The sequence below is a fragment of the Taudactylus pleione genome, unplaced genomic scaffold, assembly GCF_031769625.1.
Source record: "Taudactylus pleione unplaced genomic scaffold, aTauple2 ptg003429l, whole genome shotgun sequence".
Taxonomy (NCBI): Eukaryota; Metazoa; Chordata; class Amphibia; order Anura; family Myobatrachidae; genus Taudactylus; species Taudactylus pleione.
The window spans coordinates 138-72,226 of NW_028287780.1; the positions used below are offsets into that span (position 1 = coordinate 138).

At 48.4% G+C, this 72,089-nt stretch overlaps 2 protein-coding genes across 2 annotated transcripts; one reads left to right on the top strand and one right to left on the bottom strand.

Moving 5' to 3' along the window:
- The first annotated feature begins 499 nt into the window (after positions 1-499).
- On the top strand, positions 500-40,489 carry GRINA (glutamate ionotropic receptor NMDA type subunit associated protein 1). The gene is made up of 7 exons (XM_088466527.1): positions 500-609; positions 20,450-20,781; positions 20,964-21,088; positions 38,541-38,741; positions 39,947-40,075; positions 40,187-40,330; positions 40,481-40,489. The coding sequence occupies exons 2-7, from the start codon at positions 20,496-20,498 to the stop codon at positions 40,487-40,489; spliced, it is 894 nt and encodes a 297-aa protein (XP_088322653.1). The 5' UTR covers positions 500-609; positions 20,450-20,495.
- A 223-nt stretch (positions 40,490-40,712) lies between these two features.
- FAM186A (family with sequence similarity 186 member A) lies at positions 40,713-47,110 on the bottom strand. Its single transcript, XM_088466528.1, has 6 exons — positions 47,075-47,110; positions 43,413-43,493; positions 43,050-43,133; positions 42,051-42,188; positions 41,537-41,900; positions 40,713-40,777 (listed from the first exon to the last, which is right to left on the bottom strand). The coding sequence occupies exons 1-6, from the start codon at positions 47,108-47,110 to the stop codon at positions 40,713-40,715; spliced, it is 768 nt and encodes a 255-aa protein (XP_088322654.1).
- Positions 47,111-72,089: the final 24,979 nt, after the last annotated feature.

Here is a 72,089-nt window from a genome sequence, read left to right on the forward strand (position 1 = left end):
ATTAGTATTACACTGAGCTGTAGAGGGCGGTCGGATGGGCGGGGATTAGTGTCACACAGTGCAGCAGTAGGAGGGCTGTGGGCGGGGACTAGTATTACACAGGGCGGCCGGATGGGCGGGGATTAGTGTCACACAGTGTAGCAGTAGGAGGGCTGTGGGCGGGGACTAGTATTACACAGGGCGGCCGGATGGGCGGGGATTAGTGTCACACAGTGCAGCAGTAGGAGGGCTGTGGGCGGGGACTAGTATTACACAGGGCGGTCGGATGGGCGGGGATTAGTGTCACACAGTGTAGCAGTAGGAGGGCTGTGGGCGGGGACTAGTATTACACAGGGCGGCCGGATGGGCGGGGATTAGTGTCACACAGTGCAGCAGTAGGAGGGCTGTGGGCGGGGACTAGTATTACACAGGGCGGCCGGATGGGCGGGGATTAGTGTCACACAGTGTAGCAGTAGGAGGGCTGTGGGCGGGGACTAGTATTACACAGGGCGGTCGGATGGGCGGGGATTAGGATCACACACAGTGACAGTACTGCAGGCGGCTGGTGGTGCAGAGAGCGAGGCCCAGACACCGGAGCAGCGGCCGGGACAGTGTGTGACTCTGTGACGGGTGAGCAGCGTGGTCACGGCCTGGTGTTAGATTATCAGCTGTTGGTGTCTGATGGGAAACATATAGGGAAGCCGGTGTGTGTCTGTCATCCGGTGACTAAGGAGCAGGTGTTGTAACCCTGAGATCATGTAATGGGTGTTTATGTAACTGTCATACATGTAACACACTCATTACACATCTATCTACACACATGTAACCCTGAGATCAAGTGATGGGTGTTTATGTAACTGTCATACATGTAACACACTCATTACACATCTATCTACACACATGTAACCCTGAGATCATGTGATGGGTGTTTATGTAACTGTCATACATGTAACACACTCATTACACATCTATCTTCACACATGTAACCCTGAGATCATGTGATGTACTGGGTGTTTATGTAACTCCTCACACATCTATCTAGTATTTACATATAAGTATCACAGTATAACCCCCTTTACACATATGTGTATTTTTGTATTATAGAAATTTCTACATACATGTATCACTCTCATTACACGTCTCTATATACATGTATCACTCTCATTACACATCTCTATATACATGTATCACTCTCATTACACATCTCTATATACATGTATCACTCTCATTACACATCTCTCTACATACATGTATCACTCTCATTACACATCTCTCTACATACATGTATCTCTCTCATTACACATCTCTCTACATACATGTATCACTCTCATTACACATCTCTATATACATGTATCACTCTCATTACACATCTCTATATACATGTATCACTCTCATTACACATCTCTATATACATGTATCACTCTCATTACACATCTCTATATACATGTATCACTCTCATTACACATCTCTCTACATACATGTATCACACTCATTACACATCTGTCTATCTACATGTATCACTCTCATTACACATCTCTCTACATACATGTATCACACTCATTACACATCTGTCTATCTACATGTATCACTCTCATTACACATCTCTCTATATACATGTATCACACATCTCTATATACATGTATCACACTCATTACACATCTCTATATACATGTATCACTCTCATTACACATCTCTATATACATGTATCACTCTCATTACACATCTCTCTACATACATGTATCACACTCATTACACATCTGTCTATCTACATGTATCACTCTCATTACACATCTCTCTACATACATGTATCACTCTCATTACACATCTCTCTACATACATGTATCACACTCATTACACATCTTTCTACATACATGTATCACACTCATTACACATCTCTCTACATACATGTATCACACTCATTACACATCTCTCTACATACATGTATCACTCTCATTACACATCTCTCTACATACATGTATCACTCTCATTACACATCTCTCTACATACATGTATCACTCTCATTACACATCTCTCTACATACATGTATCACTCTCATTACACATCTCTCTACATACATGTATCACTCTCATTACACATCTCTCTACATACATGTATCACTCTCATTACACATCTCTCTACATACATGTATCACTCTCATTACACATCTCTCTACATACCTGTATCACTCTCATTACACATCTCTCTACATACCTGTATCACTCTCATTACACATCTCTCTACATACATGTATCTCTCTCATTACACATCTCTCTACATACATGTATCACTCTCATTACACATCTCTCTACATACATGTATCACTCTCATTACACATCTCTATATACATGTATCACTCTCATTACACATCTCTATATACATGTATCACTCTCATTACACATCTATCTACACACATGTAACCCTGAGATCAAGTGATGGGTGTTTATGTAACTGTCATACATGTAACACACTCATTACACATCTATCTACACACATGTAACCCTGAGATCATGTGATGGGTGTTTATGTAACTGTCATACATGTAACACACTCATTACACATCTATCTTCACACATGTAACCCTGAGATCATGTGATGTACTGGGTGTTTATGTAACTCCTCACACATCTATCTAGTATTTACATATAAGTATCACAGTATAACCCCCTTTACACATATGTGTATTTTTGTATTATAGAAATTTCTACATACATGTATCACTCTCATTACACGTCTCTATATACATGTATCACTCTCATTACACATCTCTATATACATGTATCACTCTCATTACACATCTCTATATACATGTATCACTCTCATTACACATCTCTCTACATACATGTATCACTCTCATTACACATCTCTCTACATACATGTATCTCTCTCATTACACATCTCTCTACATACATGTATCACTCTCATTACACATCTCTATATACATGTATCACTCTCATTACACATCTCTATATACATGTATCACTCTCATTACACATCTCTATATACATGTATCACTCTCATTACACATCTCTATATACATGTATCACTCTCATTACACATCTCTCTACATACATGTATCACACTCATTACACATCTGTCTATCTACATGTATCACTCTCATTACACATCTCTCTACATACATGTATCACACTCATTACACATCTGTCTATCTACATGTATCACTCTCATTACACATCTCTCTATATACATGTATCACACATCTCTATATACATGTATCACACTCATTACACATCTCTATATACATGTATCACTCTCATTACACATCTCTATATACATGTATCACTCTCATTACACATCTCTCTACATACATGTATCACACTCATTACACATCTGTCTATCTACATGTATCACTCTCATTACACATCTCTCTACATACATGTATCACTCTCATTACACATCTCTCTACATACATGTATCACACTCATTACACATCTTTCTACATACATGTATCACACTCATTACACATCTCTCTACATACATGTATCACACTCATTACACATCTCTCTACATACATGTATCACTCTCATTACACATCTCTCTACATACATGTATCACTCTCATTACACATCTCTCTACATACATGTATCACTCTCATTACACATCTCTCTACATACATGTATCACTCTCATTACACATCTCTCTACATACATGTATCACTCTCATTACACATCTCTCTACATACATGTATCACTCTCATTACACATCTCTCTACATACCTGTATCACTCTCATTACACATCTCTCTACATACCTGTATCACTCTCATTACACATCTCTCTACATACATGTATCTCTCTCATTACACATCTCTCTACATACATGTATCACTCTCATTACACATCTCTCTACATACATGTATCACTCTCATTACACATCTCTATATACATGTATCACTCTCATTACACATCTCTATATACATGTATCACTCTCATTACACATCTCTATATACATGTATCACTCTCATTACACATCTCTATATACATGTATCACTCTCATTACACATCTCTCTACATACATGTATCACACTCATTACACATCTGTCTATCTACATGTATCACTCTCATTACACATCTCTCTACATACATGTATCACTCTCATTACACATCTCTCTATATACATGTATCACACATCTCTATATACATGTATCACACTCATTACACATCTCTATATACATGTATCACTCTCATTACACATCTCTATATACATGTATCACTCTCATTACACATCTCTCTACATACATGTATCACACTCATTACACATCTGTCTATCTACATGTATCACTCTCATTACACATCTCTCTACATACATGTATCACTCTCATTACACATCTCTCTACATACATGTATCACACTCATTACACATCTTTCTACATACATGTATCACACTCATTACACATCTCTCTACATACATGTATCACTCTCATTACACATCTCTCTACATACATGTATCACTCTCATTACACATCTCTCTACATACATGTATCACTCTCATTACACATCTCTCTACATACATGTATCACTCTCATTACACATCTCTCTACATACATGTATCACTCTCATTACACATCTCTCTACATACATGTATCACTCTCATTACACATCTCTCTACATACATGTATCACTCTCATTACACATCTCTCTACATACCTGTATCACTCTCATTACACATCTCTCTACATACCTGTATCACTCTCATTACACATCTCTCTACATACATGTATCACTCTCATTACACATCTCTCTACATACATGTATCACTCTCATTACACATCTTTCTAAATCAGTGGTTCCCAAACTGGCAAAGCCAGTACTGGTTGCTGCCAAACAAAAATGTGGACACACAGAAGCCCATCCCTGGCCTCACCACATAACTGACCCTAAGGATGACAGGTCAGCACATTCCTGTCCTCACCACATAACTGACCCTAAGGGTGACAGGTCAGCACATCCCTGTCCTCACCACATAACTGACCCTAAGGATGACAGGGCAGCACATCCCTGTCCTCACCACATAACTGACCCTAAAGATGACAGGTCATATCTGGTTGTCCTTCTGGAAGGTTCTCCTCTCTCCACAGAGGAATGCTGTAGCTCTGACAGCGTGATCATCGGTTTCTTGGTCACCTCCCTGACTAGGGCCCTTCTCCCACGATCGCTCAGTTTAGATGGCCGGCCAACTCTAGGAAGAGTCCTGGTGGTTCCGAACTTCTTCCATTTACGGATGATGGAGGCCACTGTGCTCATTGGGACCTTCAAAGCAGTAGATATTTTTCTGTACCCTTCCCCAGATTTGTGCCTGGAGACAATCGTCTCTCGGTGGTCTACAGCCATTTCCTTGGACTTCATGCTTGGTTTGTGCTCTGACATGCACTGTCAAGTGTGGGACCTTTATATAGACAGGTGTATGCCTTTCAAAATCATGTCCAAATAACTGAATATACCACAGGCAGACTGCAATTAAGCTGTAGGAACATCTCAAGGATGATCAGTAGTAACAGGATGCACCTGAGCTCAGTTTTGAGCTTCATGGCAGAGGCTGTGATACTTATGTACATGTAATTTCTTAGTGTTTTTTTTTATTTTTGTATTAAATTAGCAAAAATCTCAAAAAAACTTTTTACACATTATGGGGTAGTGTGTGTAGAATTTTAAGGACATCAAAGAATTTATTCCATTTTGGAATAAGGCTGTAACATAACAAAATGTGGAAAAAGTGAAGCGCTGTGAATACTTTCCGGATGCACTGTATATCCTTACTATTACTTTGTGTTTGTGTAGTTGATTTAGAGCCGATTGTAATTATAATATATATGTATTGTATGTGACTGTAATTATATTACATATGTATTGTATGTGACTGTTTGCTAGCTGCTGTAATGACACTGTCTGTTATTTCTGTCTGTCAGTATAACTATCACTGTTTTCTCTCCATCCTCTTGGGGTGGAGGTGTTTCTCTGAGTAATTGTGTGAAGGCTGTCACATAACATGCGATTATTGCCTTTACTGACCATGTCCAAAGATAAAGGGATACAGGAGGGGGAGCCGCCTGTGCTGGTTATATGTAAGTCATGTACAGCTTATGTGTCCTCTCAGGACGTACAGGATGGTTTGTGTGCTGTCTGTTATATAGAGTCACCTCACCAGTGCAGTGTACCTGTCCCTGTAAAAGAGCCATCTTGGGTCTCCTCTATTTTTCCCAGGTTATGATGATGGTTGTGGATGGTATGGCTGCTCCCACGCTGCCTCCTTGGATGGGGTGTACACAGCATGCCATGTCTGCACCTCCTATGCATCCTTCCTGGAAGGATGTTTATGGCCATTCTAGTCAGAGTATGGCTCCATCTAATGTTGATAGAGTGACTAAAGATTGAAGCCTTTCTTAAAGCAGTATGTTCGTCATCTGGAGCGGTTACTCGTCCAGCTATGGCTGTAGCCTGGGTAGCCAAAGCTATTGAAGAATGGACAGGGGCATGGGAAGATCCGCTACCAGGGAACCGATGATAAATAACTCCCACATACGGGAAGCAGCTTCCTATCAGGGAGGGGCTGCAGTGAATGCTGGAATTTTAGTTTCCAGGGCATCAGCAGCATCAATAGTGGTACGCAGGGCCATTTGGTTAAGATCTTGGATAGCTGATACAGGATCAAAGTCTTAGCTTTCTATGGAAGGGTACTTTTTGGAGCAGAGTTGGATAATATAATCACTACTCTGGCAGCTTCAAAATCTACAGGTCTGCCATCTAAGTCATATACTAAATCTAGGCATGTTTCCTTTCAGTCTTTCCATCCTCTGGGACGAGCAAAAGAACAGTCTTCTTCTAGGCCAACTAGTTTACGCAAGTCTAAGCGACAAACTAAGAGGTCTGGCCTGAAAAGACATCCAGCTTCTAAGCCAGACAACAAACATTTGGCCTGATGGAGCGGGCCTCTTCCTGGGGGATCCCAGGGTGGGAGGCCGACTTCTTCAGTTTCTGTCAAACAACAGATGCCTGGGTCCGAGAAGTGGTCTCTCAGGTGTGGTCTCTCAGGGGTATGCTTTCACTTTCAGGAGACATCCCCATCAGAAGTTTTTTGCACAGATCCTCCAGCAGATGCGGACAAGGTCTTAGCTTTTCAGGGAGCCATTCACTCCCTGCTACCGGCAGGGGCAATGGTCCCAGTTCCCGTGTCTCCTCAAGGAAGGGCTTATTATTCCAATCTGTTTCTGGTTCAGAAACCGAATGGGGCTTATCGCCCTATACTAAATCTGAAGACCCTCAACAGGCTTATCCATGTACCCAAGTTTTGTGTGGAAACTCTCTGGTCAATTATTTTGGCAATGGAGTCGGGGGGATTACATGGTTTCCCTGGACATTCAGGATGCATATCTGCATGTTCCTATTATACCATCCCACCAACAATTCTTACGGTTTGCTGTCCTTCAGCAACATTACCAATTTTAGTCTCTACCCTGTGGCCTATCTACAGCTCCCTGGGTATTTACCAAAATAATGTCAGTCATGACGGCCTATCTCAGGCGTCAGGGAGTCAGAATTCTGACATATCTGGATGATCTTTTGATATTGGCATAGACTCCGGTTATGTAACAATACCATCTTCAAATGACCATAGCCTGCCTACAAAGGCACGGCTGGATAATAAATTGGGAGAAATTGTCACTTTCTCCAACACAGCAGATGGTACATCTGGGAGCTCTTCTGGATTCTCGGGCACAGACGGTGTTTCTGCTGGAGAGCAAGATTACGACGCATTCTGGGCCTGATTCAGAGCCAGACACACTGAACGAGCGCCCGCTCTGAATCAGGGCGTTTTTTTTTTTTTTCAATGGCCGCTCGCATAGCTGTGGGTTACCAGACGCCTCCGTCTGGCCAACACGCCCCCGGCCCGCCCACCAAAGGGGGCGTGCTGTCACTCAACATCGACAGCATGCCCCCTTTGTAGCGAGACCCGGAGCGACGGCTTCCCCGTCGCTATCCGGGTCTCGCGCATGCGCACGACGGAGCCGGCTCCGTCGTGCGCATGCGCACTGGGCCACCATCGACCCGCTTGCGAGCGAATAGCGCTCGCGAGCGGGTCTGTTAGCAATACAGGTCCTGGGATCAATGGTATCCACCTTCGATATATTGGGGTATGCTCCGTTCCATTCCAGGTCTCTATATATATATTGATTATCTCCAGGTGAAACGGACAGCATCATCTGACAAGGTCTCAGAGGATCCTTCTCACTCCCTCCTGTGGTGGCTGAGAGGATCATCTAAACAAAGGGCGCCCGTTCTGGATTCCAAATAGGGTGCTTCTCACCATGGACCCCAGCCTTCGCGGATAGGGGGCAGTGACAGGTCGTCACATGTTTCAGGGAAGATGGACAAATCAGCAAAGTCATCTGCCAATAAACATTCTAGAACTGTGAGCAGTATACAGAGCTCTTGTCATGGCACATGACCTGCTCCAGGGCAGGCCGGTCCAGATTCAGTCCGACAATGCTACTACAGTGGCCTACCTCAATAATCAGGGAGGCACAAGAAGTTATGCAGACATGAAATAAGTGACAAAGGTTCTGATTTGGGCAGAACATCATCTTCCGGCCATTTATTCAAACCGGGAGTCCTCAATTGGGAAGCAGACTTCCTAAGTCACCAGGACATACACGCCGGAGAGAGTGGTCTCTCCATCCGGGAGTGTTTCAGCTCCTGGTAAACAAATGGGGTCTACCGGAGATGGATCTCATGGCGTCACGTCACAACCACAAGGTCCCCAGGTACGAGTCCAGGTCCAGAGACCCATCAGCAGCCTTCGTGGACACACTGGCAGTAAGATGGGAATTCAAGCTGGTATATCTCTTTCCTCCAATTTCTCTACTTCCAAGAGTTCTCAGGAAATTCAAGCAGGAAAGCGGAACAGTAATACTGGTAGCTCTGGCTTGGCCCAGACGTCCTTGGTTCACCAACATACAGAATCTGTCCATAGACAGTCCGTATCCTCTTCCTCTATGGTAGGACCTGCCGACATCCGGACTTACCTAGTCTGGCTTTGACGGTGTGGCTCTTGAATCTTCCATTCTAAGAGCAAAGGTTTTTCCAGTTCTGTAATTCAAACTATTTGGGCACATAAGCCTGCCTCTGCCCGCATCTATTACAGAGTTTGGCACTTCTTTTGGTCAATGGTGCTCCCATAGGAAGTATGATTCTAAGATATTCAGGATTTCCAGGGTACTGGCTTTTCTTTAGGCAGGATTAGACAAAGGTCTCCGCCTGGCCACTTTGAGGGTGCAGGTTTTTGCACTGTTAGTCTGCTTCCAGAAGAAGATTGCTTCATTACCAGATGTTAAAAAAAATTCTCCTTTTGTTCCACCGGTAGCACCGTGGGATTTGTCTTTTGGTTCTTAAGGGACTACAAACTTCCCCATTTGGACATTTGGACATGAAGTGGCTAACAGCAAGAACACTTTACTTTTTCTTCTTGCTATCTCTTCTGCTTGCAGAGTCTCTGATTTGGCAGCGCTCTCTTGTCGCTCCTTATTTTTGATTTGTCACTGGGGTAAAGCTGTTCTTCGTACAAGGGAGGGTTATATATGGGAAAGGACCCAGGGCATTCTGGGAGCAGAACCTGTAACTGTTTGGCGCCTGGTCCTCCAACCATAATATCCCCATAGTATCCCTGTGGACCCTATGGTACTCAAAGAAAAGCAGTTATCTAGGTAAATCTACCATAACTCTAATTTCAATGTGATCTCTCTCCCCCCCACACAGGCAGAGGAGACTGCTGCTGCTCAGTGTGATCTCTCTCCCCCCACACAGGCAGAGGAGACTGCTGCTGCTCAGTGTGATCTCTCTCCCCCCACACAGGCAGAGGAGACTGCTGCTGCTCAGTGTGATCTCTCTCCCCCCACACAGGCAGAGGAGACTGCTGCTGCTCAGTGTGATCTCTCCCCCCCCGCACAGGCACAGGAGACTGCTGCTGCTCAGTGTGATCTCTCTCCCCCCACACAGGCAGAGGAGACTGCTGCTGCTTAGTGTGATCTCTCTCCCCCACACAGGCAGAGGAGACTGCTGCTGCTTAGTGTGATCTCTCTCCCCCCACACAGGCAGAGGAGACTGCTGCTGCTCAGTGTGATCTCTCTCCCCACACAGGCAGAGGAGACTGCTGCTGCTCAGTGTGATCTCTCTCCCCCCACACAGGCAGAGGAGACTGCTGCTGCTCAGTGTGATCTCTCTCCCCCCACACAGGCAGAGGAGACTGCTGCTGCTCAGTGTGATCTCTCTCCCCCCACACAGGCAGAGGAGACTGCTGCTGCTCAGTGTGATCTCTCTCCCCCCACACAGGCAGAGGAGACTGCTGCTGCTCAGTGTGATCTCTCTCCCCCCACACAGGCAGAGGAGACTGCTGCTGCTCAGTGTGATCTCTCTCCCCCCACACAGGCAGAGGAGACTGCTGCTGCTCAGTGTGATCTCTCTCCCCCCACACAGGCAGAGGAGACTGCTGCTGCTCAGTGTGATCTCTCTCCCCCCACACAGGCAGAGGAGACTGCTGCTGCTCAGTGTGATCTCTCTCCCCCCACACAGGCAGAGGAGACTGCTGCTGCTCAGTGTGATCTCTCTCCCCCCACACAGGCAGAGGAGACTGCTGCTGCTCAGTGTGATCTCTCTCCCCCCACACAGGCAGAGGAGACTGCTGCTGCTCAGTGTGATCTCTCTCCCCCCACACAGGCAGAGGAGACTGCTGCTGCTCAGTGTGATCTCTCTCCCCCCACACAGGCAGAGGAGACTGCTGCTGCTCAGTGTGATCTCTCTCCCCCCACACAGGCAGAGGAGACTGCTGCTGCTCAGTGTGATCTCTCTCCCCCCACACAGGCAGAGGAGACTGCTGCTGCTCAGTGTGATCTCTCTCCCCCCACACAGGCAGAGGAGACTGCTGCTGCTCAGTGTGATCTCTCTCCCCCCACACAGGGAGAGGAGACTGCTGCTGCTCAGTGTGATCTCTCTCCCCCCACACAGGCAGAGGAGACTGCTGCTGCTCAGTGTGATCTCTCTCCCCCCACACAGGGAGAGGAGACTGCTGCTGCTCAGTGTGATCTCTCTCCCCCCACACAGGCACAGGAGACTGCTGCTGCTCAGTGTGATCTCTCTCCCCCTACACAGGCACAGGAGACTGCTGCTGCTCAGTGTGATCTCTTCCCCCCACACAGGCACAGGAGACTGCTGCTGCTCAGTGTGATCTCTTCCCCCCACACAGGCACAGGAGACTGCTGCTGCTCAGTGTGATCTCTTCCCCCACACAGGCAGAGGAGACTGCTGCTGCTCAGTGTGATCTCTTCCCCCACACAGGCAGAGGAGACTGCTGCTGCTCAGTGTGATCTCTCTCCCCACACAGGCAGAGGAGACTGCTGCTGCTCAGTGTGATCTCTCTCCCCACACAGGCAGAGGAGACTGCTGCTGCTCAGTGTGATCTCTCCCCCCACACAGGCAGAGGAGACTGCTGCTGCTCAGTGTGATCTCTCCCTCCACACAGGCACAGGAGACTGCTGCTGCTCAGTGTGATCTCTCCCCCCCACACAGGCACAGGAGACTGCTGCTGCTCAGTGTGATCTCTCCCCCCCCCACACAGGCAGAGGAGACTGCTGCTGCTCAGTGTGATCTCTTCCTCCACACAGGCACAGGAGACTGCTGCTGCTCAGTGTGATCTCTTCCCCCACACAGGCACAGGAGACTGCTGCTGCTCAGTGTGATCTCTTCCTCCACACAGGCACAGGAGACTGCTGCTGCTCAGTGTGATCTCTTCCCCCACACAGGCACAGGAGACTGCTGCTGCTCAGTGTGATCTCTTCCCCCACACAGGCACAGGAGACTGCTGCTGCTCAGTGTGATCTCTTCCCCCACACAGGGAGAGGAGACTGCTGCTTCTCAGTGTGATCTCTTCCCTCCACACAGGGAGAGGAGACTGCTGCTGCTCAGTGTGATCTCTCTCCCCACACAGGCAGAGGAGACTGCTGCTGCTCAGTGTGATCTCTTCCCCCACACAGGCAGAGGAGACTGCTGCTGCTCAGTGTGATCTCTTCCCCCACACAGGCACAGGAGACTGCTGCTGCTCAGTGTGATCTCTTCCCCCACACAGGCACAGGAGACTGCTGCTGCTCAGTGTGATCTCTTCCCCCACACAGGGAGAGGAGACTGCTGCTTCTCAGTGTGATCTCTTCCCTCCACACAGGGAGAGGAGACTGCTGCTGCTCAGTGTGATCTCTCTCCCCACACAGGCAGAGGAGACTGCTGCTGCTCAGTGTGATCTCTTCCCCCACACAGGGAGAGGAGACTGCTGCTTCTCAGTGTGATCTCTTCCCTCCACACAGGGAGAGGAGACTGCTGCTGCTCAGTGTGATCTCTCTCCCCACACAGGCAGAGGAGACTGCTGCTGCTCAGTGTGATCTCTCCCCCCTCCCCCACACAGGGAGAGGAGACTGCTGCTGCTCAGTGTGATCTCTCTCCCCACACAGGCAGAGGAGACTGCTGCTGCTCGGTGTGATCTCTCCCCCCACACACAGGGAGAGGTGTCTGGGACTCTGATAATGTAGGGACAGGGGGAGGTGTCTGGGACACTGATAATGTAGGGACAGGGGGAGGTGTCTGGGACACTGATAATGTAGGGACAGGGGGAGGTGTCTGGGACACTGATAATGTAGGGACAGGGGGAGGTGTCTGGGACACTGATAATGTAGGGATAGCCTCATATTTGGGGACAGTAAGTATAATATATAATAGTGGTTTGTATAGTATATGGATCATCTCTCAGTACACGATTTATAGGAGCAGTTTCTTCATGGAATATAAATTACTTTATTTTATTTATAATTTTAAGTTTGTTATATTTTACAGCCCTAAAACAATAGTAAAGAAAAAGTGTTATAAATAGCACCTGGAATTTCCCTTATAGACTGTATTTACTGTGAGGTATTTTATGTAATACATGATGCTTTGTGTTTGGGATAAATATCTCATTCTGACACCTCCTGTGATCAGATCACTGCAATATGTATAAATGTACAGTACTGCAGGGAGGGTGACAGTAATACTGAGCGTGTGTAGGATAGACAGACACACAGAACAGGGCACATGGACAGGCCTGTACAGTACTGCAGGGAGGGTGACAGTAATACTGAGCGTGTGTAGGATAGACAGACACACAGAACAGGGCACATGGACAGGCCTGTACAGTACTGCAGGGAGGGTGACAGTAATACTGAGCGTGTGTAGGATAGACAGACACACAGAACAGGGCACATGGACGGGCCTGTACAGTACTGCAGGGAGGGTGACAGTAATACTGAGCATGTGTAGGATAGACAGACACACAGAACAGGGCACATGGACAGGCCTGTACAGTACTGCAGGGAGGGTGACAGTAATACTGAGCGTGTGTAGGATAGACAGACACACAGAACAGGGCACATGGACGGGCCTGTACAGTACTGCAGGGAGGGTGACAGTAATACTGAGCGTGTGTAGGATAGACAGACACACAGAACATGGCACATGGACGGGCCTGTACAGTACTGCAGGGAGGGTGACATTAATACTGAGCGTGTGTAGGATAGACAGACACACAGAACAGGGCACATGGACAGGCCTGTACAGTACTGCAGGGAGGGTGACAGTAATACTGAGCGTGTGTAGGATAGACAGACACACAGAACAGGGCACATGGACGGGCCTGTACAGTACTGCAGGGAGGGTGACAGTAATACTGAGCATGTGTAGGATAGACAGACACACAGAACAGGGCACATGGACAGGCCTGTACAGTACTGCAGGGAGGGTGACAGTAATACTGAGCGTGTGTAGGATAGACAGACACACAGAACAGGGCACATGGACGGGCCTGTACAGTACTGCAGGGAGGGTGACAGTAATACTGAGCGTGTGTAGGATAGACAGACACACAGAACAGGGCACATGGACGGGCCTGTACAGTACTGCAGGGAGGGTGACAGTAATACTGAGCGTGTGTAGGATAGACAGACACACAGAACAGGGCACATGGACGGGCCTGTACAGTACTGCAGGGAGGGTGACAGTAATACTGAGCGTGTGTAGGATAGACAGACACACAGAACATGGCACATGGACGGGCCTGTACAGTACTGCAGGGAGGGTGACAGTAATACTGAGCGTGTGTAGGATAGACAGACACACAGAACATGGCACATGGACGGGCCTGTACAGTACTGCAGGGAGGGTGACAGTAATACTGAGCGTGTGTAGGATAGACAGACACACAGAACAGGGCACATGGACGGGCCTGTACAGTACTGCAGGGAGGGTGACATTAATACTGAGCGTGTGTAGGATAGACAGACACACAGAACAGGGCACATGGACGGGCCTGTACAGTACTGCAGGGAGGGTGACAGTAATACTGAGCGTGTGTAGGATAGACAGACACACAGAACAGGGCACATGGACGGGCCTGTACAGTACTGCAGGGAGGGTGACAGTAATACTGAGCGTGTGTAGGATAGACAGACACACAGAACAGGGCACATGGACGGGCCTGTACAGTACTGCAGGGAGGGTGACAGTAATACTGAGCGTGTGTAGAATAGACAGACACACAGAACAGGGCACATGGACAGGCCTGTACAGTACTGCAGGGAGGGTGACAGTAATACTGAGCGTGTGTAGGATAGACAGACACACAGAACAGGGCACATGGACGGGCCTGTACAGTACTGCAGGGAGGGTGACAGTAATACTGAGCGTGTGTAGGATAGACAGACACACAGAACAGGGCACATGGACAGGCCTGTACAGTACTGCAGGGAGGGTGACAGTAATACTGAGCGTGTGTAGGATAGACAGACACACAGAACAGGGCACATGGACGGGCCTGTACAGTACTGCAGGGAGGGTGACAGTAATACTGAGCGTGTGTAGGACAGACAGACACACAGAACAGGGCACATGGACGGGCCTGTACAGTACTGCAGGGAGGGTGACAGTAATACTGAGCGTGTGTAGGATAGACAGACACACAGAACAGGGCACATGGACAGGCCTGTACAGTACTGCAGGGAGGGTGACAGTAATACTGAGCGTGTGTAGGATAGACAGACACACAGAACAGGGCACATGGACGGGCCTGTACAGTACTGCAGGGAGGGTGACATTAATACTGAGCGTGTGTAGGATAGACAGACACACAGAACAGGGCACATGGACAGGCCTGTACAGTACTGCAGGGAGGGTGACAGTAATACTGAGCGTGTGTAGGATAGACAGACACACAGAACAGGGCACATGGACGGGCCTGTACAGTACTGCAGGGAGGGTGACATTAATACTGAGCGTGTGTAGGATAGACAGACACACAGAACAGGGCACATGGACGGGCCTGTACAGTACTGCAGGGAGGGTGACAGTAATACTGAGCGTGTGTAGGATAGACAGACACACAGAACAGGGCACATGGACGGGCCTGTACAGTACTGCAGGGAGGGTGACAGTAATACTGAGCGTGTGTAGGATAGACAGACACACAGAACAGGGCACATGGACGGGCCTGTACAGTACTGCAGGGAGGGTGACAGTAATACTGAGCGTGTGTAGGATAGACAGACACACAGAACAGGGCACATGGACGGGCCTGTACAGTACTGCAGGGAGGGTGACAGTAATACTGAGCGTGTGTAGGATAGACAGACACACAGAACAGGGCACATGGACGGGCCTGTACAGTACTGCAGGGAGGGTGACAGTAATACTGAGCGTGTGTAGGACAGACAGACACACAGAACAGGGCACATGGACGGGCCTGTACAGTACTGCAGGGAGGGTGACAGTAATACTGAGCGTGTGTAGAATAGACAGACACACAGAACAGGGCACATGGACAGGCCTGTACAGTACTGCAGGGAGGGTGACAGTAATACTGAGCGTGTGTAGGACAGACAGACACACAGAACAGGGCACTTGGACGGGCCTGTACAGTACTGCAGGGAGGGTGACATTAATACTGAGCATGTGTAGGACAGACAGACACACAGAACAGGGCACATGGACGGGCCTGTACAGTACTGCAGGGAGGGTGACATTAATACTGAGCGTGTGTAGGATAGACAGACACACAGAACAGGGCACATGGACGGGCCTGTACAGTACTGCAGGGAGGGTGACAGTAATACTGAGCGTGTGTAGGACAGACAGACACACAAAACAGGGCACATGGACAGGCCTGTACAGTACTGCAGGGAGGGTGACAGTAATACTGAGCGTGTGTAGGATAGACAGACACACAGAACAGGGCACATGGACGGGCCTGTACAGTACTGCAGGGAGGGTGACATTAATACTGAGCGTGTGTAGGATAGACAGACACACAGAACAGGGCACATGGACGGGCCTGTACAGTACTGCAGGGAGGGTGACATTAATACTGAGCGTGTGTAGGATAGACAGACACACAGAACAGGGCACATGGACGGGCCTGTACAGTACTGCAGGGAGGGTGACAGTAATACTGAGCGTGTGTAGGACAGACAGACACACAGAACAGGGCACATGGACAGGCCTGTACAGTACTGCAGGGAGGGTGACAGTAATACTGAGCGTGTGTAGGATAGACAGACACACAGAACAGGGCACATGGACAGGCCTGTACAGTACTGCAGGGAGGGTGACAGTAATACTGAGCGTGTGTAGGATAGACAGACACACAGAACAGGGCACATGGACGGGCCTGTACAGTACTGCAGGGAGGGTGACATTAATACTGAGCGTGTGTAGGATAGACAGACACACAGAACAGGGCACATGGACGGGCCTGTACAGTACTGCAGGGAGGGTGACAGTAATACTGAGCGTGTGTAGGATAGACAGACACACAGAACAGGGCACATGGACGGGCCTGTACAGTACTGCAGGGAGGGTGACAGTAATACTGAGCGTGTGTAGGATAGACAGACACACAGAACAGGGCACATGGACGGGCCTGTACAGTACTGCAGGGAGGGTGACAGTAATACTGAGCGTGTGTAGGATAGACAGACACACAGAACATGGCACATGGACGGGCCTGTACAGTACTGCAGGGAGGGTGACAGTAATACTGAGCGTGTGTAGGATAGACAGACACACAGAACATGGCACATGGACGGGCCTGTACAGTACTGCAGGGAGGGTGACAGTAATACTGAGCGTGTGTAGGATAGACAGACACACAGAACAGGGCACATGGACGGGCCTGTACAGTACTGCAGGGAGGGTGACATTAATACTGAGCGTGTGTAGGATAGACAGACACACAGAACAGGGCACATGGACGGGCCTGTACAGTACTGCAGGGAGGGTGACAGTAATACTGAGCGTGTGTAGGATAGACAGACACACAGAACAGGGCACATGGACGGGCCTGTACAGTACTGCAGGGAGGGTGACAGTAATACTGAGCGTGTGTAGGATAGACAGACACACAGAACAGGGCACATGGACGGGCCTGTACAGTACTGCAGGGAGGGTGACAGTAATACTGAGCGTGTGTAGAATAGACAGACACACAGAACAGGGCACATGGACGGGCCTGTACAGTACTGCAGGGAGGGTGACAGTAATACTGAGCGTGTGTAGGACAGACAGACACACAGAACAGGGCACATGGACGGGCCTGTACAGTACTGCAGGGAGGGTGACAGTAATACTGAGCGTGTGTAGGATAGACAGACACACAGAACAGGGCACATGGACAGGCCTGTACAGTACTGCAGGGAGGGTGACAGTAATACTGAGCGTGTGTAGGATAGACAGACACACAGAACAGGGCACATGGACGGGCCTGTACAGTACTGCAGGGAGGGTGACAGTAATACTGAGCGTGTGTAGGACAGACAGACACACAGAACAGGGCACATGGACGGGCCTGTACAGTACTGCAGGGAGGGTGACAGTAATACTGAGCGTGTGTAGGATAGACAGACACACAGAACAGGGCACATGGACGGGCCTGTACAGTACTGCAGGGAGGGTGACAGTAATACTGAGCGTGTGTAGGATAGACAGACACACAGAACAGGGCACATGGACGGGCCTGTACAGTACTGCAGGGAGGGTGACATTAATACTGAGCGTGTGTAGGATAGACAGACACACAGAACAGGGCACATGGACAGGCCTGTACAGTACTGCAGGGAGGGTGACAGTAATACTGAGCGTGTGTAGGATAGACAGACACACAGAACAGGGCACATGGACGGGCCTGTACAGTACTGCAGGGAGGGTGACATTAATACTGAGCGTGTGTAGGATAGACAGACACACAGAACAGGGCACATGGACGGGCCTGTACAGTACTGCAGGGAGGGTGACAGTAATACTGAGCGTGTGTAGGATAGACAGACACACAGAACAGGGCACATGGACGGGCCTGTACAGTACTGCAGGGAGGGTGACAGTAATACTGAGCGTGTGTAGGATAGACAGACACACAGAACAGGGCACATGGACGGGCCTGTACAGTACTGCAGGGAGGGTGACAGTAATACTGAGCGTGTGTAGGATAGACAGACACACAGAACAGGGCACATGGACGGGCCTGTACAGTACTGCAGGGAGGGTGACAGTAATACTGAGCGTGTGTAGGATAGACAGACACACAGAACAGGGCACATGGACGGGCCTGTACAGTACTGCAGGGAGGGTGACAGTAATACTGAGCGTGTGTAGGATAGACAGACACACAGAACAGGGCACATGGACGGGCCTGTACAGTACTGCAGGGAGGGTGACAGTAATACTGAGCGTGTGTAGGACAGACAGACACACAGAACAGGGCACATGGACGGGCCTGTACAGTACTGCAGGGAGGGTGACAGTAATACTGAGCGTGTGTAGAATAGACAGACACACAGAACAGGGCACATGGACAGGCCTGTACAGTACTGCAGGGAGGGTGACAGTAATACTGAGCGTGTGTAGGACAGACAGACACACAGAACAGGGCACTTGGACGGGCCTGTACAGTACTGCAGGGAGGGTGACATTAATACTGAGCATGTGTAGGACAGACAGACACACAGAACAGGGCACATGGACGGGCCTGTACAGTACTGCAGGGAGGGTGACATTAATACTGAGCGTGTGTAGGATAGACAGACACACAGAACAGGGCACATGGACGGGCCTGTACAGTACTGCAGGGAGGGTGACAGTAATACTGAGCGTGTGTAGGACAGACAGACACACAAAACAGGGCACATGGACAGGCCTGTACAGTACTGCAGGGAGGGTGACAGTAATACTGAGCATGTGTAGGATAGACAGACACACAGAACAGGGCACATGGACGGGCCTGTACAGTACTGCAGGGAGGGTGACATTAATACTGAGCGTGTGTAGGATAGACAGACACACAGAACAGGGCACATGGACGGGCCTGTACAGTACTGCAGGGAGGGTGACATTAATACTGAGCGTGTGTAGGATAGACAGACACACAGAACAGGGCACATGGACGGGCCTGTACAGTACTGCAGGGAGGGTGACAGTAATACTGAGCGTGTGTAGGACAGACAGACACACAGAACAGGGCACATGGACAGGCCTGTACAGTACTGCAGGGAGGGTGACAGTAATACTGAGCGTGTGTAGGATAGACAGACACACAGAACAGGGCACATGGACAGGCCTGTACAGTACTGCAGGGAGGGTGACAGTAATACTGAGCGTGTGTAGGATAGACAGACACACAGAACAGGGCACATGGACGGGCCTGTACAGTACTGCAGGGAGGGTGACAGTAATACTGAGCGTGTGTAGGATAGACAGACACACAGAACAGGGCACATGGACGGGCCTGTACAGTACTGCAGGGAGGGTGACAGTAATACTGAGCGTGTGTAGGATAGACAGACACACAGAACAGGGCACATGGACGGGCCTGTACAGTACTGCAGGGAGGGTGACAGTAATACTGAGCGTGTGTAGGATAGACAGACACACAGAACAGGGCACATGGACAGGCCTGTACAGTACTGCAGGGAGGGTGACAGTAATACTGAGCGTGTGTAGGATAGACAGACACACAGAACAGGGCACATGGACGGGCCTGTACAGTACTGCAGGGAGGGTGACAGTAATACTGAGCGTGTGTAGGACAGACAGACACACAGAACATGGCACATGGACGGGCCTGTACAGTACTGCAGGGAGGCTGACATTAATACTGAGCGTGTGTAGGATAGACAGACACACAGAACAGGGCACATGGACGGGCCTGTACAGTACTGCAGGGAGGGTGACATTAATACTGAGCGTGTGTAGGATAGACAGACACACAGAACAGGGCACATGGACGGGCCTGTACAGTACTGCAGGGAGGGTGACAGTAATACTGAGCGTGTGTAGGACAGACAGACACACAGATTGCAGTCTGAGAGTAAGTGTGATGATAAATGACATGATTCTGTTTTGCAGGCGCTGGTTTATTGGCGTCTAGATTTCCATCCTCTGCGCTGCGGAGATGTCACACGAGAAGAGCTTCCTGGTCACAGGGGATCCATACTCCAATGCCCCATATCCTGTAGGAGAAGGTCCTGTGCAGCCCACCGGATACGGCCCGCCACCATACCCTAACATTGCTCCATATCCCAATACTGCTCCGTACCCACCTGATGTCCCCTACCCCAACTCTGTCCCGTACCCCAACCAGCCCCCTTATCCTCCTGCCTATAGCACTGGTCCTTTCCCCGGCCAGCCATACCCACAGCCTCCGTACGGGCAGGGCGGTTACCCTTCTGAGCCAAGTGGTGAGTGTATCTTCCTGATCCTTGGGATGTAATAATGTTTATTCCATGTAGGTAATGAAGTGTATGTATGGTGACATGTCCTGTGTGCCCGGACCTGCAGTGGATAGATATAGCTGCTGTTTTCCAGTGCTTTAGATGCTGTGTCTTAGTGCCTCACACCTCATTTTCGCTTTCACTCTTAGATTTTGGCTCACCTATACACAGTACCACGTATCATGAAGAGGGACCCCCCTCATATTGTGACAACCAGGATTTTCCCACCAGCCACTGGGATGATAAAAATATCCGCAGAGCGTTTATTCGTAAGGTAAGTCTGGCAGATATGTGTGGGATCAATTTATATTGTATTGCTAATTGTAAAGCGTCACAGAATACGCTAGCACTATATACATAAATGTTATAAAGATATATGTAGGGTTTAGTGTTCTTGCCAGAACAAGAACCCATGGAAGGCTCTCCGAAAAGCCCGAAATCTGCTTACTAGTCAGCTGCATTTTGAAACTTCTATACTCCTCACCTGCAGTTTAGCAGGTCCCTCTTCCGCCATCGCATCCCCCTCTTCCGCCATCGCATCCCCCTCTTCCGCCATCGCATCCCCCTCTTCCGCCATCGCATCCCCCTCTTCCGCCATCGCATCCCCCTCTTCCGCCATCGCATCCCCTCTTCCGCCAACCTAGCCCTGCTTCCATCATCGCATTCCCCTCTTCCGCCATCGCATTCCCCTCTTCCGCCATCGCATTCCCCTCTTCCGCCATCGCATCCCCTCTTCCGCCAACCTAGCCCCGCTTCCATCATCTCATCCCCGCTTCCGCCATCGCATTCCCCTCTTCCGCCATCGCATTCCCCTCTTCCGCCGACGCAGCCCCACTTCTACCAAGGCAGCCTCTCTTCAGCCAACCTAGCCCCGCTTCCATCATCTCATCCCCTCTTCCGCTGACACAGCCCCACTTCCACCAATGCAGGAACAACAGATCTGCTGTCTGTTCCATCCTTGGTCATGGAGTATAACCTGGCTAGTCAGGATCCCAGGGAAGTGCCAAGGGCTTCCCCTAGCCGTTGGGTAATCTCTAGGTGCAGTTGTGACTAATATCTATAATGAAGCACTCTTACCCTATAACACAGAAGACATGAAGGAACGGCGGGGTAGCTGGAGGGATGGGATCTGCCAGGAGAGAGGTGGAAGGTTCTCCTATGGTTCCCTGATTGCTACTGATCACAGAGATCATTAATAAAAGGTTCCTCCTCTCTACTACATGAGCGGGAGTAAAAAAGGAAAAATAATAATGAAAATACAATTTGTTTACAATATGTATGATATAAAAGGCAGGTAAGTGGGGGAAATAAATCCCATCCTCCTTCCCAGTGACATAGGTCAGTAGCGCACAATATATATATGTCCATACCACAGCCTGACGGGGGTGACCCTCTGTGCGCAGGGTGACGGGGGTGACCCTCTGTGCGCAGGGTGACGGGGGTGACCCTCTGTGCGCAGGGTGACGGGGGTGACCCTCTGTGCGCAGGGTGACGGGGGTGACCCTCTGTGCGCAGGGTGACGGGGGTGACCCTCTGTGCGCAGGGCAGGGTGACGGGTGTGATCCTCTGTGCATAGGGCAGGGTGACGGGGGTGACCCTCTGTGCATAGGGCAGGGTGACGGGGGTGGCCCTCTGTGCATAGGGCAGGGTGACGGGGGTGACCCTCTGTGCGCAGGCTGCTGGGGGTGGACTAGCACTGCTCACATGCACTTTCCATCTTGTTATTTTTCTCTAATCATTTAACAAACAAGTTTCAGTTGCATCTTGTGAAATAACATAAATACTGCGCCCATCTAACCACCAAATGCCGCCATCATGGTGCCTGTTACACCTGCCCCCCTGCTCTTGGCATTATTACCCTCATCACAGTTGAAGTCACTAGAAACCTTGGTGTGTAGAGAAGGAGCTAAATGGGGCAATTTATGTAATTTTTATGTGTTTTTAAGAGATGGAGAAAGCTGGTATGTAATGGGCATGGGGTGGTATGTAAGGACATGTAATGGGCATGGGATGGCATGTAAGGACATGTAATGGGCATGAGATGGCATGTAAGGACATGGGATGGCATGTAAGGACATGTAATGGGCATGGGATGGCATGTAAGGACATGTAATGGGCATGGGATGGTATGTAAGGGCATGGGATGGCATGTAAAGACGTAATGGGCATGGGATGGCATGTAAGGACATGTAATGGGCATGGGATGGCATGTAAGGGCATGGGATGGCATGTAAGGACATGTAATGGGCATGGGATGGCATGTAAGGACATGTAATTTGCATGGGATGGCATGTAAGGACATGTAATGGGCATGGGATGGTATGTAAGGACATGGCATGGGATGGCAAGTAAGGACAAGTCATGGGCATGGGATGGCATTTAAGGACATGTAATGGACATGGGATGGTATGTAAGGACATGTAATGGGCATGGGATGGCATGTAAGGGCATGGGATGGCATGTAAAGACATGTAATGGGCATGGGATGGCATGTAAGGACATGTAATGGGCATGGGATGGCATGTAAGGACAAGGCATGGGATGGCATGTAAGGACAAGGCATGGGATGGCATGTAAGGACAAGGCATGGGATAGCATGTAAGGACAAGGCATGGGATGGCATGTAAGGACAAGGCATGGGATAGCATGTAAGGACAAGGCATGGGATGGCATGTAAGGACAAGGCATGGGATGGCATGTAAGGGCATGGGATGGTATGTAAGGACATGTGATGGGCATGGGATGGCATGTAAGGACATGGCATGGGATGGCATGTAAGGACATGTAATGGGCATGTTAGCCCTTTGTTCTTCCCCCAATTGCCCCTCACCTCTCCACCCCAGTTATTATATCTCACATCTTCCTCCAAAGGTTTCTCTTGCTCTGCCCCCTCCTCTGTAAATCATGCCAGTGTAGACCATGCCAGTGTAGACCATGCCAGTCTCGCCAGCTCCAAATGTGCACTAAAAACACAAATTTTCATTCAAGCGAAACAGCCCTTATCCTAAATCTCCACTTACCAGCTCTTCTTCCCCGTTCACCCTCCCAACTATTCACCCCTGCCATTAGTATGTGCCTTCCCACGGGCAGGACCCTCCTTCCTGATTTTCTACATCCTTTCTGTATGTTCTCCGTTGCATAGGGTACATGAGAGCTGAGCTGACACCCCTCCCTCAGGCTTAGCAGCACCTGCACTATAACATACAGGCAGTTTCCATAACCTCACTACTCTGATTTATTGCGATGTCAACTCACACTTTGCTGTACATAGGATATATAAAATGTCACTCTTCTATGTACAGCAAAGTGTCCACAGCCCTGTACATAGAAGTGACATCTTATATATCCTATGTACAGCAAAGTGTCCGCAGCCCTGTACATAGAAGTGACATCTTATATATCCTATGTACAGCAAAGTGTCCACAGCCCTGTACATAGAAGTGACCTTTATATATCCTATGTACAGCAAAGTGTCCACAGCCCTGTACATAGAAGTGACATCTTATATATCCTATGTACAGCAAAGTGTCCACAGCCCTGTACATAGAAGTGACATCTTATATATCCTATGTACAGCAAAGTGTCCACAGCCCTGTACATAGAAGTGACCTTTATATATCCTATGTACAGCAAAGTGTCCACAGCCCTGTACATAGAAGTGACCTTTATATATCCTATGTACAGCAAAGTGTCCACAGCCCTGTACATAGAAGTGACATTTTATATATCCTATGTACAGCAAAGTGTCCACAGCCCTGTACATAGAAGTGACATCTTATATATCCTATGTACAGCAAAGTGTCCACAGCCCTGTACATAGAAGTGACATTTTATATATCCTATGTACAGCAAAGTGTCCACAGCCCTGTACATAGAAGTGACATTTATATATCCTATGTACAGCAAAGTGTCCACAGCCCTGTACATAGAAGTGACATCTTATATATCCTATGTACAGCAAAGTGTCCACAGCCCTGTACATAGAAGTGACCTTTATATATCCTATGTACAGCAAAGTGTCCACAGCCCTGTACATAGAAGTGACATTTTATATATCATATGTACAGCAAAGTGTCCACAGCCCTGTACATAGAAGTGACATCTTATATATCCTATGTACAGCAAAGTGTCCGCAGGCCCTGTACATAGAAGTGACATCTTATATATCCTATGTACAGCAAAAGTGTCCACAGCCCTGTACATAGAAGTGACCTTTATATATCCTATGTACAGCAAAGTGTCCACAGCCCTGTACATAGAAGTGACATTTTATATATCATATGTACAGCAAAGTGTCCACAGCCCTGTACATAGAAGTGACATCTTATATATCCTATGTACAGCAAAGTGTCCGCAGCCCTGTACATAGAAGTGACATCTTATATATCCTATGTACAGCAAAGTGTCCACAGCCCTGTACATAGAAGTGACCTTTATATATCCTATGTACAGCAAAGTGTCCACAGCCCTGTACATAGAAGTGACCTTTATATATCCTATGTACAGCAAAGTGTCCACAGCCCTGTACATAGAAGTGACATTTTATATATCCTATGTACAGCAAAGTGTCCACAGCCCTGTACATAGAAGTGACATCTTATATATCCTATGTACAGCAAAGTGTCCGCAGCCCTGTACATAGAAGTGACATTTTATATATCCTATGTACAGCAAAGTGTCCGCAGCCCTGTACATAGAAGTGACATCTTATATATCCTATGTACAGCAAAGTGTCCACAGCCCTGTACATAGAAGTGACATCTTATATATCCTATGTACAGCAAAGTGTCCGCAGCCCTGTACATAGAAGTGACATCTTATATATCCTATGTACAGCAAAGTGTCCACAGCCCTGTACATAGAAGTGACATCTTATATATCCTATGTACAGCAAAGTGTCCACAGCCCTGTACATAGAAGTGACCTTTATATATCCTATGTACAGCAAAGTGTCCACAGCCCTGTACATAGAAGTGACATTTTATATATCCTATGTACAGCAAAGTGTCCACAGCCCTGTACATAGAAGTGACATCTTATATATCCTATGTACAGCAAAGTGTCCACAGCCCTGTACATAGAAGAGTGACATCTTATATATCCTATGTACAGCAAAGTGTCCACAGCCCTGTACATAGAAGTGACATCTTATATATCCTATGTACAGCAAAAGTGTCCACAGCCCTGTACATAGAAGTGACCTTTATATATCCTATGTACAGCAAAGTGTCCACAGCCCTGTACATAGAAGTGACATCTTATATATCCTATGTACAGCAAAGTGTCCACAGCCCTGTACATAGAAGTGACATCTTATATATCCTATGTACAGCAAAGTGTCCACAGCCCTGTACATAGAAGTGACCTTTTATATATCCTATGTACAGCAAAGTGTCCACAGCCCTGTACATAGAAGTGACATCTTATATATCCTATGTACAGCAAAGTGTCCACAGCCCTGTACATAGAAGTGACATCTTATATATCCTATGTACAGCAAAGTGTCCACAGCCCTGTACATAGAAGTGACCTTTATATATCCTATGTACAGCAAAGTGTCCACAGCCCTGTACATAGAAGTGACATTTTATATATCCTATGTACAGCAAAGTGTCCACAGCCCTGTACATAGAAGAGTGACCTTTATATATCCTATGTACAGCAAAGTGTCCACAGCCCTGTACATAGAAGTGACATCTTATATATCCTATGTACAGCAAAGTGTCCACAGCCCTGTACATAGAAGTGACCTTTATATATCCTATGTACAGCAAAGTGTCCACAGCCCTGTACATAGAAGTGACATTTTATATATCATATGTACAGCAAAGTGTCCACAGCCCTGTACATAGAAGTGACATCTTATATATCCTATGTACAGCAAAGTGTCCACAGCCCTGTACATAGAAGTGACATCTTATATATCCTATGTACAGCAAAGTGTCCACAGCCCTGTACATAGAAGTGACATTTTATATATCCTATGTACAGCAAAGTGTCCACAGCCCTGTACATAGAGAGTGACCTTTATATATCCTATGTACAGCAAAGTGTCCACAGCCCTGTACATAGAAGTGACCTTTATATATCCTATGTACAGCAAAGTGTCCACAGCCCTGTACATAGAAGAGTGACATCTTATATATCCTATGTACAGCAAAGTGTCCACAGCCCTGTACATAGAAGAGTGACCTTTATATATCCTATGTACAGCAAAGTGTCCACAGCCCTGTACATAGAAGAGTGACATCTTATATATCCTATGTACAGCAAAGTGTCCACAGCCCTGTACATAGAAGTGACATTTTATATATCCTATGTACAGCAAAGTGTCCACAGCCCTGTACATAGAAGTGACATTTTATATATCCTATGTACAGCAAAGTGTCCACAGCCCTGTACATAGAAGTGACATTTTATATATCCTATGTACAGCAAAGTGTCCACAGCCCTGTACATAGAAGTGACATCTTATATATCCTATGTACAGCAAAGTGTCCGCAGCCCTGTACATAGAAGTGACATCTTATATATCCTATGTACAGCAAGTGTCCACAGCCCTGTACATAGAAGTGACATCTTATATATCCTATGTACAGCAAAGTGTCCACAGCCCTGTACATAGAAGTGACCTTTATATATCCTATGTACAGCAAAGTGTCCACAGCCCTGTACATAGAAGTGACCTTTATATATCCTATGTACAGCAAAGTGTCCACAGCCCTGTACATAGAAGTGACCTTTATATATCCTATGTACAGCAAAGTGTCCCCAGCCCTGTACATAGAAGTGACATCTTATATATCCTATGTACAGCAAAGTGTCCACAGCCCTGTACATAGAAGTGACATTTTATATATCCTATGTACAGCAAAGTGTCCACAGCCCTGTACATAGAAGTGACCTTTATATATCCTATGTACAGCAAAGTGTCCACAGCCCTGTACATAGAAGAGTGACCTTTATATATCCTATGTACAGCAAAGTGTCCACAGCCCTGTACATAGAAGTGACATCTTATATATCCTATGTACAGCAAAGTGTCCACAGCCCTGTACATAGAAGTGACATTTTATATATCCTATGTACAGCAAAGTGTCCACAGCCCTGTACATAGAAGTGACATTTTATATATCCTATGTACAGCAAAGTGTCCACAGCCCTGTACATAGAAGTGACATCTTATATATCCTATGTACAGCAAAGTGTCCGCAGCCCTGTACATAGAAGTGACATCTTATATATCCTATGTACAGCAAAGTGTCCACAGCCCTGTACATAGAAGTGACATCTTATATATCCTATGTACAGCAAAGTGTCCACAGCCCTGTACATAGAAGTGACATCTTATATATCCTATGTACAGCAAAGTGTCCACAGCCCTGTACATAGAAGTGACATCTTATATATCCTATGTACAGCAAAGTGTCCACAGCCCTGTACATAGAAGTGACATCTTATATATCCTATGTACAGCAAAGTGTCCACAGCCCTGTACATAGAAGAGTGACATCTTATATATCCTATGTACAGCAAAGTGTCCACAGCCCTGTACATAGAAGTGACCTTTATATATCCTATGTACAGCAAAGTGTCCGCAGCCCTGTACATAGAAGAGTGACATCTTATATATCCTATGTACAGCAAAGTGTCCGCAGCCCTGTACATAGAAGAGTGACATTTATATATCCTATGTACAGCAAAGTGTCCCCAGCCCTGTACATAGAAGTGACATTTTATATATCCTATGTACAGCAAAGTGTCCACAGCCCTGTACATAGAAGTGACATCTTTATTATCCTATGTACAGCAAAGTGTCCACAGCCCTGTACATAGAAGTGACATTTATATATCCTATGTACAGCAAAGTGTCCACAGCCCTGTACATAGAAGTGACATCTTATATATCCTATGTACAGCAAAGTGTCACAGCCCTGTACATAGAAGTGACATCTTATATATCCTATGTACAGCAAAGTGTCCACAGCCCTGTACATAGAAGTGACATTTTATATATCCTATGTACAGCAAAGTGTCCACAGCCCTGTACATAGAAGTGACATTTTATATATCCTATGTACAGCAAAGTGTCCACAGCCCTGTACATAGAAGTGACCTTTATATATCCTATGTACAGCAAAGTGTCCACAGCCCTGTACATAGAAGAGTGACCTTTATATATCCTATGTACAGCAAAGTGTCCACAGCCCTGTACATAGAAGTGACATCTTATATATCCTATGTACAGCAAAGTGTCCACAGCCCTGTACATAGAAGAGTGACATTTATAATCCTATGTACAGCAAAGTGTCCACAGCCCTGTACATAGAAGTGACATCTTATATATCCTATGTACAGCAAAGTGTCCACAGCCCTGTACATAGAAGTGACCTTTATATATCCTATGTACAGCAAAGTGTCCACAGCCCTGTACATAGAAGTGACATCTTATATATCCTATGTACAGCAAAGTGTCCACAGCCCTGTACATAGAAGTGACATCTTATATATCCTATGTACAGCAAAGTGTCCACAGCCCTGTACATAGAAGTGACATTTTATATATCCTATGTACAGCAAAGTGTCCACAGCCCTGTACATAGAAGTGACATCTTATATATCCTATGTACAGCAAAGTGTCCGCAGCCCTGTACATAGAAGAGTGACCTTTATATATCCTATGTACAGCAAAGTGTCCACAGCCCTGTACATAGAAGTGACCTTTATATATCCTATGTACAGCAAAGTGTCCACAGCCCTGTACATAGAAGTGACCTTTATATATCCTATGTACAGCAAAGTGTCCACAGCCCTGTACATAGAAGTGACATCTTATATATCCTATGTACAGCAAAGTGTCCACAGCCCTGTACATAGAAGTGACATCTTATATATCCTATGTACAGCAAAGTGTCCACAGCCCTGTACATAGAAGTGACATCTTATATATCCTATGTACAGCAAAGTGTCCGCAGCCCTGTACATAGAAGTGACCTTTATATATCCTATGTACAGCAAAGTGTCCGCAGCCCTGTACATAGAAGTGACCTTTATATATCCTATGTACAGCAAAGTGTCCACAGCCCTGTACATAGAAGTGACATCTTATATATCCTATGTACAGCAAAGTGTCCGCAGCCCTGTACATAGAAGTGACATCTTATATATCCTATGTACAGCAAAGTGTCCACAGCCCTGTACATAGAAGTGACATCTTATATATCCTATGTACAGCAAAGTGTCCACAGCCCTGTACATAGAAGTGACCTTTATATATCCTATGTACAGCAAAGTGTCCGCAGCCCTGTACATAGAAGAGTGACATCTTATATATCCTATGTACAGCAAAGTGTCCACAGCCCTGTACATAGAAGTGACATCTTATATATCCTATGTACAGCAAAGTGTCCACAGCCCTGTACATAGAAGTGACATCTTATATATCCTATGTACAGCAAAGTGTCCACAGCCCTGTACATAGAAGAGTGACATCTTATATATCCTATGTACAGCAAAGTGTCCGCAGCCCTGTACATAGAAGAGTGACATCTTATATATCCTATGTACAGCAAAGTGTCCCCAGCCCTGTACATAGAAGTGACCTTTATATATCCTATGTACAGCAAAGTGTCCGCAGCCCTGTACATAGAAGAGTGACATCTTTATATATCCTATGTACAGCAAAGTGTCCCCAGCCCTGTACATAGAAGTGACATCTTATATATCCTATGTACAGCAAAGTGTCCACAGCCCTGTACATAGAAGTGACATTTTATATATCCTATGTACAGCAAAGTGTCCACAGCCCTGTACATAGAAGTGACATCTTATATATCCTATGTACAGCAAAGTGTCCACAGCCCTGTACATAGAAGTGACATTTTATATATCCTATGTACAGCAAAGTGTCCACAGCCCTGTACATAGAAGTGACATCTTATATATCCTATGTACAGCAAAGTGTCCCACAGCCCTGTACATAGAAGAGTGACCTTTATATATCCTATGTACAGCAAAGTGTCCACAGCCCTGTACATAGAAGTGACATCTTATATATCCTATGTACAGCAAAGTGTCCACAGCCCTGTACATAGAAGTGACCTTCTTATATATCCTATGTACAGCAAAGTGTCCACAGCCCTGTACATAGAAGAGTGACATTTTATATATCCTATGTACAGCAAAGTGTCCACAGCCCTGTACATAGAAGTGACTTTATATATCCTATGTACAGCAAAGTGTCCACAGCCCTGTACATAGAAGTGACATCTTATATATCCTATGTACAGCAAAGTGTCCACAGCCCTGTACATAGAAGTGACATCTTATATATCCTATGTACAGCAAAGTGTCCACAGCCCTGTACATAGAAGTGACATCTTATATATCCTATGTACAGCAAAGTGTCCACAGCCCTGTACATAGAAGTGACATTTATATATCCTATGTACAGCAAAGTGTCCACAGCCCTGTACATAGAAGTGACATCTTATATATCCTATGTACAGCAAAGTGTCCACAGCCCTGTACATAGAAGTGACATCTTATATATCCTATGTACAGCAAAGTGTCCACAGCCCTGTACATAGAAGTGACCTTTATATATCCTATGTACAGCAAAGTGTCCACAGCCCTGTACATAGAAGTGACATCTTATATATCCTATGTACAGCAAAGTGTCCACAGCCCTGTACATAGAAGTGACATCTATATATCCTATGTACAGCAAAGTGTCCACAGCCCTGTACATAGAAGTGACATCTTATATATCCTATGTACAGCAAAGTGTCCACAGCCCTGTACATAGAAGTGACCTTTATATATCCTATGTACAGCAAAGTGTCCACAGCCCTGTACATAGAAGTGACATCTTATATATCCTATGTACAGCAAAGTGTCCACAGCCCTGTACATAGAAGTGACATCTTATATATCCTATGTACAGCAAAGTGTCCACAGCCCTGTACATAGAAGTGACATCTTATATATCCTATGTACAGCAAAGTGTCCACAGCCCTGTACATAGAAGTGACATTTTATATATCCTATGTACAGCAAAGTGTCCACAGCCCTGTACATAGAAGTGACATCTTATATATCCTATGTACAGCAAAGTGTCCACAGCCCTGTACATAGAGAGTGACATCTTATATATCCTATGTACAGCAAAGTGTCCACAGCCCTGTACATAGAAGTGACCTCTTATATATCCTATGTACAGCAAAGTGTCCACAGCCCTGTACATAGAAGTGACATTTTATATATCCTATGTACAGCAAAGTGTCCACAGCCCTGTACATAGAAGTGACATTTATATATCCTATGTACAGCAAAGTGTCCACAGCCCTGTACATAGAAGTGACATCTTATATATCCTATGTACAGCAAAGTGTCCACAGCCCTGTACATAGAAGAGTGACATCTTATATATCCTATGTACAGCAAAGTGTCCACAGCCCTGTACATAGAAGTGACCTTTATATATCCTATGTACAGCAAAGTGTCCACAGCCCTGTACATAGAAGTGACATTTATATATCCTATGTACAGCAAAGTGTCCACAGCCCTGTACATAGAAGTGACATCTTATATATCCTATGTACAGCAAAGTGTCCACAGCCCTGTACATAGAAGTGACATCTTATATATCCTATGTACAGCAAAGTGTCCACAGCCCTGTACATAGAAGTGACCTTTTATATATCCTATGTACAGCAAAGTGTCCACAGCCCTGTACATAGAAGTGACATTTTATATATCCTATGTACAGCAAAGTGTCCGCAGCCCTGTACATAGAAGAGTGACCTTTATATATCCTATGTACAGCAAAGTGTCCACAGCCCTGTACATAGAAGTGACATCTTATATATCCTATGTACAGCAAAGTGTCCACAGCCCTGTACATAGAAGTGACCTTTATATATCCTATGTACAGCAAAGTGTCCACAGCCCTGTACATAGAAGTGACCTTTTATATATCCTATGTACAGCAAAGTGTCCACAGCCCTGTACATAGAAGTGACATCTTATATATCCTATGTACAGCAAAGTGTCCACAGCCCTGTACATAGAAGTGACATCTTATATATCCTATGTACAGCAAAGTGTCCACAGCCCTGTACATAGAAGTGACATTTTATATATCCTATGTACAGCAAAGTGTCCACAGCCCTGTACATAGAAGTGACATCTTATATATCCTATGTACAGCAAAGTGTCCACAGCCCTGTACATAGAAGTGACATTTTATATATCCTATGTACAGCAAAGTGTCCACAGCCCTGTACATAGAAGAGTGACCTTTATATATCCTATGTACAGCAAAGTGTCCACAGCCCTGTACATAGAAGTGACCTTTATATATCCTATGTACAGCAAAGTGTCCACAGCCCTGTACATAGAAGTGACATTTTATATATCCTATGTACAGCAAAGTGTCCACAGCCCTGTACATAGAAGTGACATCTTATATATCCTATGTACAGCAAAGTGTCCACAGCCCTGTACATAGAAGTGACATCTTATATATCCTATGTACAGCAAAGTGTCCACAGCCCTGTACATAGAAGTGACATCTTATATATCCTATGTACAGCAAAGTGTCCACAGCCCTGTACATAGAAGTGACATCTTATATATCCTATGTACAGCAAAGTGTCCGCAGCCCTGTACATAGAAGTGACATTTTATATATCCTATGTACAGCAAAGTGTCCACAGCCCTGTACATAGAAGTGACATCTTATATATCCTATGTACAGCAAAGTGTCCACAGCCCTGTACATAGAAGTGACATCTTATATATCCTATGTACAGCAAAGTGTCCACAGCCCTGTACATAGAAGTGACATCTTATATATCCTATGTACAGCAAAGTGTCCACAGCCCTGTACATAGAAGTGACCTTTTATATATCCTATGTACAGCAAAGTGTCCACAGCCCTGTACATAGAAGTGACCTTTATATATCCTATGTACAGCAAAGTGTCCGCAGCCCTGTACATAGAAGTGACCTTTTATATATCATATGTACAGCAAAGTGTCCACAGCCCTGTACATAGAAGTGACCTTTATATATCCTATGTACAGCAAAGTGTCCGCAGCCCTGTACATAGAAGTGACCTTTTATATATCATATGTACAGCAAAGTGTCCACAGCCCTGTACATAGAAGTGACATCTTATATATCCTATGTACAGCAAAGTGTCCACAGCCCTGTACATAGAAGAGTGACATCTTATATATCCTATGTACAGCAAAGTGTCCGCAGCCCTGTACATAGAAGTGACCTTTATATATCCTATGTACAGCAAAGTGTCCGCAGCCCTGTACATAGAAGTGACCTTTTATATATCATATGTACAGCAAAGTGTCCACAGCCCTGTACATAGAAGTGACCTTTATATATCCTATGTACAGCAAAGTGTCCGCAGCCCTGTACATAGAAGTGACCTTTTATATATCATATGTACAGCAAAGTGTCCACAGCCCTGTACATAGAAGTGACCTTTATATATCCTATGTACAGCAAAGTGTCCGCAGCCCTGTACATAGAAGTGACATCTTATATATCCTATGTACAGCAAAGTGTCCACAGCCCTGTACATAGAAGTGACATCTTATATATCCTATGTACAGCAAAGTGTCCACAGCCCTGTACATAGAAGTGACCTTTATATATCCTATGTACAGCAAAGTGTCCCCAGCCCTGTACATAGAAGTGACATTTTATATATCCTATGTACAGCAAAGTGTCCACAGCCCTGTACATAGAAGTGACATCTTATATATCCTATGTACAGCAAAGTGTCCACAGCCCTGTACATAGAAGTGACATCTTATATATCCTATGTACAGCAAAGTGTCCACAGCCCTGTACATAGAAGTGACATTTTATATATCCTATGTACAGCAAAGTGTCCACAGCCCTGTACATAGAAGTGACATTTTATATATCCTATGTACAGCAAAGTGTCCGCAGCCCTGTACATAGAAGAGTGACCTTTATATATCCTATGTACAGCAAAGTGTCCGCAGCCCTGTACATAGAAGTGACATCTTATATATCCTATGTACAGCAAAGTGTCCACAGCCCTGTACATAGAAGTGACATCTTATATATCCTATGTACAGCAAAGTGTCCACAGCCCTGTACATAGAAGTGACATTTTATATATCCTATGTACAGCAAAGTGTCCACAGCCCTGTACATAGAAGTGACATCTTATATATCCTATGTACAGCAAAGTGTCCACAGCCCTGTACATAGAAGTGACATCTTATATATCCTATGTACAGCAAAGTGTCCACAGCCCTGTACATAGAAGTGACCTTTATATATCCTATGTACAGCAAAGTGTCCCCAGCCCTGTACATAGAAGTGACATTTTATATATCCTATGTACAGCAAAGTGTCCACAGCCCTGTACATAGAAGTGACATCTTATATATCCTATGTACAGCAAAGTGTCCACAGCCCTGTACATAGAAGTGACATCTTATATATCCTATGTACAGCAAAGTGTCCACAGCCCTGTACATAGAAGTGACATTTTATATATCCTATGTACAGCAAAGTGTCCACAGCCCTGTACATAGAAGTGACCTTTATATATCCTATGTACAGCAAAGTGTCCACAGCCCTGTACATAGAAGTGACATCTTATATATCCTATGTACAGCAAAGTGTCCACAGCCCTGTACATAGAAGTGACATTTTATATATCCTATGTACAGCAAAGTGTCCACAGCCCTGTACATAGAAGTGACCTTTTATATATCCTATGTACAGCAAAGTGTCCCCAGCCCTGTACATAGAAGTGACCTTTTATATATCCTATGTACAGCAAAGTGTCCCCAGCCCTGTACATAGAAGTGACATCTTATATATCCTATGTACAGCAAAGTGTCCACAGCCCTGTACATAGAAGTGACATCTTATATATCCTATGTACAGCAAAGTGTCCACAGCCCTGTACATAGAAGTGACATCTTATATATCCTATGTACAGCAAAGTGTCCACAGCCCTGTACATAGAAGTGACATCTTATATATCCTATGTACAGCAAAGTGTCCACAGCCCTGTACATAGAAGTGACATCTTATATATCCTATGTACAGCAAAGTGTCCACAGCCCTGTACATAGAAGTGACATCTTATATATCCTATGTACAGCAAAGTGTCCACAGCCCTGTACATAGAAGTGACATCTTATATATCCTATGTACAGCAAAGTGTCCACAGCCCTGTACATAGAAGAGTGACCTTTATATATCCTATGTACAGCAAAGTGTCCACAGCCCTGTACATAGAAGTGACATCTTATATATCCTATGTACAGCAAAGTGTCCACAGCCCTGTACATAGAAGTGACCTTTATATATCCTATGTACAGCAAAGTGTCCACAGCCCTGTACATAGAAGAGTGACCTTTATATATCCTATGTACAGCAAAGTGTCCACAGCCCTGTACATAGAAGTGACCTTTATATATCCTATGTACAGCAAAGTGTCCACAGCCCTGTACATAGAAGAGTGACATCTTATATATCCTATGTACAGCAAAGTGTCCACAGCCCTGTACATAGAAGTGACATCTTATATATCCTATGTACAGCAAAGTGTCCCCAGCCCTGTACATAGAAGTGACATCTTATATATCCTATGTACAGCAAAGTGTCCACAGCCCTGTACATAGAAGTGACATTTTATATATCCTATGTACAGCAAAGTGTCCACAGCCCTGTACATAGAAGTGACATCTTATATATCCTATGTACAGCAAAGTGTCCACAGCCCTGTACATAGAAGAGTGACCTTTATATATCCTATGTACAGCAAAGTGTCCACAGCCCTGTACATAGAAGTGACATCTTATATATCCTATGTACAGCAAAGTGTCCACAGCCCTGTACATAGAAGTGACATCTTATATATCCTATGTACAGCAAAGTGTCCGCAGCCCTGTACATAGAAGTGACATCTTATATATCCTATGTACAGCAAAGTGTCCACAGCCCTGTACATAGAAGTGACCTTTATATATCCTATGTACAGCAAAGTGTCCACAGCCCTGTACATAGAAGTGACATCTTATATATCCTATGTACAGCAAAGTGTCCACAGCCCTGTACATAGAAGTGACATTTTATATATCCTATGTACAGCAAAGTGTCCACAGCCCTGTACATAGAAGTGACATCTTATATATCCTATGTACAGCAAAGTGTCCACAGCCCTGTACATAGAAGTGACATCTTATATATCCTATGTACAGCAAAGTGTCCACAGCCCTGTACATAGAAGTGACATCTTATATATCCTATGTACAGCAAAGTGTCCGCAGCCCTGTACATAGAAGTGACATTTTATATATCCTATGTACAGCAAAGTGTCCACAGCCCTGTACATAGAAGTGACATCTTATATATCCTATGTACAGCAAAGTGTCCACAGCCCTGTACATAGAAGTGACATCTTATATATCCTATGTACAGCAAAGTGTCCACAGCCCTGTACATAGAAGTGACATCTTATATATCCTATGTACAGCAAAGTGTCCACAGCCCTGTACATAGAAGAGTGACATCTTATATATCCTATGTACAGCAAAGTGTCCACAGCCCTGTACATAGAAGTGACATCTTATATATCCTATGTACAGCAAAGTGTCCGCAGCCCTGTACATAGAAGTGACCTTTATATATCCTATGTACAGCAAAGTGTCCACAGCCCTGTACATAGAAGTGACATCTTATATATCCTATGTACAGGGCTGCGGACACTTTGTGACTCCTATAAAAATAAAGGATAATAATTTTGTGGGGGGATAGACTGGATTTTAAAGTGTTTTCTGAGTTACATGGACTAGTGTGTCATTTTGTGGGCACAAAAGCCGGGTAACAGGCTGCTGGAGGCACTGGATGTTTTGTATAATGTGATGAGTACAGTATAAAATCTTTCCAACAATCATTTACTGGTCATGGACCGGTATCCTATCTAACAATGTCTATAGACCCTACCCCTAAAAATGTTTGCATGCCATGCAAATTTATAGAAACAAAATCCCTGGCACCTAAGATATGGAGAATTGTTTCTGTGGCAGCTGTCAGTCTGACACTATGGAGAATTGTTTCTGTGGCAGCTGTCAGTCTGACACTATGGAGAATTGTTTCTGTGGCAGCTGTCAGTCTGACATTATGGAGAATTGTTTCTGTGGCAGCTGTCAGTCTGACACTATGGAGAATTGTTTCTGTGGCAGCTGTCAGTCTGACACTATGGAGAATTGTTTCTGTGGCAGCTGTCAGTCTGACACTATGGAGAATTGTTTCTGTGGCAGCTGTCAGTCTGACACTATGGAGAATTGTTTCTGTGGCAGCTGTCAGTCTGACATTATGGAGAATTGTTTCTGTGGCAGCTGTCAGTCTGACACTATGGAGAATTGTTTCTGTGGCAGCTGTCAGTCTGACACTATGGAGAATTGTTTCTGTGGCAGCTGTCAGTCTGACACTATGGAGAATTGTTTCTGTGGCAGCTGTCAGTCTGACACTATGGAGAATTGTTTCTTTGGCAGCTGTCAGTCTGACACTATGGAGAATTGTTTCTGTGGCAGCTGTCAGTCTGACACTATGGAGAATTGTTTCTGTGGCAGCTGTCAGTCTGACACTATGGAGAATTGTTTCTGTGGCGGTTGTCAGTCTGACACTATGGATCTTGCATCTTACAGGTCTTCCTGGTTCTCACAGCTCAGCTGCTCGTCACTTTTGCATTTGTTGCCGTGTTCACCTTTGTGCAAGAAATCCGGGATTATGTGAGAAAGAACACATGGACTTACTACCTTTCCTATGCAGTTTTCTTCTGCTCCCTCATCACACTAAGCTGCTGTGGAGATTTCCGCCGCCGCCACCCATGGAACCTTGTAGCCCTGGTAAGTTAGTGGTCAGTGGCAATATTTGGGGGTGTCAGCCACTTTGTTTGCTTATGTGCCTATCCTCAATGTTATCATAATCTTCTCTGTCCATCCGTGGCTCTCCGGTCCGTATGTGGTTTCCCTCTCCGGTCCGTCTGTGGTGAGGGAAACCACGGTCTGTCCGTGGTTTCCCTCTCCGGTCCGTCCGTGGTTTCCCTCTCCGGTCCGTCCGTGGCTCCTCTCTCCGGTCCGTCCGTGGCTCTCTCTGTGACTCCCCTCTCCGGTCCGTCTGTGGCTCCCCTCTCCGGTCCGTCCGTGGCTCCCCTCTCCGGTCCGTCTGTGGTTTCCCTCTCCGGTCCGTCTGTGGAGAGGGAAACCACGGTCCGTCCGGTGCTCTCCGTGGTTTCCCTCTCCGGTCCGTCCGTGGCTCCCCTCTCCGGTCCGTCCGTGGCTCTCTCCGTGGCTCCCCTCTCCGGTCCGTCCGTGGCTCCTCTCTCCGGTCCGTCCGTGGCTCTCTCTGTGACTCCCCTCTCCGGTCCGTCTGTGGCTCCCCTCTCCGGTCCGTCCGTGGCTCCCCTCTCCGGTCCGTCTGTGGTTTCCCTCTCCGGTCCGTCTGTGGAGAGGGAAACCACGGTCCGTCCGGTGCTCTCCGTGGTTTCCCTCTCCGGTCCGTCCGTGGCTCCCCTCTCCGGTCCGTCCGTGGCTCTCTCCGTGGCTCCCCTCTCCGGTCCGTCCGTGGCTCCTCTCTCCGGTCCGTCCGTGGCTCTCTCTGTGACTCCCCTCTCCGGTCCGTCTGTGGCTCCCCTCTCCGGTCCGTCCGTGGCTCCTCTCTCCGGTCCGTCCGTGGCTCTCTCCGTGGCTCCCCTCTCCGGTCCATCTGTGGCTCCCCTCTCCGGTCCGTCCGTGGCTCTCTCCGTGGCTCCCCTCTCCGGTCCGTCTGTGGCTCCCCTCTCCGGTCCGTCTGTGACTCCCCTCTCCGGTCCGTCTGTGGCTCCCCTCTCCGGTCCGTCTGTGGCTCCCCTCTCCGGTCCGTCTGTGGCTCCCCTCTGCGGTCCGTCTGTGGCTCCCCTCTGCGGTCCGTCTGTGGCTCCCCTCTGCGGTCCGTCTGTGGCTCCCCTCTGCGGTCCGTCTGTGGCTCCCCTCTCTTGTCCTTCCGTGGCTCCCCTCTTAATTTTGAATGTTACAGTATGACGTAATATGAGCTGTCTCGTTTTGTCTCTCAGTCCATTCTGACGCTCAGCCTTTCATACATGGTCGGTATGATCGCCAGCTTCTATAAAACAGAGGCTGTGATAATGGCGCTGGGTATTACAGCTGCTGTCTGCTTCAGTGTCGTCCTGTTCTCACTGCAGGTAAGTGATAATGGAGTCACTGTCATTTATGCGCTCTACCATTGCTGTGCTTGTGTTTTAGTATCAGGAGAATTATAAAATAATGAACTTTCCCATCTTTATGTCCTGCAGACTAAGTATGACTTCACTTCCTGTATGGGGGTCCTGATGGTCAGTCTGGTGGTCCTACTTATTTTCTCCATCCTCTGCATTTTCATCCGCAACAATATACTGCAGATAGTGTACGCCGCGCTGGGCGCCCTTCTCTTTACATGCGTAAGTTGATTTTGTATCGTGTTGGTGGTGATTTAATGTGAGCATGACTACTCTCTTGTGAAAGATTTGGCTACTAATCAGGGCAAATGTCATGAACGGTTATTACCTGAAACAAATTTGCTATAAAGTCTTTATTCTAATCTCTGTTAGATTATGTAAAGTTTACTTCATGAAAGGTTTTATCCAGACTGTAATCCTATATATTATACAGTTGTTAGAGTGTCAGCTCTTTGCAGTTATCCCAGACTCCTGGCAAGTGATGACCCTGACCTATCTAGGCCCTACAATACATTTTATTACGAGGGGTGGGGAACTTGGGCTTTCATGGTACCTGTTTAAGGAGAAATATTGGACTATAATGGTGGATCCAGTTTATTACCAGTTAGATCCCCAGTAGAAATGTGCTGTACATCCCATTTGCATCTAGTTTATTCTCCTTATTTGTAGCTGGTTATACAGGATAAGAGTCATTTGCAGTAATTGTTACTTCGCATTTTACAAAAATCACTCTTCAGTCCTAAGACATCTGGCTATCCGGGTCCCCATCAGTGTCAGATGAATAACCAGGAAAAGTAGTGATATGGTACTGTGACTTATATATTATTTGGGAGGAAAGGAAGCAACCATGGGGTCACAGGGGTGTCCCAATTCATCTTATTTATTTTATTCTTTCCCTTTGAAGCCAGATAATGATAAACTGTGCATAATCCGTGATTAAATATTGCCCCAACACCTATTTGTGCCAGAGAGTTACAGTTGTCTACCTACAGGACCCAGACCTTATACAGCTTGTGGGGCGATTGCAGCTGTACACTCGTATGCCCCCTGTGGAGTGATTGTAGCTGTACAGTCGTATGCCCCTGTGGAGTGATTGTAGCGGTACACTCGTATGCTCCCTGTGGAGTGATTGTAGCGGTACACTCGTATGCCCCCTGTGGAGTGATTGTAGCTGTACACTCGTATGCCCCCTGTGGAGTGATTGTAGCTGTACACTCGTATGCCCCCTGTGGAGTAATTGTAGCTGTACACTCGGATGCCCCCGTAGAGTGATTGTAGCTGTACACTCGGATGTCCCCTGTGGAGTGATTGTAGCTGTACACTCGTATGGCCCCTGTGGTGTGATTGTAGCTGTACACTCGTATGCCCCCTGTGGAGTGATTGTAGCTGTACAGGCGTATGCCCCCTGTGGAGTGATTGTAGCGGTACACTCGTATGCCCCCTGTGGAGTGATTGTAGCTGTACACTCGGATGTCCCCTGTGGAGAGATTGTAGCTGTACACTCGGATGTCCCCTGTGGAGAGATTGTAGCTGTACACTCGTATGGCCCCTGTGGTGTGATTGTAGCTGTACACTCGTATGCCCCCTGTGGAGTGATTGTAGCTGTACACTCGTATGCCCCCTGTGGAGTGATTGTAGCGGTACACTCGTATGCCCCCTGTGGAGTGATTGTAGCTGTACACTCGGATGGCCCCTGTGGTGTGATTGTAGCTGTACACTCGTATGCCCCCTGTGGAGTGATTGTAGCTGTACACTCGTATGCCCCCTGTGGAGTGATTGTAGCGGTACACTCGTATGCCCCCTGTGGAGTGATTGTAGCTGTACACTCGGATGTCCCCTGTGGAGTGATTGTAGCTGTACACTCGTATGGCCCCTGTGGTGTGATTGTAGCTGTACACTCGTATGCCCCCTGTGGAGTGATTGTAGCTGTACACTCGTATGCCCCCTGTGGAGTGATTGTAGCGGTACACTCGGATGTCCCCTGTGGAGTGATTGTAGCTGTACACTCGTATGGCCCCTGTGGTGTGATTGTAGCTGTACACTCGTATGCCCCCTGTGGAGTGATTGTAGCTGTACACTCGTATGCCCCCTGTGGAGTGATTGTAGCGGTACACTCGTATGCCCCCTGTGGAGTGATTGTAGCTGTACACTCGGATGTCCCCTGTGGTGTGATTGTAGCTGTACACTCCTATGCCCCCTGTGGAGTGATTGTAGCTGTACACTCCTATGCCCCCTGTGGAGTGATTGTAGCTGTACACTCCTATGCCCCCTGTGGAGTGATTGTAGCTGTACACTCCTATGCCCCCTGTGGAGTGATTGTAGCTGTACACTCGTATGCCCCCTGTGGAGTGATTGTAGCTGTACACTCGTATGCCCCCTGTGGAGTGATTGTAGCTGTACACTCGGATGTCCCCTGTGGAGTGATTGTAGCTGTACACTCGTATGGCCCCTGTGGTGTGATTGTAGCTGTACACTCGTATGGCCCCTGTGGTGTGATTGTAGCTGTAAACTCGTATGCCCCCTGTGGAGTGATTGTAGCTGTACACTCGTATGCCCCCTGTGGAGTGATTGTAGCGGTACACTCGTATGCCCCCTGTGGAGTGATTGTAGCGGTACACTCGTATGCCCCCTGTGGAGTGATTGTAGCTGTACACTCGTATGCCCCCTGTGGAGTGATTGTAGCTGTACACTCGTATGCCCCCTGTGGAGTGATTGTAGCTGTACACTCGTATGCCCCCTGTGGAGTTATTGTAGCTGTACACTCGTATGCCCCCTGTGGAGTGATTGTAGCTGTACACTCGGATGTCCCCTGTGGAGTGATTGTAGCTGTACACTTGTATGGCCCCTGTGGTGTGATTGTAGCTGTACACTCGTATGGCTCCTGTGGTGTGATTGTAGCTGTACACTCGTATGCCCCCTGTGGAGTGATTGTAGCTGTACACTCGTATGCCCCCTGTGGAGTGATTGTAGCGGTACACTCGTATGCCACCTGTGGAGTGATTGTAGCTGTACACTCGTATGGCCCCTGTGGTGTGATTGTAGCTGTACACTCGTATGCCCCCTGTGGAGTGATTGTAGCTGTACACTCCTATGCCCCCTGTGGAGTGATTGTAGCTGTACACTCGTATGCCCCCTGTGGAGTGATTGTAGCTGTACACTCGGATGTCCCCTGTGGAGTGATTGTAGCTGTACACTCGTATGGCCCCTGTGGTGTGATTGTAGCTGTACACTCGTATGGCCCCTGTGGTGTGATTGTAGCTGTAAACTCGTATGCCCCCTGTGGAGTGATTGTAGCTGTACACTCGTATGCCCCCTGTGGAGTGATTGTAGCGGTACACTCGTATGCCCCCTGTGGAGTGATTGTAGCGGTACACTCGTATGCCCCCTGTGGAGTGATTGTAGCTGTACACTCGTATGCCCCCTGTGGAGTGATTGTAGCTGTACACTCGTATGCCCCCTGTGGAGTTATTGTAGCTGTACACTCGTATGCCCCCTGTGGAGTTATTGTAGCTGTACACTCGTATGCCCCCTGTGGAGTTATTGTAGCTGTACACTCGTATGCCCCCTGTGGAGTTATTGTAGCTGTACACTCGTATGCCCCCTGTGGAGTTATTGTAGCTGTACACTCGGATGTCCCCTGTGGAGTGATTGTAGCTGTGCACTCGTATGGCCCCTGTGGTGTGATTGTAGCTGTGCACTCGTATGGCCCCTGTGGTGTGATTGTAGCTGTAAACTCGTATGCCCCCTGTGGAGTGATTGTAGCGGTACACTCGTATGCCCCCTGTGGAGTGATTGTAGCGGTACACTCGTATGCCCCCTGTGGAGTGATTGTAGCTGTACACTCGTATGCCCCCTGTGGAGTGATTGTAGCTGTACACTCGTATGCCCCCTGTGGAGTTATTGTAGCTGTACACTCGTATGCCCCCTGTGGAGTTATTGTAGCTGTACACTCGTATGCCCCCTGTGGAGTGATTGTAGCTGTACACTCGTATGCCCCCTGTGGAGTGATTGTAGCTGTACACTCGGATGTCCCCTGTGGAGTGATTGTAGCTGTACACTCGGATGTCCCCTGTGGAGTGATTGTAGCTGTACACTCGGATGTCCCCTGTGGAGTGATTGTAGCTGTGCACTCGTATGCCCACTGTGGTGTGATTGTAGCTGTGCACTCGGATGCCCCCTGTGGAGTGATTGTAGCTGTGCACTCGGATGTCCCCTGTGGAGTGATTGTAGCTGTGCACTCGTATGCCCCCTGTGGTGTGATTGTAGCTGTACACTCGGATGTCCCCTGTGGAGTGATTGTAGCTGTACACTCGTATGCCCCCTGTGGAGTGATTGTAGCTGTACACTCGTATGCCCCCTGTGGAGTGATTGTAGCTGTACACTCGTATGCCCCCTGTGGAGTGATTGTAGCTGTGAACTCGTATGCCCTGTTATATCGTAATTAACCCCTGGTACAATCCTTCCTATACCTTCTAAAATTGTCGCTATTTGCGTACGCAGTCATACAGTATAATAAAAGCCTTCAGACCTTGAATATGTGTTTCCAACGCACAAAGTATATTATTCAACATAAAAAACAGTAGTTTACACGCTGTGATCTAAAGACAATTTAGCGCAAAGAAATTATACAGACCCAAGGTACAGTTATACATACGCTAGCGCACTGGGACCAGTTACTGGCATCCATAAGAAACCTCCATCAACAGCATCAGCATGAAGACTCCAGCGTCTGTACGCACATTTATACCCTTACAGGGATAAGCTACACAATAGGCAAGTTTGGCATGATTCCATTGGTTCTTCGTCACGGTGCTTCTGTTACAGGACATTTAACAGGTCGATTCAAATGGACACAGGTCAGCCTCCGACAGCCTACTGTCTCCTTTATCCCGCTGCATGCAAATCTAAGCTGCTAATATTACAAAGTACATTTTGGTGTTTTAACTCTCTACAGTCCATAAGTTGAGAATGCATGTTGCGATCTTCTCACCGATGACACCGGAAAGCTGTTGAGACAGACTAGATCAGTACAACACCAAATACGATTTGCTTATCATGTACTAAACCTTAGATATCAAATAATTTTTATTTCACAACATTAATAATCACTGAATAAACCTTGAATATTACACTTTAATACTAGGGAACCTTTCATGTAATTTGTGTATGTGTAAGTGTAAGAGAATATTGCATAAAGTTGCTAATATGCGTGGTGCGTTTATTTGTAGAGTGAAACAGCGCAACTGTGCGTAATGTGCGGTGTTTATGCATGTGAGTCTATTTATGATATATATATAGACACACATATATATTATCCCTTACTAACATATTTTTCTTAAAACTACAATGCAAGGTGTTATGAGCAGTGAGCTTCACTCTCAAACAGGGTGGAGACCCCCTGCCGATTGCTGGTGCCATCCTGTCTGACAGTGAGTTTAAAAAGTTTTCTTCTGCCTAATTAGGATGCCTGTGTCAGTTCTTTTCAAGCAGATTTCTTACCATTGTTCATTCAGTCAAATTCAAGTGTCTGGCCCATTTACATGCAAAAACACCCACAGTATCCTGGTAGAATTTGGGTAAGGCGTGCTCTCTATTAGATGGGGCGGTGTATAGTGTGCGTAGGTAAGAGTAAACTGTTATGACAGAGAGACGTAGATGGTAGTGTTGGGTCAAAGGTTTTGTTAAGTAGGCACAATGCTGCTTGAGGACAAATGACCCAGGGGCAGTGGGGGGTAGAGCAGGAGGGTGCACGGGGGGGAAGGTGGGTGGACCCTTTTAGGGGGCTCCTTACCGTGCGGTTCTGGACCAGCACGTGGTCCCTGCTGGACCTTTGGTCGACAGTCTTATCGCCCGGCAAAGTGATGGTGGAAGTCTGTTAGGGGTGGATGGTGTGGCGGCGTCCCGCAAATAGTACAACTTACCTACCGGTAGGTGCCTTGGTAAGCGTTGCGATATAGGGATGGTGATCGTCAGTCTCTATTGGTGTGTAGCGCCAGGTCAGATGGCCGTTCTTTGTGTGCTGCGGCTCTTGGTGTGGCTGCGCCTCGTGCTGCTGGCATCGGCGATCTTGTTTGTGCTGGCAGACTGAGTCAGCATGGTGACTGAACCCGGGTTGGGTAAGCAGACTGCGACGGGCTGGCGGCTCCGTGAGGTGGGATGCGCGCCGGTTCCCTGTGCATGTGCCACGTGGTGCAGCGGGACGACCGCGGGTGGATGTCCGGATGTGGGATGCCGTCTGCTGGCGGTATTGAACGGCTCCTCGTGGTTCCTGCGGCTGATGACACCAAGTGTAGGGCGGGGGTGAGAGGGCTTGGTGCCGGAAGTGCTGCGGTCACAAAGCAGGGGTGCCGCTCGCCAGAGGTGCTGGCGGCTACTTGTGATCAGTGGTCACTGTGCGCGGCAGGGGGGGGGGTCTCTGGCGATCAAATGGGGTTCCAGGACGTGGTTCTTTGATGGTGGCTGATGTGGATCTCCAACGCGTTTCGGCTGTGCCTTAATCATGGAGGTTACTGTTACATGGTTTGGCAGTGTTTTAAAGGTTGGTGTGGAGGTGGGTGTGTCCGGAATTGGCCAATGCGGGGGAAGGTGTGTGTGCAATGGGCGTGGTCAGAAGGTGATGGAAATCTGTAGGGGCTCTGTTGCAAGGGACCAATGGGAAGTGTTGGAGTGTTTGTCAGATGGGAGAGGAAAATGACAGGTGTGTGGGCGGGCTGGATAGGGAGTGTGCAGGTCTGTGGGAGGTGACTACTTGGGGAGCGGAGTGGTGGGTAATAGTATGTGTGGATGGTTAACAAGGATGAACGGGTTTGATAGGGAGAGTGGGTATGGCGACTTGGGCATTTTTGACCTCAGAGAGACTAGACTAGATAGGGCCAACCATCTACTTGCAGAACTAGAACACAGAGTCACTCTACAATCCAACAGCTCATAATTCTGCAAGACATACCTACAACTTGAGAAACTCACAACGAGAGAATCAAATATCTGGTGGGACTCGCACATCCTTCAATGGTACCTCAAACATAACATTACACCAAAAGGTCTCATCATGGACAAAGCACCGACCCATAACACCGACAACCCTGAATTCATATCCAAAACTCTACATGACTGCTCCGCACAGCTCATAGAACTCATCATAGACACACACAGACAAGAACTCCAAGCCCTAGAAACCCAGATAACTGAACTCGACATTGCCCTAGAACCATATAAGCGGGAGGACGAATTCAAAAATGTAGTCACCCTCACGAGACAGAAGCTTTATAAAAGTGAGGAATCGATCATAGAAAAGAAAAAAGCCAAAATCATCAGAGACAAATGCAAAAGCCCCAAATCCCACAATAAACAGAAACATCACAACCCCCCCCTCCAGACCAACACACAGTCAACATACAAAAGGGGCCGCAACACTCACCCTACCAGACTCAACCACAAGAACACCCTGAATTTACCCATCTATAAAAAACTCAACCTCACATACCAGCAATACATGACCAAAATCCACAAATCCCAACTCACTAACACAACAAAAACACAGTTAGAACACGCAGAGCCAGACACAGACTCCGACACCGATATCTCCTTCAGTATACATGAAATAGAGGACCCATCCGACACAGAGAACTACGAAAACCTTGCAAGACATTCAATAGAACAAGGGTGGGTAAACACACATAGAGGATCGACACACAACATCCCCCCAACAGCAGACCATCAACAGAACACCACACCTTACAAAGAACACCCACATCCATCCCAGGACACCATCAACAAACCCAACAACCAAGAAGACGAATGGGCACTCCATTTTTTAGAATTGGAGGCAGGCAGCCGCACCTGCCAAGCCACAACAAGAACCATCACAAAACGACCGAAAAGAAAACTAGACCAACAAGACGAGGGTGCAGAGGAGGACAAACAACCAAACCCAAACCCCCCCGCGTCTCGCACACCACCACTTCCTACACTAAAGGGATCTTCAATTTAAGCAGCCAGACACTTACAGATAGTGACAAGACACTACTGAACAAAGGCCTTAAATTCGCCCCTAATAACAAACTCAACAAATTCAAAACCTATTTAGACCTAAACAGATTTGTCCGTAAACTGACCCTCAAAAAATTCTTCGCCAACAACCCTCCCATACAGGATACCACGACAGACCGCTTCAAACACACCACACTTAAACCACCTTCCAAATTCTTCCCCAGCCACCTTAAGGGACACCTAATACATACCTTTGAACACCTAGTGATGGAAGACATCAACAAACTAAACACCCCCTGTGACCGGACGCCTTTCGCCTAGGCCGTCACTGGTCACGGGTTAGCGCTTTTGGACTCCCACTCACCGTCAGTGACCGCCTGTCACTGACCCCCGCCCACTGCCCCGTGGGCGTTTAACGATGCTGCCACCACCAAACTCTACCATCGGCGTTTGGAACCGCTTTTTACGTACAGTCAGGCTCCTATGTCGGCGTCTGGAACCGCTTCTGCTGCGTATGCGTTTGACTAACTGCGGACACACCTCCTGGTTGGTGTCGGCTGTTCCCACCTGATCCCTCGCAATGGACCAGGTCTGCACGGTAGCTTGGCAGAGGGCTTGAATTTGGAGACATGGAGCTCTTACCCAGAACAGCAGGAGAACGGAATAGCGTTTTGGCGCAATTCTGTTGGTCGCAAGATTGAGGCAATTGAAGTAAAGGCAAACGGTGTTTATTTGCTCAATATCTTAAAGAAGACCCTCCCTTCCGTCTGAAGGGGAATATCACACAGAAATCAAACAGCAATTCTCCACAAAGGATTTCCAAAGATGTACCACATACAGGAATCTTATCAGCAGCTCTTCTCCTCATAGAAGTTACAGGGTTGTACACATACTGGGCTCACAGTCCCTCTTTTTATGTCATTCTTACACACAACATCACAGGGGGGCAAATCCACCCTGTGCTCCTTCCAGCCAATCATTCTAGCTCACAAAATATAAATTAACAACATATTACATTTCAAAGGAGTCTCTCAATATCCTCCTTCCTAATCCACCAACACAAACTGATTTATCATACATTATACTGTCTCCTATAATGTTGATATAACATCACAGGAAATAGTAAATGACATTCATCCTTATCAGTTTGGCATTTCCAACCTTAACACATTCAGTGACATCCAAAAGGGTCTCCTTAAAAACAAATTGTCTTTTCAAAGGAAGTTCTGTACATGAAGTGTTTGGCTATATGACACCATCACACAGAGAATTTCCAGTCACCATATTCATCACACCTCCTGCTAAGGGAATCACAATCAGCATCTAGTATCTGCAGACACAGAGGCTGCTCATGTCTTATACAGGCATATATTCAATAAGTGCATTTTCTCTACCAAATATACATTTACCATATAGTGCATAGCCTATTAAATATACGTTGCTTCATGCACTAATGCATTACAGATCAGCTGCAGTGCTCTACCACACAATATGTGTATATTAATACAGTTTACTATGAACCATGTGCAGTGTGCTTTTAAACTGTCCACTTTAACTGTTTCAGCGCTGGTCGCAGTGGGAGCTGGCTCTCCCTGTCCCGCAGCGGCCATGACACACTCTACCTACACTCCCCCAGTGCAGCGAGTGCAGGCCGCGGCATATAGAACATTAAAAACACACTTAACACTCAGCGCATAGCGCAGAGTATACATTTACAATGGGCGCCTGGCGCCTTTTTGTCCTTTTAAAAATGGCGGCACAGCACGGGGGTTAACCCCTTCACTGCTGTGGCAGCCATTAACCCCGTGTGGCCTGCCTCCGGCCACACTTCTCCCCCCCCCCCCTCTCAAGCGGGCCACCAGTGGGCCATGTCCCAACGATTTGGCTCCTGGTCCCGCAGTCTCTTGGGGGGTTCAGGGAAACTACCTGGGGGGCTTCGCTCCGGCCTGGACAGTTCATCCATATTGCAGTGGGCCTTTCCTTGTCTGTGCACAATGTCCAAATAGTCACAATGAAGTCCAAGGCTCCACCACAACAGTCTGTCAGTTTCCCTTTTGGGGAGCCGGTCGCACACATAGTGCCGAAGGGGGTCCAATGCCCAAACAATTGCCAACCACTGTGTTCCAATTGTGGCATACCCCACCTCCCACCATAGCAGTATCCTGCTCAAACAAGCCAAAGGGTGCTCCTGCCCATATGGCTCCTCCTGGCTACGTACTGCTCCCAGTCTGTGCAATGACGCATTAGTTCGTACCACAATGTCCTGGTCCTGAAATTGCGCCATCTGCACTGGAGCTGGTATCAGAGCCTCCTTCAATGACTGGAATGCCAACTCACAAGCGGGTATCCAGTCCACTGAATTGGGAAGTCCCTCCCTGGTCAACTCTGTAAGGGGTGTCACTACAGCAGTAAGGTCAGGGACAACTCGTCCGTAGGGCCTTACAGTTTCTAAGGTCAGTACCTGTCTTGGGGTTGTGGGCCGGGGACAGTTTCTGGTTGCCTCCACCCCCACTGGTCTGGGCTTACCACTTTCTCCCCCCACTCTATACCCTGGGCACTGCACCTCTGTCATCTCCACCTGGCATCTGTCTGCAATAACTGTCAGACCTGCCCCACCATCCTCTTCCAACGACCTATGACTAGGGGAACCTACCCTGTCACCTAGGCCTTTTCTCACCACCTCGTCTGCTACCTGTTCCATAGTGATGGCGGACAGATCACCAGCCTCTGAACTCCGTGTGACATCCACGACGGGTAGGCTGCGTGTCTTCCCCGATCTACTTGGCACAAGCAGGGGACCTTGCTCCCTAACTGGCCTATCCCCTTCTACCTTCCTGGCTACCCTGTACCTTAACACTTCCCGCTAGGTCACACTCACTGCCGCTATCCCTGAAAGGCCGCTGCCAGCTTGGCACGATATGCCTTCCAGACATGGGTCAGCAAGCTGAGCTTCCCTGAACTTCTGTCGGTAGCCCTCACTTCTTTCTAAGTAGGGACAGTCTACAGGGGGATATGGGTTGGGATCGCTAGGGTCAGTCTGGTTGAGGTCAGTCAAAGGGAAGTCAGTGTGGTCATTCATACTCACCGCCGGAGTTGGCAAACCACTAGGGACAGGAGCATCACTGGGCACCCTCACAGGATCCAACGAGCTGGAACCAACATCCTCTGCGTTGCTAGGGGACGTAGGCATACCAGAGGCAAAAGGCATGCTGGGTAGATGTGCTGATCTAGCCGCTGTAATCTTTTCCTCTGGGCTGGTTGATGCTGTGGTAGGCTGTGCTAGCAGTGGTCTAGCCACTGTGGTCTTTTCCTCTGGGCTGGGCTGTTCTGGTGCAGTTGATGTAGACTGTGATCCAGAAACCTGACTCCGGGCGATGGCATCAGCAAACGTGGTAACGATTCCACCACCAAGGTCATTCCCCAGGACCACATCAGTTGGAAGGCCATCCATGACAGCAACATCCCTCAACTATGGGCCAGCTCCCCAGTCCAGGTAGACTCTCGCCACAGGTACCTCTTGCTCCATTCCGCCTGACACGGTCACTTTGGCAGTGTGACCTGGCAGTACTGCAGCAGGATCAATTAGGCAGGGGCTTACAACAGTTATTGAAGCCCCAGAGTCTCTTAGTCCTTGTCCCTGCAGGGGCCCCACTTGGACCGTCTGCAGGTGCTGCCACATATTTTGGGGTGGCCCCTTGGCCATGCAGGTGACTCTCTCCGTAGAGTCCACCTGATTCTCCCCACACTCCATTGGACTGTCTGGAGTAGGAACAGTCTCTTTTTGCTCACCTCCCCGGGTCAGGCAAGCAAGCCGGGCTCCAGCACTGGGATTTGGGGCACGAGTCTGGGGTGCTTGGTGTGTGGGACAGTTCATCCTCAGATGTCCGATTTTCCCACAGTCATAACACTTCTTGACCAGTCGGGGCCCCGGTGGTCTCTGATGATTTGCAGGGACAGGGCGGGGCGATTGCTGGCCAAGAGCACCCGGGTTGGAGGATGCCCGTTTTGGGGGGTGATGAGCAGAAGAGGGGTGTTCCCCTGGTGGTACAGTCCATTGGGGTCTGCTGCTAGTCGGGCGCTTCTGCCCTTGTGGCCGAATTGCCACATACTTGTCCGCTAACTGAGCCGCCATCTTCAAGCTGGGTGGCTCCCGGTCTAGCACCCACTCCTTCACCTCTAGGGCACACCTGCGGTAGAACTGCTCTTGACACAGCAGATCAATCAGTGCATCCCAGGTAGTGGCACCAGAACCCTTCACCCACTTCACCACGTACTGCCTCAGCTGGGTGGCGAACTGCTCATGGGTGCTGGTAGGGTTCTTGGGCAAGTCCCGGAACATTTTCCTGTAGGACTCAGGAGTGACAAAGTATCGCTGTAGGAGGGCCCTTACGACTTCGTCATAGTCACCGCAGTCCTCGGTGGCCACTCCTCGATAGGCCTCCAGGGCCTCTCCATGCAGTGTGGGCACCAGGTGTCTGACCCACTCCTGCTTGGGTAAATCGTGTAGTTTACAAGTCCTTTCAAATACTTGCAAATGTCCATCAATGTCCCCATCACTGTCTGCAAACTTGGCAAACTGTATACGTCCTGATACTGGTACAGCAGTCTGCAACGGTGCTTGGGGTACCACAGCCAGTGGTGCCCGCTCGTCATGCCACATCCGAATGATTAGCATACGGTCTTGTTCCGTTGCCTTTTCTCCCAATTCCGCTAGCCGCTCCGCTAGGGAATCCATTCTGTCCCCCCTGGGACGTAGGGATCCCTGCCATGCTGGGGAATGCTGAGAAACATAACTGCTGTGCGAGGGGGCGGGATTTGTTGCCCTCACCACGTTCTGAGGGGCGTCCATTGTTACGCTGCCCGCACTTTCCACCTCCGTCTGATGCAACTCCATTCCGCTGTAATCAGTCATCCTGCGCGTTCTCCTGAACTGCAGTTACTCCTCTCCTGAGTAACTCGGCTTCTCTCGTCGGGTGACCGAAAAGCCGCCTGGGATTATCCCACTGCTGCCACCAGATGTGACCGGACGTCTTTCGCCTAGGCCGTCACTGGTCACGGGTTAGCGCTTTTGGACTCCCACTCACCGTCAGTAACCGCCTGTCACTGACCCCCGCCCACTGCCCCGTGGGCGTTTAACGATGCTGCCACCACCAAACTCTACCATCGGCGTTTGGAACCGCTTTTTACGTACAGTCAGGCTCCTACGTCGGCGTCTGGAACCGCTTCTGCTGCGTATGCGTTTGACTAACTGTGGACACACCTCCTGGTTGGTGTCGGCTGTTCCCACCTGAATAACGCTATTCCGTTCTCCTGCTGTTCTGGGTAAGAGCTCCGTGTCTCCAAGTTCAAGCCCTCTGCCAAGCTACCGTGCAGACCTGGTCCATTGCGAGGGATCAGGTGGGAACAGCCGACACCAACCAGGAGGTGTGTCCGCAGTTAGTCAAACGCATACGCAGCAGAAACGGTTCCAGACGCCGACATAGGAGCCTGACTGTACGTAAAAAGCGGTTCCAAACGCCGATGGTAGAGTTTGGTGGTGGCAGCATCGTTAAACGCCCACGGGGCAGTGGGCGGGGGTCAGTGACAGGGGGTCACTGACGGTGAGTGGGAGTCCAAAAGCACTAACCCGTGACCAGTGACTGCCTAGGCGAAAGGCGTCCGGTCACATCTAGCAGGTCTTCTCCTCACAGAAGTTACAGGGTTGTACACACACAGGGCTCACAGTCCCTCTTTTTATGTCATTCTTACACACAACATCACAGGGGGGCAAATCCACCCTGTGTTCCCTCTAGCCAATCATTCTAGCTCAGAAAACATAAATTAACAACATATTACATTTCAAAGGAGTCTCTCAATATCCTCCTTCCTAATCCACCAACACAAACTGATTTATCATACATTATACTGTCTCCTAAAATGTTGGTATAACATTTCACAGGAAATAGTAAATGACATTCATCCTTATCAATCAGTTTGGCATTTCCAACCTTAACACTATTCAGTGACATCCAAAAGGTTCTTAACAACAAATTGTCTTTTCAAAGGAAGTTCTGTACATGAAGTGTTTGGCTATATGACACCTTCACACAGAGAATTTCCAGTCACCCTCTTCATCACACCTCCTGCTAAGGGAATCACAATCAGCATCTAGTATCTGCAGACACAGAGGCTGCTCATGTCATATACAGGCATATATTCAATAAGTGCATTTTCTCTACCAAATATACATTTACCATATAGTGCATAGCCTATTAAATATACGTTGCTTCATGCACTAATGCATTACAGATCAGCTGCAGTGCTCTACCACACAATATGTGTATATTAATACAGTTTACTATGAACCATGTGCAGTGTGCTTTTAAACTGTCCACTTTAACTGTTTCAGCGCTGGTCGCAGTGGGAGCTGGCTCTCCCTGTCCCGCAGCGGCCATGACACACTCTACCTACACTCCCCCAGTGCAGCGAGTGCAGGCCGCTGCATATAAAACATTAAAAACACACTTAACACTCAGCGCATAGTGCAAAGTATACATTTACAATGGGTGCCTGGCGCCTTTTTGTCCTTTTAAAAATGGCGGCACAGCACGGGGGTTAACCCCTTCACTGCTGTGGCAGCCATTAACCCCGTGTGGCCTGCCTCCGGCCACACCCCCATTAAACACCACAACAATAATCTCACCAAAAAAGAGCTAGCTTCACTAAACAGCCTTAGAAACAACCATGATCTCATCATCAAACCTGCAGATAAGGGAGGAGGAATAGTACTACTGGACAAGGCAGACTACATAACAGAATCCCTCCGCATCCTCAAAGACTCCAACACCTACAAAGTCCTACAAACAGACCCCACACACAACTTTAACCAAGAACTCTCACGCATACTGACCACGGGCAGCACTTCAGGCATCCTCTCTAAGCAAGAACACAACTATCTACACAACCCTCACCCAGTCATCCCCGTTTTCTACTATCTCCCCAAAATCCATAAAACACAACCCATCCACCCGGCAGACCCATCATCTCAGGCATCAATTCCATCTCCTCTAACCTTTCTGAATACATCGATCACTTCCTCCAACCATATGTCAAACAACAACAATCACATCTGAAAGACACAACGGACATTCTCAAGACACTAGAAAGGACACCCTGGGGCGACGACCACTGGCTCGTCACCAGTGACGTCACCTCACTCTACACCATCATAGACCACAAACACGGACTGGACAGTACCCGGCACTACCTCCAACAAGACGACTCCATGGACCCACTACAGACAGCATTCATCCTCCAAGGTATAGGTTACATCCTCACACATAATTACTTTTGGTTCAACAATGACTTCTACCTACAACAAACAGGGACCGCGATGGGGACCAAGTTCGCCCCCAGTTATGCTAACCTGTTCATGAGTCGGTGGGAGGATTCCCACATATGGACAGGTCATGACTGGCAGGCGAACTTGGTCCTCTGGAGGAGATACATAGACGATATCATCTGCATATGGAAAGGACCAGAATCCACACTGTTAGAATTCATCAACTACATCAACAATAACGACAAAAACCTCCAATTTACCACAAACTATAGCAGAACCTCGGTAAACTTTCTAGATCTACAGATATTCATACACAACGGACAAATACACACCAAGACCTTCCAAAAACCTGTCGACGTCAATAGCTACATCTTATCGAGTAGTGGTCATCACCCCAACTGGCTCAACACCATTCCCATAGGACAATTCAAAAGACTCAGAAGAAACTGCACCAGACTAACAGACTACATATCACAGGGAGAAACACTCAAACAACAATTCGCAGAAAAAGCATATCACATACCCACACTACAAGACACAATGGAAAAAGTAGCAGAAGAAGCAAGAGCACCACTCCTCGAATACAACAAACCCCGCACCACAACGACACAGGACCACCCCGCTTTCATCACACGGTATAACACCCACGCCAACGACATCAAGAAAATAATAAACAAACACTGGCACCTTCTACAGAAAGACGAAACACTATCGGATATACTACCGCCCAGAGCCAAAGTAATCTACAGAAAAGCACCGAACATACACAACAAGCTAGTTATAAACCACATTCCCCCTCCAATACATACACAGACCACAATAGACAAAGGAACACTGAAGGGAGGCTTTTACCACTGTGGGACATGCTCCAATTGCACAAACCTACACTATAGGAGTACAAAACCCACCACATCCTTCACCTCCTCACAGACAGGCACCACCTACAAAATACGGGAACACATCACATGTCACACTAAGAATGTCATCTATCTCATACAGTGCCCATGCCACAAGCAATATGTAGGGAGAACCATCAGACCATTACATACCAGAATCAAGGGACACCTCAGAAATATCATTAACAAATCAGACAGCCATAACATACGGGTACACTTTCTCGAACATCACCAGAGCAGCACCACAGGCCTGCAATTCATAGGGATCAGACACATGCAAAGGAACTGGAGAGGGGGGGACCACACAAGAATACTCAATAAGGAAGAACTTAAATGGATAATCACACTCCAAACCCTCGCACCCAATGGTCTGAACATTGACAACGAGATCAAGTCAGTTATTAGTAAATAATCCCCTTAACCCCCCTCCTCTTGGTATTAACCCTTTTCCGTCACCCCTCCTCTCACACACACACCCCACACACCCATACAACCACACTTAGCCCCCTTTTACACCAACACTACACGAACAACATATCCACAACCGACTCACCCAGTTACCAGCCCCCACCACCGCACCTACCCGCAACAGCAACTCCCCCCCGCCCACTCACCCGCCAGCGACATCTACACCGTCCCACACAACCTCCGCACCTAAGTCACCCACCCGTACGTTAGATCAACACTCCCAATCCGCCTACCCGTCCACAACCCCGCATCACCCACAGTCCCCCAAGTCCAGTCACCCTCCTCATACACCACACAACCCCACCAAGTCCGACACATACATATTACTCACTGAGCCCATACACCTACACATAATCCCATCGACACGTAGCACACTAAACACACTCAACATCACCAACCCCAACCTACTCTCTCACTCCCCCTCCCCCCCCCTTTCCCCAGCTACCCCCAGTGCGGCCGGTCATCTCCCGGCGCCATCATCCCAGTGCATTTCACCACACTCCACCACCCCTACATCCCCACGGCAACACAACGCCGTTAACCCCTGCACACCCAGCCATCACTCAGCTTCCACATGCAATCGCCCAAGTCGCCATACCCACTCTCCCTATCAAACCCGTTCATCCTTGTTAACCATCCACACATACTATTACCCACCACTCCGCTCCCCAAGTAGTCACCTCCCACAGACCTGCACACTCCCTATCCAGCCCGCCCACACACCTGTCATTTTCCTCTCCCATCTGACAAACACTCCAACACTTCCCATTGGTCCCTTGCAACAGAGCCCCTACAGATTTCCATCACCTTCTGACCACGCCCATTGCACACACACCTTCCCCCGCATTGGCCAATTCCGGACACACCCACCTCCACACCAACCTTTAAAACACTGCCAAACCATGTAACAGTAACCTCCATGATTAAGGCACAGCCGAAACGCGTTGGAGATCCACATCAGCCACCATCAAAGAACCACGTCCTGGAACCCCATTTGATCGCCAGACCCCCCCCCCTGCCGCACACAGTGACCGCTGATCACAAGTAGCCGCCAGCACCTCCGGCGAGCGGCACCCCCGCCTTGTGACCGCAGCACTTCCGGCACAAAGCCCTCTCACCCCCGCCCTACACTTGGTGTCATCAGCCGCAGGAACCACGAGGAGCCGTTCAATACCGCCAGCAGACAGCATCCCACATCCGGACATCCACCCGCGATCGTCCCGCTGCACCACGTGGCACATGCACAGGGAACCGGCGCGCATCCCACCCCTCGGAGCCGCCAGCCCATCGCAGTCCACTTACCCAACCCGGGTTCAGTCGCCACGCTGACTCAGTCTGCCAGCACAAACAAGATCGCCGATGCCAGCAGCACGAGGCGCAGCCGCACCAGGAGCCGCAGCACACAAAGAACGGCCAGCTGACCTGGCGCTACACACCAATAGAGACTGCCGATCACCATCCCTATATTGCAACGCCTACCAAGGCACCTACCGGTAGGTAAGTTGTACTATTTGCGAGACGCCGCCACACCATCCACCCCTAACAGACTTCCACCATCACTTTGCCGGGCGATAAGACTGTCGACAAAAGGTCCAGCAGGGACAACGTGCTGGTCCAGAACCGCACGGTAAGGAGCCTCCTAAAAGGGTCCACCCACCTTCCCCCCCGTGCACCCTCCTGCTCTACCCCCCACTGCCCCTGGGTCATTTGTCCTCAAGCAGCATTGTGCCTACTTAACAAAACCTTTGACCCAACACTACCATCTACGTCTCTCTGTCATAACAGTTTACTCTTACCTACGCACACTATACACCGCCCCATCTAATAGAGAGCGCGCCTTACCCAAATTCTACCAGTCTTTAAACAAGTAAGGAACAGGTACTCCTACCATAGGCACAGCACTCTCATACTCCCAACCTCCTTAACCTCCAGAGACACGCACATTCCCTCTCCCCCCCCTCCCCCCCCCCTCTCCCCCCTGCCCCAATCCACCCCCACAGCCATACCAGTGAGCGCGGTTCACCCTCCTTCATCCGCGACCCACAGTATCCTGGTGTATTGTATTTTCTAATTACTTTTCTCAGGAAGCTGTTTTACTAAACTCTGCGTGATTACTGTTTTGTTATGGTATTTTTTTTTATGCAAGGTTGTCCTTAAAATGGGCTTGTATACATCAGGGTATGGTTTCTGAAAGGATTATTAAAACATCGCCATATGTACTTAGCTCGTGAGTTGTAACTTAAAATGGCGCTGGGTGATCAGTCGCAAAATGGCGTCTTGCAGATTCCGATTGTAAACAGATTCTGCCTCAGCCAATCATCCGGCTTCGACAGCCCCCTGTGGAGTGATTGTAGCTGTACACTCGGATGCCCCCTGTGGAGTGATTGTAGCGGTACACTCGTATGTCCCCTGTGGAGTGATTGTAGCGGTACACTCGTATGCACCCTGTGGAGTGATTGTAGCTGTACACTCGTATGCCCCCTGTGGAGTGATTGTAGCTGTACACTCGGATGCCCCCTGTGGAGTGATTGTAGCTGTACACTCGTATGACCCCTGTGGAGTGATTGTAGCTGTACACTCGTATGCCCCCTGTGGAGTGATTGTAGCGGTACACTCATATGTCCCCTGTGGAGTGATTGTAGCTGTACACTCATATGCCCCCTGTGGAGTGATTGTAGCTGTACACTCGTATGTCCCCTGTGGAGTGATTGTAGCTGTACACTCGTATGTCCCCTGTGGAGTGATTGTAGCTGTACACTCGTATGCCCCTTGTGGAGTGATTGTAGCTGTACACTCGTATGTCCCCTGTGGAGTGATTGTAGCTGTACACTCGTATGTACCCTGTGGAGTGATTGTAGCTGTACACTCGTATGCCCCCTGTGGAGTGATTGTAGCGGTACACTCGTATGCCCCCTGTGGAGTGATTGTAGCTGTACACTCGTATGCCCCCTGTGGAGTGATTGTTACGTTACACTCGTATGCCCCCTGTGGAGTGATTGTAGCTGTACACTCGTATGCCCCTGTGGAGTGATTGTAGCTGTACACTCGGATGCCCCTTGTGGAGTGATTGTAGCTGTACACTCGGATGCCACCTGTGGAGTGATTGTAGCTGTACACTCGGATGCCCCCTGTGGAGTGATTGTTACGTTACACTCGGATGCCCCCTGTGGAGTGATTGTTACGTTACACTCGTATGCCCCCTGTGGAGTGATTGTAGCTGTACACTCGTATGCCCCCTGTGGAGTGATTGTAGCGGTACACTCGGATGCCCCCTGTGGAGTGATTGTAGCGGTACACTCGGATGCCCCCTGTGGAGTGATTGTAGCTGTACACTCGTATGCCCCCTGTGGAGTGATAGTAGCTGTCCACTCGTATGCCCTCTGTGGAGTGATTGTAGCTGTGCACTCGGATGCCCCCTGGGGAGTGATTGTAGCTGTACACTCGGATGCCCCCTGGGGAGTGATTGTAGCTGTACACTGGGATGCCCCCTGTGGAGTGATTGTTACGTTACACTCGTATGCCCCCTGTGGAGTGATTGTAGCGGTACACTCGTATGCCCCCTGTGGAGTGATTGTTACGTTACACTCGTATGCCCCCTGTGGAGTGATTGTAGCTGTGCACTCCTATGCCCCCTGTGGAGTGATTGTAGCGGTACACTCGTATGTCCCCTGTGGTGTGATTGTAGCTGTACACTCGTATGCCCCCTGTGGAGTGATTGTAGCGGTACACTCGTATGTACCCTGTGGAGTGATTGTAGCTGTACACTCGTATGCCCCTTGTGGAGTGATTGTAGCGGTACACTCGTTAGTAATTTCTGAGTAAAGGTCAGGGCTTGTGCGTATGGGTCCGATGGTACTTGATTGTACCGATGGTTTCGCTAACTATTACAGATGTGCGTATAGTAAAGTGGGCGTGTATTTTTGTAGTGCTGGGTTTGCATTGCGATCGCAGTGGTTTGGGTTGCTTTCGCAGTTGGTGCGTGCGTACGCAGTATTGTGATCCGTAGTGAACCAGGGCCTCTGTCACATAGGAAATTATATTGTCCTTATTCTGGCCCTAGCAAAGCACTTTCTTATGCAATCAGGGGGCACAGAGACTACACTGGGGTATAGGATGGCACATTAAGTCTTGGGACCAAACGGACTGTGCAGCCCAGGCTCCTCCTCCCCTATACCCTGCCCCCCAGCCCAGACAGGCCAGTCTAAGGGACTGAGGGTCTGATTCAGAGCCGGACGCTATTTGCGGACGGTCGTTCTAAAAAAGGGGCCGAATATTTAAATCAAGCGCTCGCTCTTTGCGGTCTGTTGACGCCTCTATGTCTGAACGAGCGAACAAAACATGCGCTCGCTATTTTGAAAAAAACGCCCCCTGGCCGCTCGCATCATACGTCATCTCCGCTATTTATTAGATTAATCGAGTACATCGAACGGCGTCTCTACTGCTCGCTATTCTTATGGTAGTTTTTTCCTACCGCAATCATGCGAGCAGTTCAGGCTAAAAAACAACCAAGTGCCGTGGTCAATGACGCTTCCTTGTTAATTATGCACACCCTTATAACACCCGTTTTGGCACGCCTGCGTTCTGATCTCCACTCCCCGTTTTCAAGCACCTTCCCCTGTTACCACCCACAAACGCCTTCTCCTGTCACTCAAATTAGCAGGCATTCGCTATTTAGCGAGCACACGATTTCTGACCGCACTGACTGGTTCGCGCATTCGTATTACAACCCATACTCATGCGCTGATGTGCGAACATCGCTCGGAACGAACGAGCGGCCGCTTACGAGCGGCTCTGAATCAGGCCCTGATTCAGCAAGGATCGCAGTTGCTAATACGCACGCAATCGGCAGATTGTTGCGCACTGCGTATGCATCGCAGTGCGCAAACTAGCTATTGCGATCAGGACTGTGATTGCAGATGCTACGCAGACCCACTGCAGAGTGATTGACAGGAAGTGCCATTTGTGGGTGGTGACGGGGGGTGGTCGGCCGAACGCAGGCGTGCCGGTGCGTTTCAACGCCATTTCAGGGGTGTGCATAAATTATCTACTGCGATGCCATACGCAGTGTGAGGTCTCATAGCGTGCGTGGTACTAAGCAATTCCTGAGTAAGGTCAGGGCTTGTGCATATGGTCCGATGGTACTCGATTGTACCGATGGTTTCGCTATTCTGCTAAGTATTACGGATGTGCGTATGGTAAAGTGGGCGTCCTTATGTAGTGCTGGGTTTGCATTGCGATCACAGTTGAACTGTGTGCGTACGAAATACTGCGATCCGTTGTGATTCAGGCCCTAAGTTTGGTGCCGCAGGAGCGGCTAATGCAGCCTCACTGGCAAGTGGGTGGGCGACCTTGGCCGGGTCCTCTCTGCACACGAAGGACCCCAGCCGCAGCCAGACACCGGGGGCAACGTCGGGTAAGAGCCACTGTCACTGCCGGTGTGGAGACCAACGGCGGTGCTGACAAGCGGGAGGCCGGGTCTCTTGCACCCCCGCTAGACCACTAGGGCATACAGGCAGTGGGATTGTAGGCGGGCATTGCCCTGGAGGATCTATGTCAGTGGGGGAGGTAGGAACTTCCCGTTAGCCCCTCCTCCAGCCCATGATGTGATCACTCACGGAGGCTTCTCCTCCTCCTCTAGAGGCTGGCTCCCGTCTCCCTGTATACCTCCCCTCAGGTCAGGTTATACAGTCTGTATCAGAGAGGCTCCTGTCTCCCTGTATATCTCCCCTCAGGTCAGGTTATACAGTCTGTATCAGAGAGGCTCCTGTCTCCCTGTATACCTCCCCTCAGGTCAGGTTATACAGTCTGTATCAGAGAGGCTCCTGTCTCCCTGTATACCTCCCCTCAGGTCAGGTTATACAGTCTGTATCAGAGAGGCTCCTGTCTCCCTGTATATCTCCCCTCAGGTCAGGTTATACAGTCTGTATCAGAGAGGCTCCTGTCTCCCTGTATACCTCCCCTCAGGTCAGGTTATACAGTCTGTATCAGAGAGGCTCCTGTCTCCCTGTATACCTCCCCTCAGGTCAGGTTATACAGTCTGTATCAGAGAGGCTGGCTCCTGTCTCCCTGTATACCTCCCCTCAGGTCAGGTTATACAGTCTGTATCAGAGAGGCTGGCTCCTGTCTCCCTGTATACCTCCCCTCAGGTCAGGTTATACAGTCTGTATCAGAGAGGCTCCTGTCTCCCTGTATACCTCCCCTCAGGTCAGGTTATACAGTCTGTATCAGAGAGGCTCCTGTCTCCCTGTATACCTCCCCTCAGGTCAGGTTATACAGTCTGTATCAGAGAGGCTCCTGTCTCCCTGTATATCTCCCCTCAGGTCAGGTTATACAGTCTGTATCAGAGAGGCTCCTGTCTCCCTGTATACCTCCCCTCAGGTCAGGTTATACAGTCTGTATCAGAGAGGCTCCTGTCTCCCTGTATACCTCCCCTCAGGTCAGGTTATACAGTCTGTATCAGAGAGGCTCCCGTCTCCCTGTATACCTCCCCTCAGGTCAGGTTATACAGTCTGTATCAGAGAGGCTCCTGTCTCCCTGTATACCTCCCCTCAGGTCAGGTTATACAGTCTGTATCAGAGAGGCTCCTGTCTCCCTGTATATCTCCCCTCAGGTCAGGTTATACAGTCTGTATCAGAGAGGCTCCTGTCTCCCTGTATACCTCCCCTCAGGTCAGGTTATACAGTCTGTATCAGAGAGGCTCCTGTCTCCCTGTATACCTCCCCTCAGGTCAGGTTATACAGTCTGTATCAGAGAGGCTGGCTCCTGTCTCCCTGTATACCTCCCCTCAGGTCAGGTTATACAGTCTGTATCAGAGAGGCTCCTGTCTCCCTGTATACCTCCCCTCAGGTCAGGTTATACAGTCTGTATCAGAGAGGCTGGCTCCTGTCTCCCTGTATACCTCCTCTCAGGTCAGGTTATACAGTCTGTATCAGAGAGGCTGGCTCCTGTCTCCCTGTATACCTCCCCTCAGGTCAGGTTATACAGTCTGTATCAGAGAGGCTCCTGTCTCCCTGTATACCTCCCCTCAGGTCAGGTTATATAGTCTGTATCAGAGAGGCTCCTGTCTCCCTGTATACCTCCCCTCAGGTCAGGTTATATAGTCTGTATCAGAGAGGCTCCTGTCTCCCTGTATACCTCCCCTCAGGTCAGGTTATACAGTGTGTATCAGAGAGGCTCCTGTCTCCCTGTATACCACCCCTCAGGTCAGGTTATACAGTCTGTATCAGAGAGGCTCCTGTCTCCCTGTATATCTCCCCTCAGGTCAGGTTATACAGTCTGTATCAGAGAGGCTCCTGTCTCCCTGTATACCTCCCCTCAGGTCAGGTTATACAGTCTGTATCAGAGAGGATGGCTCCTGGCTCCCTGTATACCTCCCCTCAGGTCAGGTTATATAGTCTGTATCAGAGAGGCTCCTGTCTCCCTGTATACCTCCCCTCAGGTCAGGTTATACAGTCTGTATCAGAGAGGCTCCTGTCTCCCTGTATACCTCCCCTCGGGTCAGGTTATACAGTCTGTATCAGAGAGGCTGGCTCCTGTCTCCCTGTATACCTCCCCTCAGGTCAGGTTATACAGTCTGTATCAGAGAGGCTCCTGTCTCCCTGTATACCTCCCCTCAGGTCACGTTATACAGTCTGTATCAGAGAGGCTCCTGTCTCCCTGTATACCTCCCCTCAGGTCAGGTTATACAGTCTGTATCAGAGAGGCTGGCTCCCGTCTCCCTGTATACCTCCCCTCAGGTCAGGTTATACAGTCTGTATCAGAGGCTGGCTCCTGTCTCCCTGTATACCTCCCCTCAGGTCAGGTTATACAGTCTGTATCAGAGAGGCTGGCTCCCGTCTCCCTGTATACCTCCCCTCAGGTCAGGTTATATAGTCTGTATCAGAGAGGCTCCTGTCTCCCTGTATACCTCCCCTCAGGTCAGGTTATACAGTGTGTATCAGAGAGGCTGGCTCCTGTCTCCCTGTATACCACCCCTCAGGTCAGGTTATACAGTCTGTATCAGAGAGGCTCCTGTCTCCCTGTATATCTCCCCTCAGGTCAGGTTATACAGTCTGTATCAGAGAGGCTCCTGTCTCCCTGTATACCTCCCCTCAGGTCAGGTTATACAGTCTGTATCAGAGAGGATGGCTCCTGTCTCCCTGTATACCTCCCCTCAGGTCAGGTTATATAGTCTGTATCAGAGAGGCTCCTGTCTCCCTGTATACCTCCCCTCAGGTCAGGTTATACAGTCTGTATCAGAGAGGCTCCTGTCTCCCTGTATACCTCCCCTCAGGTCACGTTATACAGTCTGTATCAGAGAGGCTCCTGTCTCCCTGTATACCTCCCCTCAGGTCAGGTTATACAGTCTGTATCAGAGAGGCTGGCTCCTGGCTCCCTGTATACCTCCCCTCAGGTCAGGTTATATAGTCTGTATCAGAGAGGCTCCTGTCTCCCTGTATACCTCCCCTCAGGTCAGGTTATACAGTCTGTATCAGAGAGGCTCCTGTCTCCCTGTATACCTCCCCTCAGGTCACGTTATACAGTCTGTATCAGAGAGGCTCCTGTCTCCCTGTATACCTCCCCTCAGGTCAGGTTATACAGTCTGTATCAGAGAGGCTGGCTCCTGTCTCCCTGTATACCTCCCCTCAGGTCAGGTTATACAGTCTGTATCAGAGAGGCTGGCTCCTTTCTCCCTGTATACCTCCCCTCAGGTCAGGTTATACAGTCTGTATCAGAGAGGCTCCCGTCTCCCTGTATACCTCCCCTCAGGTCAGGTTATACAGTCTGTATCAGAGAGGCTGGCTCCTGTCTCCCTGTATACCTCCCCTCAGGTCAGGTTATACAGTCTGTATCAGAGAGGCTCCTGTCTCCCTGTATACCTCCCCTCAGGTCAGGTTATACAGTCTGTATCAGAGAGGCTCCTGTCTCCCTGTATACCTCCCCTCAGGTCAGGTTATATAGTCTGTATCAGAGAGGCTCCTGTCTCCCTGTATACCTCCCCTCAGGTCAGGTTATACAGTCTGTATCAGAGAGGCTCCTGTCTCCCTGTATACCTCCCCTCAGGTCAGGTTATACAGTCTGTATCAGAGAGGCTCCTGTCTCCCTGTATACCTCCCCTCAGGTCAGGTTATACAGTCTGTATCAGAGAGGCTGGCTCCTGTCTCCCTGTATACCTCCCCTCAGGTCAGGTTATACAGTCTGTATCAGAGGATGGCTCCTGTCTCCCTGTATACCTCCCCTCAGGGCAGGTTATATAGTCTGTATCAGAGAGGCTCCTGTCTCCCTGTATACCTCCCCTCAGGTCAGGTTATACAGTCTGTATTAGAGAGGATGGCTCCTGTCTCCCTGTATACCTCCCCTCAGGTCAGGTTATACAGTCTGTATCAGAGAGGCTGTCTCCCGTCTCCCTGTATATCTCCCCTCAGGTCAGGTTATACAGTCTGTATCAGAGAGGCTGTCTCCCGTCTCCCTGTATATCTCCCCTCAGGTCAGGTTATACAGTGTATTAGAGAGGATGGCTCCTGTCTCCCTGTATACCTCCCCTCAGGTCAGGTTATACAGTGTGTATCAGAGAGGCTCCTGTCTCCCTGTATACCTCCCCTCAGGTCAGGTTATACAGTCTGTATCAGAGAGGCTCCTGTCTCCCTGTATACCTCCCCTCAGGTCAGGTTATACAGTCTGTATCAGAGAGGCTGGCTCCTGTCTCCCTGTATACCTCCCCTCAGGTCAGGTTATACAGTCTGTATCAGAGAGGCTCCTGTCTCCCTGTATACCACCCCTCAGGTCAGGTTATACAGTGTGTATCAGAGAGGCTGGCTCCTGTCTCCCTGTATACCTCCCCTCAGGTCAGGTTATACAGTCTGTATCAGAGAGGCTCCTGTCCCCCTGTATACCTCCCCTCAGGTCAGGTTATACAGTGTGTATCAGAGAGGCTGGCTCCTGTCTCCCTGTATATCTCCCCTCAGGTCAGGTTATACAGTCTGTATCAGAGAGGCTCCTGTCTCCCTGTATACCTCCCCTCAGGTCAGGTTATACAGTCTGTATCAGAGAGGCTCCTGTCTCCCTGTATACCTCCCCTAAGGTCAGGTTATACAGTCTGTATCAGAGAGGCTGGCTCCTGTCTCCCTGTATACCTCCCCTCAGGTCAGGTTATATAGTCTGTATCAGAGAGGCTCCTGTCTCCCTGTATACCTCCCCTAAGGTCAGGTTATACAGTCTGTATCAGAGAGGCTGGCTCCTGTCTCCCTGTATACCTCCCCTCAGGTCAGGTTATACAGTCTGTATCAGAGAGGCTCCTGTCTCCCTGTATACCTCCCCTCAGGTCAGGTTATACAGTCTGTATCAGAGAGGATGGCTCCCGTCTCCCTGTATACCTCCCCTAAGGTCAGGTTATACAGTCTGTATCAGAGAGGCTCCTGTCTCCCTGTATACCTCCCCTCAGGTCAGGTTATACAGTCTGTATCAGAGAGGATGGCTCCTGTCTCCCTGTATACCTCCCCTCAGGTCAGGTTATACAGTCTGTATCAGAGAGGCTCCTGTCTCCCTGTATAACTCCCCTCAGGTCACGTTATACAGTCTGTATCAGAGAGGCTGGCTCCTGTCTCCCTGTATACCTCCCCTCAGGTCAGGTTATACAGTCTGTATCAGAGAGGCTGGCTCCTGGCTCCCTGTATACCTCCCCTCAGGTCAGGTTATATAGTCTGTATCAGAGAGGCTCCTGTCTCCCTGTATACCTCCCCTCAGGTCAGGTTATACAGTCTGTATCAGAGAGGCTCCTGTCTCCCTGTATACCTCCCCTCAGGTCAGGTTATACAGTCTGTATCAGAGAGGCTCCCGTCTCCCTGTATACCTCCCCTCAGGTCAGGTTATACAGTCTGTATCAGAGAGGCTGGCTCCTGTCTCCCTGTATACCTCCCCTCAGGTCAGGTTATACAGTCTGTATCAGAGAGGCTGGCTCCCGTCTCCCTGTATACCTCCCCTCAGGTCAGGTTATACAGTCTGTATCAGAGAGGCTGGCTCCTGTCTCCCTGTATACCTCCCCTCAGGTCAGGTTATATAGTCTGTATCAGAGAGGCTCCTGTCTCCCTGTATACCTCCCCTCAGGTCAGGTTATACAGTCTGTATCAGAGAGGCTGGCTCCTGTCTCCCTGTATACCTCCCCTCAGGTCAGGTTATACAGTCTGTATCAGAGAGGCTGGCTCCTGTCTCCCTGTATACCTCCCCTCAGGTCAGGTTATACAGTCTGTATCAGAGAGGCTCCTGTCTCCCTGTATACCTCCCCTCAGGTCAGGTTATACAGTCTGTATCAGAGAGGCTCCTGTCTCCCTGTATACCTCCCCTCAGGTCAGGTTATACAGTCTGTATCAGAGAGGATGGCTCCTGTCTCCCTGTATACCTCCCCTCAGGTCAGGTTATACAGTCTGTATCAGAGAGGCTGGCTCCTGTCTCCCTGTATACCTCCCCTCAGGTCAGGTTATGCAGTCTGTATCAGAGAGGCTGGCTCCCGTCTCCCTGTATACCTCCCCTCAGGTCAGGTTATACAGTCTGTATCAGAGAGGCTCCTGTCTCCCTGTATACCTCCCCTCAGGTCAGGTTATACAGTCTGTATCAGAGAGGCTGGCTCCTGTCTCCCTGTATACCTCCCCTCAGGTCAGGTTATACAGTATGTATCAGAGAGGCTGGCTCCTGTCTCCCTGTATACCTCCCCTCAGGTCAGGTTATACAGTCTGTATCAGAGAGGCTCCTGTCTCCCTGTATACCTCCCCTCAGGTCAGGTTATACAGTCTGTATCAGAGAGGCTGGCTCCTGTATCCCTGTATACCTCCCCTCAGGTCAGGTTATACAGTCTGTATCAGAGAGGCTGGCTCCTGTCTCCCTGTATACCTCCCCTCAGGTCAGGTTATACAGTCTGTATCAGAGAGGATCCTGTCTCCCTGTATATCTCCCCTCAGGTCAGGTTATACAGTCTGTATCAGAGACGCTGGCTCCTGTCTCCCTGTATACCTCCCCTCAGGTCAGGTTATACAGTCTGTATCAGAGACGCTGGCTCCTGTCTCCCTGTATACCTCCCCTCAGGTCAGGTTATACAGTCTGTATCAGAGAGGCTCCTGTCTCCCTGTATACCTCCCCTCAGGTCAGGTTATACAGTCTGTATCAGACACGCTGGTTCCTGTCTCCCTGTATACCTCCCCTCAGGTCAGGTTATACAGTCTGTATCAGAGAGGCTCCTGTCTCCCTGTATACCTCCCCTCATGTCAGGTTATACAGTCTGTATCAGAGAGGCTCCTGTCTCCCTGTATACCTCCCCTCATGTCAGGTTATACAGTCTGTATCAGAGAGGCTCCTGTCTCCCTGTATACCTCCCCTCAGGTCAGGTTATACAGTCTGTATCAGAGAGGCTCCTGTCTCCCTGTATACCTCCCCTCATGTCAGGTTATACAGTCTGTATCAGAGAGGCTCCTGTCTCCCTGTATACCTCCCCTCAGGTCAGGTTATATAGTCTGTATCAGAGAGGCTGGCTCCTGTCTCCCTGTATACCTCCCCTCAGGTCAGGTTATACAGTCTGTATCAGAGAGGCTCCTGTCTCCCTGTATACCTCCCCTCAGGTCAGGTTATACAGTCTGTATCAGAGAGGCTCCTGTCTCCCTGTATACCTCCCCTCAGGTCAGGTTATATACAGTGTGTATCAGAGAGGCTCCTGTCTCCCTGTATACCTCCCCTCAGGTCAGGATTTACAGTCTGTATCAGAGAGGCTCCTGTCTCCCTGTATACCTCCCCTCAGGTCAGGATATACAGTCTGTATCAGAGAGGCTGGCTCCTGTCTCCCTGTATACCTCCCCTCAGGTCAGGTTATATACAGTGTGTATCAGAGAGGCTCCTGTCTCCCTGTATACCTCCCCTCAGGTCAGGATATACAGTCTGTATCAGAGAGGCTGGCTCCTGTCTCCCTGTATACCTCCCCTCAGGTCAGGTTATACAGTCTGTATCAGAGAGGCTCCTGTCTCCCTGTATACCTCCCCTCAGGTCAGGTTATACAGTCTGTATCAGAGACGCTCCTGTCTCCCTGTATACCTCCCCTCAGGTCAGGTTATACAGTGTGTATCAGAGAGGCTGGCTCCCTGTATACCTCCCCTCAGGTCAGGTTATACAGTCTGTATCAGAGAGGCTGGCTCCTGTCTCCCTGTATACCTCCCCTCAGGTCAGGTTATACAGTCTGTATCAGAGAGGATCCTGTCTCCCTGTATACCTCCCCTCAGGTCAGGTTATACAGTCTGTATCAGAGAGGCTGTCTCCCGTCTCCCTGTATACCTCCCCTCAGGTCAGGTTATACAGTCTGTATCAGAGAGGCTCCTGTCTCCCTGTATACCTCCCCTCAGGTCAGGTTATACAGTCTGTATCAGAGAGGCTCCTGTCTCCCTGTATACCTCCCCTCAGGTCAGGTTATACAGTCTGTATCAGAGACGCTGGCTCCTGTCTCCCTGTATACCTCCCCTCAGGTCAGGTTATACAGTCTGTATCAGAGAGGCTGGCTCCCGTCTCCCTGTATACCTCCCCTCAGGTCAGGTTATACAGTCTGTTTCAGGGAGGCTCCCGTCTCCCTGTATACCTCCCCTCAGGTCAGGTTATACAGTGTGTATCAGAGGCTGGCTCCTGTCTCCCTGTATACCTCCCTTCAGGTCAGGTTATACAGTCTGTCTCAGAGAGGCTCCCGTCTCCCTGTATACCTCCCCTCAGGTCAGGTTATACAGTGTGTATCAGAGAGGCTCCTGTCTCCCTGTATACCTCCCCTCAGGTCAGGTTATACAGTGTGTGTCAGAGAGGCTCCTGTCTCCCTGTATACCTCCCCTCATGTCAGGTTATACAGTCTGTATCAGAGAGGCTCCTGTCTCCCTGTATACCTCCCCTCAGGTCAGGTTATATAGTCTGTATCAGAGAGGCTGGCTCCTGTCTCCCTGTATACCTCCCCTCAGGTCAGGTTATACAGTCTGTATCAGAGAGGCTCCTGTCTCCCTGTATACCTCCCCTCAGGTCAGGTTATACAGTCTGTATCAGAGAGGCTGGCTCCTGTCTCCCTGTATACCTCCCCTCAGGTCAGGTTATATACAGTGTGTATCAGAGAGGCTCCTGTCTCCCTGTATACCTCCCCTCAGGTCAGGATATACAGTCTGTATCAGAGAGGCTGGCTCCTGTCTCCCTGTATACCTCCCCTCAGGTCAGGTTATATACAGTGTGTATCAGAGAGGCTCCTGTCTCCCTGTATACCTCCCCTCAGGTCAGGATATACAGTCTGTATCAGAGAGGCTGGCTCCTGTCTCCCTGTATACCTCCCCTCAGGTCAGGTTATACAGTCTGTATCAGAGAGGCTCCTGTCTCCCTGTATACCTCCCCTCAGGTCAGGTTATACAGTCTGTATCAGAGACGCTCCTGTCTCCCTGTATACCTCCCCTCAGGTCAGGTTATACAGTGTGTATCAGAGAGGCTGGCTCCCTGTATACCTCCCCTCAGGTCAGGTTATACAGTCTGTATCAGAGAGGATCCTGTCTCCCTGTATACCTCCCCTCAGGTCAGGTTATACAGTCTGTATCAGAGAGGCTGGCTCCCGTCTCCCTGTATACCTCCCCTCAGGTCAGGTTATACAGTCTGTATCAGAGAGGATCCTGTCTCCCTGTATACCTCCCCTCAGGTCAGGTTATACAGTCTGTATCAGAGAGGCTGTCTCCCGTCTCCCTGTATACCTCCCCTCAGGTCAGGTTATACAGTCTGTATCAGAGAGGCTCCTGTCTCCCTGTATACCTCCCCTCAGGTCAGGTTATACAGTCTGTATCAGAGAGGCTCCTGTCTCCCTGTATACCTCCCCTCAGGTCAGGTTATACAGTCTGTATCAGAGACGCTGGCTCCTGTCTCCCTGTATACCTCCCCTCAGGTCAGGTTATACAGTCTGTATCAGAGAGGCTGGCTCCCGTCTCCCTGTATACCTCCCCTCAGGTCAGGTTATACAGTCTGTTTCAGGGAGGCTCCCGTCTCCCTGTATACCTCCCCTCAGGTCAGGTTATACAGTGTGTATCAGAGGCTGGCTCCTGTCTCCCTGTATACCTCCCTTCAGGTCAGGTTATACAGTCTGTCTCAGAGAGGCTCCCGTCTCCCTGTATACCTCCCCTCAGGTCAGGTTATACAGTCTGTATCAGAGAGGCTCCTGTCTCCCTGTATACCTCCCCTCAGGTCAGGTTATACAGTGTGTGTCAGAGAGGCTCCTGTCTCCCTGTATACCTCCCCTCATGTCAGGTTATACAGTCTGTATCAGAGAGGCTCCTGTCTCCCTGTATACCTC

Bases quoted from the DNA above. Each gene is read 5' to 3' on its own strand.
- GRINA (XM_088466527.1), top strand. From the start codon at position 20,496: ATGTCACACGAGAAGAGCTTCCTGGTCACAGGGGATCCATACTCCAAT. The intron at 21,089-38,540 runs GTAAGTCTGGCA...TGCATCTTACAG, and splicing joins GCAGAGCGTTTATTCGTAAG to GTCTTCCTGGTTCTCACAGC. The intron at 40,076-40,186 runs GTAAGTGATAAT...TATGTCCTGCAG, and splicing joins TCGTCCTGTTCTCACTGCAG to ACTAAGTATGACTTCACTTC.
- FAM186A (XM_088466528.1), bottom strand. From the start codon at position 47,110: ATGTGCGAGTCCCACCAGATATTTGATTCTCTCGTT. The intron at 42,189-43,049 runs TGTACAGCTACA...CAGGGGGCATAC, and splicing joins CTCCACAGGGGGCATACGAG to GAGTGTACAGCTACAATCAC. The intron at 40,778-41,536 runs GTACCGCTACAA...CTGTATAACCAG, and splicing joins TCCACAGGGGGCATACGAGT to CTACAAATAAGGAGAATAAA.